Source organism: Magnolia sinica, chromosome 10 (genome assembly GCF_029962835.1).
Source record: "Magnolia sinica isolate HGM2019 chromosome 10, MsV1, whole genome shotgun sequence".
Lineage (NCBI taxonomy): Eukaryota > Viridiplantae > Streptophyta > Magnoliopsida > Magnoliales > Magnoliaceae > Magnolia > Magnolia sinica.
In genome coordinates this window covers 7,553,584-7,625,672 of record NC_080582.1, presented here as the reverse complement: position 1 = coordinate 7,625,672, position 72,089 = coordinate 7,553,584, and the positions used below count along the sequence as shown (strand labels likewise).

General features: G+C 39.0%; 3 protein-coding genes and 2 long non-coding RNA genes across 5 annotated transcripts; 4 read left to right on the top strand and 1 right to left on the bottom strand.

Annotated features, from left to right (window-relative positions):
• Positions 1-16,100: 16,100 nt before the first annotated feature.
• On the top strand, positions 16,101-19,989 carry LOC131257895 (LRR receptor-like serine/threonine-protein kinase RGI3). Its single transcript, XM_058258825.1, has 2 exons — positions 16,101-18,906; positions 19,321-19,989. Exons 1-2 carry the CDS (start codon positions 16,101-16,103, stop codon positions 19,776-19,778), a joined length of 3,264 nt encoding a protein of 1,087 aa, XP_058114808.1. The 3' UTR covers positions 19,779-19,989.
• Positions 19,990-23,253: 3,264 nt separating this feature from the next.
• LOC131257896 (uncharacterized) lies at positions 23,254-38,859 on the bottom strand. Its single transcript, XM_058258826.1, has 6 exons — positions 38,730-38,859; positions 36,565-36,839; positions 36,205-36,430; positions 35,507-35,599; positions 25,823-25,910; positions 23,254-23,842 (listed from the first exon to the last, which is right to left on the bottom strand). The coding sequence occupies exons 1-6, from the start codon at positions 38,801-38,803 to the stop codon at positions 23,561-23,563; spliced, it is 1,038 nt and encodes a 345-aa protein (XP_058114809.1). The 5' UTR covers positions 38,804-38,859; the 3' UTR covers positions 23,254-23,560.
• A 13,471-nt stretch (positions 38,860-52,330) lies between these two features.
• Positions 52,331-56,375, top strand: LOC131257339 (alpha-galactosidase 1-like). The gene is made up of 14 exons (XM_058258235.1): positions 52,331-52,949; positions 53,265-53,323; positions 53,537-53,593; positions 53,694-53,728; positions 53,842-53,945; positions 54,222-54,297; positions 54,438-54,496; positions 54,581-54,646; positions 54,734-54,817; positions 54,914-54,978; positions 55,068-55,241; positions 55,799-55,848; positions 55,940-56,080; positions 56,274-56,375. Exons 1-14 carry the CDS (start codon positions 52,804-52,806, stop codon positions 56,364-56,366), a joined length of 1,209 nt encoding a protein of 402 aa, XP_058114218.1. The 5' UTR covers positions 52,331-52,803; the 3' UTR covers positions 56,367-56,375.
• A 2,053-nt stretch (positions 56,376-58,428) lies between these two features.
• On the top strand, positions 58,429-58,867 carry LOC131257338 (uncharacterized). The gene is made up of 2 exons (XR_009177324.1): positions 58,429-58,580; positions 58,745-58,867. It is a non-coding gene; the product is annotated as an uncharacterized LOC131257338 (long non-coding RNA).
• A 5,333-nt stretch (positions 58,868-64,200) lies between these two features.
• Positions 64,201-71,804, top strand: LOC131257894 (uncharacterized). The gene is made up of 3 exons (XR_009177695.1): positions 64,201-65,146; positions 65,226-65,299; positions 71,541-71,804. It is a non-coding gene; the product is annotated as an uncharacterized LOC131257894 (long non-coding RNA).
• The last annotated feature ends 285 nt before the right edge of the window (positions 71,805-72,089 follow it).

The window sequence follows — 72,089 nt, the reverse complement described above, 5'->3', positions numbered from 1 at the left end:
TCATAAGCCACATTGAAAGTGTCACTCCGATTGAATGATCCTAACCATCCAATCTATATCTTACAAGATTAAAGGTTCAAAATCATTTATAAAAATGAACACAACCGCTAATCCGATTCGGTGGGACTCACCTTGGATTGCTTATGGTTCCGATCTTTGATTCCGACCGCACACGTGTGTAAATTCAAGTAAGCGTGTGAAAACGTTTCCATGCACTTAACCTCACTTAATCGCCACCCACCTTTAAAAAAATTGCTATTTGCCGTCTCTACTGAGTAGCATGCAACTCGTTCTAGTCGACTCGGACTCAGGTCGAGTCAACCCTGTTCAGAACCACAAGTCAGCATTAAAAATATGAGGTGACTCAGCCAAACCCAGCTGAGTCAACCCAACTCCGAGTTGCAACTCAACTATGGACTAAATGAATCGGTCTGGGTCGTAGCTAGTGTCAGATTATTGGTGCACTTGCACATACAGCTGAGATGTATGTATCTCAGTAGGCTATTCTGTGGGGCCCACTATAATGTATGTGTCTTATCCACACCGTCCATCTATTTTATCAGCTCATTTTAGGGCATTAGGCTAACATTTAAGCATATCCAAATCTCAAGTGGACCACACGACCGGAAACAGTGTGAATTGAATGCCTACCGTTGAAGAATTCTTCTAGGCCACAGAAGTTGTGGATCAATCTGATATTTGCATTTTCCCTTCATCTATGTCTGCGTGACCTTATGAACAGGTCAGATGACAAATAAACATCACCATGGACCCTAAGAAGGTTTCAACGGTGGATATCACTATCCCCACCATCTTCTCTGATGTGGTCCACTTGAGATTTGGATATACTTAAATTTTGGGCTCATGCCATAAAATGAGCCATAAAAACAGATGGACAGAGTGGATAAGACACATAATCTACAGTGGGCCCCACAGAGTTTACTCAGCGTACTGAGTTACACAGTAGGCAATCCGCTTCCCTTGCACATCCAGGCTGAAATCAAAGCTGGATCCGACAATCCTCGTCGTCCCGATCGTGGGGCCCAGCTGGATCCGACGATCCTAATCGTCCCAATCGTGGGGCCCACTTATTTGATACGATCTTACCTGTAAATCCAAGAACGGTCACTCTCAAAGATTGCACTATTGAGGTCAAAGAGATTAGATTTCTGTTCAACTAAGAACAAATGTAGTTTTATAAGCTAAAGTCCAAGGACCCCGTTTGGCCGTCCATCATCACTTCTTTCTTTTTTTAATAAAATCAAAAGAGAAATGTTATTAAAGAATACTAATCCTGAAATTAGGGGATGATTACCCCACCACATGTCTCTTAGGAGACATCGATTTGACCGTAATGGAGCTTTTCTCATGCACGAGTATAGAATGTTAGTACACCACCACTCACTATGGTGCACATCTGTGGAAATCCGGACCGTCCATATTTTGAGGCCCATTGTCAATATGGGCATAGCCCAAATCGTGACCGTCTAAACTTTCCGTCGGTACAAATTCGATGGTTAAGTTCATTTGATTATGGCGATCTGTGTAGGCCATGATCCATCCATTGTGGGTCCCATGATTTAGATGTTCCAGATCGACATACAGATATGCCACATGTACGGTGGTTGATCTAATGCTATATTTATACAGTGGTCAACTATCACCGTAGACTAACAAGGCAAATGGGTATTTTTTAAAATATTAAGAAAGAAAGAGAGTAAAAAGAAAAAGACAGACAAAAGGGAAAATAAAACAAAGGGCGTGGATTAAAGAGGTGGACGTCTTAATCCTATGTGGCATGGCCCAATATTCTATTGCGAAAAATGGTAAAAGTATTCTATAAATTTCCAAAGTGTTGATAAAGACTATACTGATTTTTAATAAGAAATCAAAATCTTCACTTTCGATGAAACATCCTAACCGTTCAAGACGCCGAAAGCACCTCAAAAACCACGTAGAAAGAGGATGGGTCCAATCCACCAGTTATATAGACCACAATGGTATATTAAATTAGACCATTGCTGTCCATTGATTTCGATGGTGTAGTTCGCCCGATGACTGATGAGTGGGCCATCACCCCAATGTGGCAATTGTGGGCTGTACAATCACCTGCATTCTAAATCAGGCCAACCCACTGATTAGGTGGGCCATACCTTGATTTTGACGGTGCGGCATGCATTATGAGTGAATGGATTGACCTGATTGCTTTTACAGGTGATCTTGATGGTGGGACCCACTGGTTAGATGGACCGGATTTCCTAAAGTAACACATTAGCAGGAGAGATGTGGCTGCGTGCTAGGTTAGCATACATACACCTTGATGTAGGCGATCCGTTAGGCTTCGTCACGTTCGTCTCACCTCACGTGCCACTACTATCGCTAGTATTAGACTTTTAGAAAGGAGAATTACTTTGTACTCTGGCACTCAGAATTGCTTACGTGGCAAATAAATAATTCTAAATAAACCGTCGATATTTATTATTATCGGTTTATATGAAAAATGAATAAATAATTACTCTTATTTGGTTATTTAAATATTGGATTGCTGCGCATTTATTGGACGGTTAGGAATGAAAAATATTCGACGGTCATATTTCAAATAACAAGTGTCCACGTATCAGAGGTTAGGATTGTTCAACCAACTTGGTTTTTGTGGTTTAACTTAAATAACAGAGGTCTCCACAATTTTTGTTAATATAAGCCACGTGTATCATTTCTAAGTGCCTGTGTATCAAGATTCATATGCTGCCGGAGTATCAAATTTACCCAGTAGAATGAAAGGTCAAGACTCTCCTCACGTGCATCTCACGTGTCCACTACGGTTGGAGTACAGTACAGGGATTCATCTCGTACCTACTATAGTATAACAGATAAAACAACCATAAAAGCTCTCTCACACGTGCATCTCACATGCTTAGCTTGCATTAGTGCATGCATGCTCTTCTCACGTGCCTACTACAGGGATTAAAAATGGAGGTTTCCTGTGCCAACATACGTGTAGAAAGATACCACATAGGCCATCATATAAACTAGCATGGCAGAAAGGTGCAACATCTCAGCCGTCCACCAGGTGGGTCCGAACTTTAAGATGTTCTCGACCAAATTTCAGGCTGGTCCTCTCATTAGGTGGGCCAAAAATTTTAGAAATAGATGGACGGCTTAGAAAACCCCATCCATGTTTCTTCAATCGTACATTTGTTTCTTGCACTATGGCCTACTTGATGAGTGCACTGACCTGATTCTTTCGCCAGGACATCTATATAGTGGGATCTACGTGATGGATGGATGGCTTGGATCGACATGATGGATGGATGGCTTCCTTGTACACGTGTGTTGCGTAGCAAAACTCCTAAATCTGCCTCACAGTCACATGTATCTCACGTGCTTACTACCAGTATTGAAGAAATAACATGGGGCCTTCATGACTACATCTGAAACCATAAAAAAAATCAAGCTCCCCACATGACCTTGGTGGTGGCCCACTATCTCCAGCGTATCTTATCATGTTTCTAAAATACCATTGGACCATTAAACAATCTAATAGCCCATGTGCCAGACTTTCTCTATATTTTTATAGTCCTGGTGCACCATTATGTAGAAATAGGGCCCATGGTTCGGTCACCACATCATTGATCTTTACCCTTCCAGATTACAGCTTCCTAGTATTTTGACGAGTGGACCAAAAGACATGGTTAAAACAAATTACAAGGATGGTCAAGAAAAGGGCCAAAATTTTTAGATGATATCTTTCAAATGTGAAAGAGTTTTGGGCCATCCCCCATCTGGATTAATCTTGGGCATGCACCATAATACCAACGGTTTGGATCAATGAATTATGGTCCCATTTGTACAAAATGGCACATTAGGGTCTTTTCATTTTCCTTCTTCAGGTCAAAGGTGAATATCCAACTACTGGGATGTCATCAAGTGCCAATATCTTCATACAGTCTCATACATGCTAGAAAAGATACGTGTAGTGTAGAGCGTAGAGTAGATGTATATACGACCGAAACCCTATAGGCTATCATTCTTCCAACAATACGGGGTTGAAATAGACAAGTCATGCGTATGCATAACTTTTAAAAGCAAGTGCAACCCAATTTAATGCTAACATAGTGATGCATAATGACATGTAGTTAGATATGATTGGCCACGAGAATTTAGATACTTATCAATGGTGCGGAAAGAGCAGAAAGACATCAGGAATTGACACATGGAAGAGCATGAAATAATAAGAGAAATATCCACTCTTTTCAAGTAACTAAAACCTTAAATTCAAAAGGAGAGTTATTGAGTCCACAGGAAAATAATGGAGAAAATGTATGTATTTTATTGGATAATGTGTATATGATATCTTGATTATACCGCTGATAAAGAAAACCCAAACTCTAATTTGAAATTATCCAAATTAGTCAAACTCTTCTAAAGCTTAATTTCCTATTTTATTTAGAAGTTACCTAAAATAGAAAATCTTTTAAAGCTTAATTTGTCAAAAATATAAACGTTTAGATGGTCCTTACCGGAGGACTCCTAGCATGATTACAAGCAAGTTCTAAAAAGATGAATAAATCGAAAGGGTATATTTTCTTGCGAAATGGGTGGACGCAACTTGATTTTCAAGTTAATTGACCTTAAAACCATTGTTACATAAAGATCAGTAAGTTGTGCATTTCATAATGATGCCTGGATAAAAAAATTTATGGTTAATTTACAATCCACTTGAAAAGAACTCATCCTCAAGTTTTCAATACACTTGGCTCATGATACTCATGTAGGTTTTTTATATTGAAAGTTTGTAAGATTTTCATGCCCTCGAAGAGATCAACAACATATGTGTTATCATTGATTTTTTGGAATATCAGAATAGGGTTGATCTTCTTATTTCTTAACTTATTATCTATGTCAGTTGGAAACCTCTCCTTGCATAGGTCAATTAGCATGTTATCATCTACTTTAAACACTTTTTGACACCAATATTTATTAACATCTTCTTTATACTTAGCATTATAATCTTGTAATTTCTTGGGCGTCAACAGAATTGGCACAATACCTTAAGTTATGATTTCCCTTACTAGAATTTTACGAATTATTTCCTCTACTTATCCATGCAAGATCTCACATTCTTTCAAACTCATCCAATAATATTAGAAAATAGATAGGATTACCCATGTAACAAGATCAATATATTGCTAGATAATAAACATGAGGGGCGATTCATCGAGAAGTTCATTGGACGTAATTCCCTTGAACTCATACAATATTGGTTTCAACTTCTCTGTAATGTTTGTGGGTTCTACTTTTTTCGCTTTTACAAGTAATACGTTAATCTCTCCTATCTCCTCATATCCTTTAATAAAATTTCGTATAGTTAGAAGAAACTGTCCCTCTACTTTAGAAGTCTTACGTTGGTTCTCCATTCCTATAAGAGTGAGGATAATCTTTCTACAATTTTTGAATATATATATATATATATATATATATTATCCTAGCCTATATGCATGGCATCAACATCGTACTATCATGATCGACCAAGTAACATATTGCAATTTTCCATATATACCATACCCCGCACATTATGTTGTCCTTATAATATTTACTAATGAAGAAGGAAATATGACATTGTTCAGTTGCTTTTATTTCGCAGACTTTCTTGATTAATCCAATCATGTACGGTGGTGAGGTATGTTTCTCTATCTTTAATTGCAGTTTTTCTATCATAGTCTTTGACATGATATTCTCACTGCTCCTATTACATAGATCATATCATAGATATTATTTCACAGTTCACTTCATTCAAAAGATGTTGTGTCGTTGCAGATCTACCTTATCCTTTGGTGTGTACTAGGGGTGCACATGGGTCGGTTCGGTCCGGTTCTAAGGTGAAACCGGAACCGAACAGTTCCTAACAGTTCTAGGATATTCGGAATCGGAACCGGACCCACCCTAGAACCGAACCGGAACCGAACCGTTAAAACCGGTTCGGTTTCGGATCAGTTCCATGGTTTTGGGCTTTTTATAATCCAGCCCAATTACATGTTTTATTTTATTATTTAGCTCATGTCCATTCATGTTGTGATCCATTTGATGAATGATTTAGATATTGTATAAGGTGTGCAAAAATACATTTATATAAACAATCAAATGATGCATTATAAACCATAAATCATGAGTCAAATATAGAAACAATCAAAGGGTTCCTGGTTCGATTCTAAGTTCGGTTCCAAGTTTAGTTTCACAGTTCGGTTCTACGGATTGGATCCACGATTCAGTTCTACAGATCAATTCACGGTTCGGTTCGGTTCTACATACCCCTAAACCGAGAATCGAATCGATGTAATCGGTTCTTTGATTTTTGGAACCGGAACCGGAACCGGTGCGTTCTAGAACCGGACCGTTTGGTCGGTTTCGGTCTGGTTCCACGGTTCTACCGGTTCAATGTGCACCCCTAGTGTGTACAACAACTTTCTTATGATCAAAGTGGTGGTATGTGATTTACTATTACCGAGTGGTGGCGTATGATTCATCAATGATGTCACACCACGAATATGATGACCATGAGCTTTATTGTCGATCTCATGTTGCTCATCATTACAAACATGGGCATGTCCTAAAGCTCCCGTCAAACGGTTAATTGTCGCTTGCAGTCATTGCATATTATAGATTTTCTCACTGGAAAACTAAAAACGTTGCCGTTGTCATCGGATTGCTCCTCGCAACGCCATTTGTGAGGCTAAATGTTATCGAACTAAGGAAAAGTCTTGCTTTGATACCAACATATGTTGGGAAGAGTGTGAAACAATAAAAGAAAGATCACCATCTTCCTCAACTGATTAAAACCTTGAATCCACAATGAGAGTTCTTGAGTCCACAAGAAAATATGAGAAAAAATCTAGGTATTTTACTGAATAACGTGTCTATGATTTTTCTATTATTACTCTAATAAAGAAAATCCAAACCCCGATTTGAAATTACCTAGAATAGTGAAACTCTTTTAAAGTTTAATTTTCAAATTCATTTAAAAGTTGTTTGAAATATAAATTCTTCTAAAGCCTAATTTGCCCAAAATAGAAATGTCCAGATAAACCGTACTAGGAAATTTTTAATATGATTGCAAGCAATTTTTAAAAGGATATATAAACCTAAAATTCTAAAAATGATGAGATATGATAAAAATAAAAATAATATTTTTTTTCTAAAATTGCAATTTTGAATTGAAAGGATGCATTTTCTCGTAAAATGGACGGATGCAGCTTGATTTATAGTCCACACTTCAAACAGCAATTTCTCTTCATTTGAAATAAATTTCTTCTAACCGGATGCGCTTGGAGTCCAATTACATCATGCCATACATAGGGCTTGGCCCGAATTTGACAGACTACTTCCGATTTCATTTGGGCTTATTTTGGTTCAACTATGCAAAAAATGCATGTGGTATATCCTACATCAAGAATTATGAATATAAACAAATATGAGAACATATTAGCTAGCTAGTATTGTCCTGAATTAGAATTGTAATAAGCCAAGACTGCTAATTATTCAGCTTATCAATCCCACGGATCAACGGAACCATATGCAAAACTATTGCCTACCCAAGTTTATTAAAACAACAAAGAATGAAGAGCTTTGGGCTCTCACCAATTCAAACTAGCAAATTTTTCTCACCAATTCAAACTAGTAAATTTCTTATTCTTCTCTACGTTGTCTATCTTATCTTTTTTGTCCCATAGGAACATTTATCTTAATTTAGGTTGGTTTAATTTCTCAATTTAAATACGTTGTTGTAAGTCCGTATTGTTTTATCCACTTCTATCTAGCACATTGTTGCATAAAGTTGAAATTAGACTAACTCTTCATCTATGATCTCATTTTTAGATCTCAAAACCTCGTCCTTACAATTTTATCAACCCACAACCAATTGTTCAAGCAATGACTGTCTCTCAATTGTCTATCTCCAGACGACTGTCAACCATCCATAACCATTTTACCCGCACAAACCACCGCTGATAATTCCTTCTCTTGTCTATTTTTATTTTTTTTTATCAATTATACTATATTCTTTATTAATTCAATAAAATCAACACTTGATCTTAACTCTTGCTCATCGGTATTTGCTTTGTTGATGAATAGCACAAGCTATCCCACTGTGGCTATATATATATATATATATATATATATATATATATATATATATATATATATATATTACTTTTAAAGTAAAAAATAAAAAATAAAAAAAATAACTTATCTAAATGACAAACCCCCTTTCACAAATTGCCTAATTTGTTATAATAGGTGATTACTTAAGTCAATTTTCACAAATTTAGTCTTAATTAGACTATTTTAGTGCCTGAAATCATGAGGCATTTAGTTTGACTTGAGTGGCATACTTATAGAATGAGAAAATCAATTCTATTTTTCATATACATTTTGCAGCAGTTAAATATACATATGAGGTAACAAACACTTGTTTTAGATCCTAAAATATAGAGCAGTTTGAAACTGTTTCCTAACACTAAGAAATAACTATTTTAAATGAATCCAAAATAAAGAAGTCAATGGGTTGTTACAACCTATACAACTATTTTGAATGAATTAAAAAAATAGAAAAACTAACAGACTGCTACAACCTGTTACAATCCTATGACTTATAATACATATAAGGCTAAGCACGTCTGTCACATACATATAATGCCCAAAGCAATGCTAGTTAAATGCAAGGAGATTTTAGTAATTCCGCCGCACCCTTAGGTTTCACGTGCAAGTGGCAAAAATGTCAAGAATGGTTGTCGATTGTGTTTGGAGGATTTTATATATTTATCTTCCATTCTTTTGTTTTTTTTCTTTTCTTTTTATATATATATGTCATTTCTGTCTCTTTCTCTGAAGTTGGTGGTGTCCCCCTTTTACCAGTAAATGGATGGCTCTAATTGCTGATTGTATTTTGATTTAAATAATCTTCGCCATCCATTTTATATTCTATTGATCAGATGGCTAGGGCAATCAAACAGGTGTAATTTTTTGCACCGCTGATCATGAAATGTTTACTGGATTAATGGACAGTCCAGATTAATAGATTGGACTGTCCACGTACCTGTTCAATTTCTCGGATTTATGATAATGTAAAAATGATTTTAGAGTGAGAAATGATCTAATGCTCTTGGAGTACTAAAGTTATAGTGCACCAAGTTGCATCGGCACACTTGGACGGTCCAACTTATCAATCCGGACCGTCCATTAGGAAGAGAACACATTTCATAGGCTACAAATAAAAAAATCACACCAATCAGATAACTCCAATTGCGCATAAAATGGACGTTCAGGATCACTTTTTATTAAAATTAAACCTAATCAACTATTTGATCATGTTCTAAAGCCTCACGTTTATCAGAAAATCCCAACCATCCATCCGTGGCTTGGAAAACAGACGGCTATAAGAAAGGAGTCCAACTTGTGGATGGATAGGATCGTCTATCAGTGTGATTTTGTCACTGTAGATCATGAAAATGGATGGATGGATTGGAGTTCGGACTACCCAAAATTTTCCGTGATTTGAATGTATTAATCATATGATAAATGGACTTTTTTTTTTCAGTGAATGGGAGCCGTTGCTTTTTGTCTTTTTATTATTTTATCTTTTAGTGTTCAATTGTATGCCAACAATTAAAAGGCCAGGACCGTCCAAACATTGTTTACTGTAATAAATACAAGATGAACGGTTCAGATCTCTTTCATGTATGCCACGTATGCAGAAGTCACCTGAAGGACTATAAAAATCGGTGTCTCTATAGGCACTAACTCCACTCCAGTTAATACGGAGAGATGGCCACATGGATTCCACCATCACTATTAGTGGTGGTGTCAACCTCACAGGGACACCCGGACAGTCCAGTTGAGCGATCTGGACCGTCCAACGTAATTTTGATGGGTACCGTACAAAATTTACTTTGATCGGGACCATTACAAGCATCCGATCAATCATCTATAAAATGGACGGTTGAGATCATTTATAAGTCCGATTACTAATTCGATCGACTTTTCGTTGGGGCAATTATAGATACGAATAATCTCAACCGTGGCTTGGAAAATAGAAGGCTGTAAAAAGGAAGGCAAAATTATGGACGGCTCAGAGCATCAGATCCGTGTAACTTTTCCATGGTAGCCCAAGAAGCGAACGCTGGACCTGTTGGACGGTCCAGATCGATTTTCATACGACCACAACACAGAAATCACCCGGTGCGAAAATCACCTTGGTTTCGATCGCTGAAAAATGGGCCACGCCTCGTATGAAGATACGTGTCAGAGATCCAGGCCGTTCATCAAGTGTCCTATCTGTCAATATAAACGGTTCAAGAAAACAGATTATTCAGTCATCAGTCCCACTATTCATGGATGAGAAAAATGAACTGTTAGAATTAAAGGATGACCCACAAGCTAGATGTTTGGATCATCTTCCTATGGGCCACACATGATGAACGGCTAGGAGCACAGCATGTACACCTTACGGCACGTGTGCCCAGAATAACCTCTTCAATCCCTCAATGTACACCTTTTTGCTCACCTGTTGAGTGAACCAGCTAGATTTTTCGGACGGTTAACTTTCACGGTGGGCCCCACCTGATGAGCGGCTCTGATCTAGTGCACGCGTGTCAAGTTGGCACGTGTTCCAGAATCATCAATTCAATCCCTTTCACTCGCTTTAGAATTTTCGGCAGCCTTTCCTTTTCTACGTTAGGATCGAGCCCGTGAGCTCACGTGGTCCACCTTAATCCTAACCACACGATGTAGACGTACCGTCCGATTTTACTAAAATAATATTTTAAATAAATCAATCTAATTTTAATAATAGAAAATATTAGGAAAACGATCAAGTGCTCCAAGAACCGTACAAATTTTAGCTCTCCTAGCACATGGGTGGTCCAATCAGTCACGTGGACCGTCCATTAGATCCAGCTTACACTTCATGGCCCACCAATAAAAATCACTCTTCCAACTATCCTAACCATCCATCAATAGATTACTTAATAAAAAACAAGTCCAATCAACAATCTTAACCATCCATTTGCAGTCACCAATCATGGATTCCTTATGTTTCCAATAAGCACTTTAATCAGATTATCCTGGCCATCCCATCGACGCTTGAAAAACGGATGGCTATTAAAATAAGAACAAATTTCAGTTGGACAAGATCATCCGATTGGAATAATTTTTATGTAGTGGTCCAAGAAGCATGGGATGGACATAATGGACGGTCGAGATCGATCATTTGGGTTCCCCATATGTCCCTATGCAACTGGAAGCACTACAACTTATGGTACTCTTGGGATCATTTGGTCATTTACCTAAAAAAATAAAAAATAAAATTAAAATTAAAAAAAAATAAAAAAATAAAGAAGCTTTCGTTGTGGTTGTCCCTTCCACTCAAGGTCATATACATGTTTTTTGTATTATTTTTCCTTTCCAGCAAATGCCGTCCGACAGCATGTCCTCATTTGTCATTTTTATTAACTTCTTTCACTTATACCTCCCTGCATGTGCATTTCACTTATACATTATAATACAAAGGTTCCCTATTTATTGTTATATGGTACCTCACAATTATAACCGTTGGATCCGGGGTCATCTTTCATTATCCAAACCATTGATACGATGAGATACACAGCTGATGGTGGTGGCCTAAAAAATTCAATATATATTGGAAGATTATAAAGTTCAGATTAATGGGCCCATGAAACAATGGTTAAAAAGGCAGTTCATATTCAAAGAAAAAAGAAGTGTTGTAACATTCCAATCTTCTTCTAAGTATTCTAATTAATCGTAAGGACCATCTTATGAACGGTTTGGATCATTAGAACATGACCCAGATCCAATGGGTATTATCCAGGCTTTTCCTATAATAATAAGTTGGGTGGTGTACCAAACCTCTATAGTAAATTCCCCCTCTCTCCACTCACAACTCAATTGCATGTGCACTTCCTGCTTGTATATGTAAATTATAATAGATTCCTGCTTGTATATGTAAATTATAATAGATTCCTCTCTCTCTCTCTCTCTCTCTCTCTCTCTCTCTCTCTCTCTCTCTCTCTCTCTCTCTCTCTCCAAGTACCATCTACATCAATTGCTTTCATATTAGTTTGATAGTAAAGAAAAAAAAAAAAAACAACTCTTCTATGCAATAACCAAAGCATATACCCATTTTTTACATCCATCCATACATTTAAAAAGAGAATGGACCATACTATAATTTAAGTAAAACCAACAACATTTTTCCTCCTAATTCACAATAAAATCAAGGAGATGGTATGTACAGTCCATTTTTCAACTTATGGGAGTAGGGTGGAACTACAAGTGTATTGTCCTAATGCCAAAAAAGAAGAAATTTGGGGTATACTTGTACAAGAGGAATTATATAGTCGTTCACGAGATCTTTAATAGAATTTAACTAAAAACCACGCCACTTATCTCTCATTCATGCTAGAAACAACATGGAGAGGGTATATACACACCAAGTTTTGATAAATACACCCCATTTTATTTTCTAGTTAGAGGTTGTTTGGAAACTTGAAAATGAAATTAGTTTTTGTAGATATGGTGCTTTTTCATTATTTAAAGTAACCGTGGAAATTGACTATTATCGTGTACTTTGTCTCAGAAAATGAGTAATTTAATTTCTTCCTTGGAAGAAATAATTCATAGCCATTTATCTTGTAACGACTAACAATTACATTTTGAATCATTGACCTTTCAAATTATTTTATTTTATTTTTTTATGAAAATTAACTGTCTAAAACAAACAAAAGTTATTTACTGTGATCTTTCAATAGTTTCACCATTTTCCACGTTGTTGGATTTCTAGGATATTTTTCCTATCTATATTTTCAATAATTTTCATATTTCCATGGTAAATAGATAGAAAATAGGTTATTATTACTCATTGTGCCGTTTGAAAACATAAGAGTATTTCTGCCTCAAACACCTTTACGAAAGGAGCTAAATTAAATTGATGAGGCCAACCGTGATATATGTGGCTATCCATCGATTTTTTATCACAACATTTTAAGAATGAGCCAAAAAATGAAGTAGATTAAAAGCTCAGGTAGCCCACGTCACAAGAAACGGTGGCCATATAACTCTTATCATTTATAGGTTTTTCTATAGGCCTTAAGAATGTTTATTTGCCATCTAACTCCTTCATAAAGTCACACAGATATAGAGAACGGAAAAACACAAATACCAATTTAAATCAGAACTTCTTGGTCCTTTTTGTTTTTTTTCAAAAAAATTTTTTTTAATTCTATACCCTTTTTTTTTACACACACTCATACACTCATATAAAAGTGGGATTTCACCACAATGAGTACTTGAAACCATGATCTCATGTTGAAACTCTTGTGAGCCTACCACCATTGCATGAGTAAAGACCCATCCAAACATTTTCCTTTCCCACCCCTGAGAAGTTTTTAATGATTGGGGTTCAATTCCCATACTTTTTGCTTCCAAGGGCCCGAAAATGTTTTTAACCATTGGTGATCAATTCCTATTGTTTCCTATGGGTGCAGCCCACTCGAGCTTTAGATTTGCTTCATTTTTCAACTCATGCCTTAAAATTAGCTAGTCAGATGAACTGCCTCAATAATCCATATACATCAAAAGTCACGCTGCTTTTTAAGCGTTCAAAAAGCAAAAAAAGCAAAATTGTCACTATCTGCATTGGAATGGTGTTGGAATTAAACCATTGGAGTAGTGTTGGAATTACACCAATAAATAATTATTATATATTTTCTAGGTATTTGTCATGTGAATTAAAAAAACAAACACCCCATAATGTTAAGATGCTGATGGATGGGTTTTGTTGACACGTCTTTGAACTATGTGAAGTTACCATGCACTCGAGTTGGGTGGGGTTCAATCATGATGTGCATGTGAAATGCAAACCATGCATATGGTGTATCACCTCATCTTCACCATACATCCTAAGAATCATCCTGATCTAAAATTCAAGTGCCATGCACCATTGTAGAATCATGCCTAAAGCCAATATATTCACATGGTGTGGCCCACTTGAGTTTTTGAATGGCTGATATTTGGTGTGACCCCATCATCCCGGACCTTATGAATGGTTTGGATGCTACATACATAGATGGTGGATTACCATAAATAATATATTTCATCTTGAAGTTTCTATGGTAGGCATCACCCTCACCAATGTCCTCGACTGTTCTGTTTCTTGTTGCTCACCTAAGTTTGGTTCCCGCGTCATTTTGGAATCTAGGCCTGAAATTGGATTTTACCTATACATCACGGTGGGGCCCACACACCTCTACCTGCACGGACGCGTTTTGGCTAGTGACGCTGCGAGTAGTATTGGCGAGGTGGCTACTGGTCTGTGCTCTCTGGGCCCTACAATTATGTATGTATTTTATCCACGCCGTTCCATCCATTTTTCCAGATCATTTTAGGGCTTGACCCCAAAAATGAGTACATATAAATCTCAAGTGGACCACACCACAGGAAAACAGTAGTGATTGAATGTACACCATTAAAAACCTCACAGGGTCCACTGTAACGTTTATTTGACATCCAACCTGTTGATTAGTTCATAAAGACCTGGATGAAGAGAAATAACAAATATCAGCTTGATCCAAAAAAAAAAAAAAAATGCCCCCAAGAAGTTTTTAATGGTAGGCGTTCAATCAACATTGTTTCCTGTGATGTGATCCACTTGAGACTTGGATCTACGTCAATTTTGGGATCATATCATAAAATGAACTGGAAAAATGGATGGACGGCATGGATGAAACACATACATCATGGTGGACCCACAGGGCACCGACCAGCTGCCACTGGACAATCCACGTCCACCCCATACATCACGAGAAGAATACTCACCTGCGCACCTTCTTACGTGAGCAGCCGTGCGCACCTTTGCACACGTGTTATGGGCACAGAATCTGAACGGTCCACATGATGCAGCACCCCTTCAAACTCTATGGGCCCAATTTTCAGCCTGATCCAAGATCTAGTGGGCCATAGCAAAGAGAAATGCAAATCAATGGAGGAAACTGTTTCCTTTTTCCATGGCCCACCAGAGTTTTGGATCGGGCTGAAAGTTGGGCCTGTAAGGTTTCAAGAGGTGCCGCATCACGTGGACGGTTCAGATTCTGTGCCCATGACACATGTGCAAAGGCGCGCGCAGCTGCTCACGTAAGAAGGGGCGCAGGTGAGCATTCCTCTACATCACGATTGGGCCCACACAGCTCCAACAGTAGCATGATGGGCATTCTGGACCTAGCAAACCTCACTTCAGCAAATTCCACTGTGGGGCCAACCAATCCCTGTTGTGGGCAGCGATGATCGTTGGATAGGACACGCCCACCATGGAAGATAATCAAAGCCATCCGCTTAAGGGAATGGTGAGAGATAAATCGGTCTCACCGTCCATCTTGCAGGCCCTTAGATGAATTTGATCATCCAATGGGATTGATCTTAGGATCATGTGCAATTCATCTTGGACCTATCCAAACCATTGCCCAGATTGATTGCAGGTATAACACCTGACCCATATACCAACCAGTAACAAGAGGTTTCCCACATTCATAGAATACATTGATCCAAGCCATTGGTCTGACAAGCTACATGTAGCTTACGCTGGCAGCCTTGAAATCTTCCAAATTGGAAGATCCTAAACTTTTGATCAACGGCCATGAAACAGCGGAAATATTCTAAACTCTAAATCAATGGCCGCCCACAAAACAATATGAGATTTCTTTTCTATTTCTGGGTATTGAATCTGCTGTGGCCCACCATATAAACAGTTTGGATCACTGAATTATGACCACCCCAGCCAAAATTAAATCTCCAGCCTTTAATCAATCACCAGACAGATAAAAAACCAAAAACCCCATCTGCATCCAATGGCTGAAAATAAAATAAAATAAAAACAATGCAATGACATTAAAAAAATCAAGCACACAAAAGGAAGCTGCTCATGGATCCAGATCTCCTGCATTTCTACTATAAACAAAACATGGGGTTCTTCCCTCTACAATCCCAAAACAGATCATCTGCTCTTCCCTTCTCTTCTCTCCATCCATCCACCAGCAATGCCCCCAAATCCCAACACCTTCTCTTCCTCTCTCCTTCTCTCCGTGTTCTCTCTCCTTTCCATCTCTTGCTTCTCCATAGATGAACAGGGCCTTGCTCTCCTCTCATGGAAAAACAGCCTCAGCCCCTCCACAGATGCATTCAAAACATGGAATCCATTGGACCCAAATCCATGCAATTGGTTCGGAATCGTCTGCAATTCGAATTTGGAAGTGGCCCGAATCAGCTTGCAGTCAATCGACTTGCGAGGCTCATTGCCTTCGAATTTCCAGTCCCTCAAGTCATTGGAATATCTTGTTCTTACAGCCACGAATCTCACCGGCCCAATTCCGAAAGAGTTCGGGGAGTATGCCGAATTAGTTTTCATTGATCTCAGTAACAACGCAATTTCGGGGGAGATTCCAGTCGAGATTTGCACGCTTTCGAAGCTGGAGAGTCTCTACCTCAATTCGAATATGCTTGAAGGTGGGATTCCTTTGGATATTGGAAATCTTTCGAGTCTCTTGCATCTAACGCTCTTCGACAATCACCTCAGTGGTGAAATCCCAAAAAGCATTGGGAGCTTACGTAAGCTCGAAGTCTTCCGGGCTGGTGGGAATCAGAATCTCAAAGGTGAATTGCCTTTAGAGATTGGAAACTGCAGCAATTTGGTGATGTTGGGTCTTGCAGAAACAGGAATATCTGGTAGTCTGCCTCCATCAATCGGACAGCTGAAGCGGATTCAAACGATAAAGATTTACACCGCTTTTTTATCAGGTCCCATCCCGGAAGAGCTCGGAAACTGCACCAATCTGCAGAACTTGTATTTGTATCAGAATTCGATCTCGGGTCCCATACCAACTCAACTCGGGAAGCTCCGAAAGCTTCAGAATCTCCTCTTGTGGCAGAACAGCTTGGTGGGTACGATTCCCTTTGAGCTTGGAAGCTGCAGGGAGCTGACGGTCGTCGATCTATCCATAAATCTCTTGTCTGGAAGAATTCCCAAAAGCTTAGGAAACATTTCAAATCTTCAAGGACTTCAGCTCAGCGTCAATCAGATTTCTGGTCCAATACCGCCTGAAATTTTGAACTGCACCGCTCTAACTCATCTTGAAGTCGACAACAATGACATCTCAGGCGAGATTCCGAATGAATTCGGGAAACTGAAGAACCTGACTCTGTTCTTCGCATGGCAGAACAAGCTCACCGGGAGTCTTCCAGATAGTCTCGCCGAGTGCGGAAATCTTCAGGCGCTCGATCTGTCTTGCAACAATCTATCGGGCCCAATCCCAAAACAGATTTTCGAGTTGCAGAATCTCACCAAGCTGTTGCTTATTTCCAACGACTTGTCGGGTTTTTTACTGCCCGAGATCGGGAACTGCACAAACCTTTTCCGCTTCCGAGTGAGCAACAACCGGCTCGTGGGGCCCATCCCTGCCGAGATTGGGAGCCTGAAGAATTTGAATTTTCTTGATCTGGGCAGCAACCGGTTAGTAGGGCAGATCCCACCATTGATCTCTGGGTGTGATAATCTTCAATTTCTAGACTTACATTCAAATGCAATTGTGGGATCCTTGCCTGAAACGCTGCCAAAAAGCCTACAAGTCATCGATGCTTCCGATAACAGACTTTCAGGGCCCTTGACTCCCAGTCTTGGGGCATTAGCTCAGTTGACTAAGCTTGTTCTTGGTAGAAACCGACTGTCCGGCAGAATTCCAGCGGAGCTCAGGTCTTGCAGTAAGCTACAGCTGTTAGATCTCGGTGACAACAGTTTTTCAGGTGAAATACCACCAGAACTGGGTCAGATCCCAGCGCTCGAGATCTCTCTCAACCTCAGCTGTAACCAGCTCTCTGGTGAGATTCCACTCCACTTCTCTGGCCTCGACAAGCTTGGGATCCTCGACCTCTCACACAACGAGCTCACAGGCAGCGTCGATGTCCTCACCACACTTCAAAATCTTGTTGCCCTCAACATATCCTACAATGGCTTCTCCGGCGAACTGCCTGACACCCCATTCTTCCGGAAGCTCCCACTGAGCGACCTTGCAGGCAACCATGGGCTCTACATCCCAGGTCGTGTGGGGCCTGACATCCATGTAGGTCCCACCAGGGAGGCAACAACAGCATTGAAGCTGGCAATGTCCGTCCTTGTCAGCGCTAGCGCCGTGGTACTCCTGCTGGCGCTATACATGTTAGTTCGTGCACGTGTGGGCCACAACGGTGGACTGCCAGCAGATGACGCATGGGAGATGACACTCTATCAGAAGCTCAACTTCTCAGTTGACGACGTCGTGAGAAATCTAACATCTGCCAATGTGATCGGCACAGGGAGCTCTGGGGTGGTCTACAGGGTTGCAGTCCCGAACGGACCGATGCTAGCAGTTAAGAGGATGTGGTCATCAGAAGCTTCAGGTGCATTTCAGTCGGAGATCCAAGCACTTGGATCGATCCGGCACCGGAATATTGTGCGGCTCCTGGGGTGGTGCGCAAATAATAGCACGAAGCTATTGTTCTACGACTACCACCCGAACGGGAGCCTCAGTGCCCTCCTCCACGGGGCCGGTGGGAAGTGCGTGGCCGAGTGGGAAATGAGGTACGAGATCTTGTTGGGGGTGGGCCATGCGCTCGCATACATGCACCACGACTGCGTGCCCGCAATCATGCATGGAGATGTGAAGGCCATGAACGTGTTGCTGGGACCCATGTTTGAGCCATACTTGGCAGATTTTGGGCTGGCCAGGACTGTGAATGGTGGTGATGATTCTTCCAAATTGGATTCTAGAGCTTCTACTCACATTGCTGGGTCTTACGGATACATGGCTCCTGGTAATTCTTCTCTCTTTTCCCCCCTAATCTTCATGGCACTGTTTAAGAGAACATAGAAAATCTTGGATAGGAAACAGAACACTACTTTCTTCTGTTTGCAGAAAAAAGATGGGTGAATATATTTTTTAAGTTTTCTTCTTTTTTTCTTCCCCCCCCCCCAAAAAAAGATCTTAAATCAATTTCTAAGGCAGGGAAAGCAAACAAGTGGACCCCACTTTGCATTTTGACTTTCTTTCCCAACGGTTTCAACAGGAAAAAAATGCAAATTTTGCAAATTTGCCATTGAAATCCATAGTTTTCCATTTCTACGGGAATCCATAGTTTTCCATTGTTGTTGTTGTTGTTGTTGTTTTCACATTGAAGGCTAACAATAAGCTTAGTTGATTAATCCAATTTTGGTATATATATTTTCAGAATACGCGTCGATGCAACGGATCACGGAGATGAGCGATGTATACAGCTATGGCGTAGTTCTGCTAGAGGTCTTAACAGGACGGCACCCATTAGATCCATCATTACCCGGTGGGGCGCACTTGGTTCAGTGGATAAGGGACCACTTGCAAAGCAAGCGGGACCCATTCGACGTGCTAGACTCAAGGCTCCGGGGCCGACCAGACTCGATAATACAAGAAATGCTTCAGGCGCTCGCGCTCGCAGTTCTGTGCATTAGCAATCGGCCCAACGACCGTCCAACAATGAAGGACGTGGTTGCGTTGCTAAAGGAGATTCGGCGCATGGAGATTGAACAGCGATTGGAGGCGGATGCATCGAAGGGCGAATCAACAGCTGTGGGCTCTCCTACAGCTAAGAGGATGGTTTTGCAAGGTTCTTCTAATTGCTCTTTTGCTTTCTCTAATTCTTCCAGTTATTAGTTGAAAATGAGAGTGACTAGGGGAAGGAGATGTATGTGCACTGCACACCATGCGTATTGTAACAGGACCCAGCAAAATGGCAGGAGGTTGAGAAAGCAGTGAAAATATGAGAGATTGCCGAGATCCAACAATATGAGGTGTAAGAGAAAAAAAACACGTGTAATTTCTCTTATTGGGTTCTTGTAAATTTCAATAAAATTATTTTTGTGTATTTCTTATTTGTTGAGAGGAATGATTATGACACTCTGGCAGAATGTGGGGGACCATTCTCATGCGGGCATCCGCCACATGCACTGCATACATGTACTCAATCAAGACCATCCATATCACAGGCCCATTGTGTATGGGTCATAGGATGAAAAACCAGTCTTGATCAAACAATCCTAACTGTTCAATTGGCGGTCATCGAGTGGACATGTACAGAAACGTTAATCACCTCAATGCAGTGGGCAAACGTCCATTGATAGGGTGGTAATGATCATCTGATAGGTGTAACATTTTGGCTACTACCCAACTAGTGGGGCCCTCATTTTGGATGGTCTAAATTAAGTACACATGCTCAAGCAACAGTATATCAAATACTTCCTCTATAGTCCTCCATCCAATCAGTATACAGTATACACAGGTGGGGCCCATGGTTCAGTTACCTACACTGTTAATCTGGTAGGACCCATACGATCCAAACATCACTTCTATAGAACAATCCTCACCTTTCAAAAGGTGATGTTAAAATAATGGTTATGGTCCACTAAGCTGAAAAAGGATGGATATGGCTACAGGTTGGTTGATTTTCAAGGCACAGCCCATCCATGGTGTGACCCATCAGAACAACGGTTCAGATAACTGAACTATGAGGCCCATCTGTACAAATGCAAAATATACACATTCAGGTGGAGGATAATGCAGCATCCCTCCAATATAAAAATCATGGTAAAAACTTCAAATACAATAGAAAACCAGGGAAATGAGGTGGGATTGGAATCTTTTTTTTCTTTTTTCTTTTTTTGGGATGAGGTTGCATCGGAGTGTGTAATTACTGCTAGGTGGGATGTTTTGGGAAGTGAGAGAGAGAGAGAGATGGGCTAGGGTGTGGAAGTTGGTGCAATGATTGGGGGGGGCGTTTGGACCATATCAATATTTAATTATAAATGTTCCAGTGCTCTGAGAGCACCATAACTTATAGTGCTCGTAGTTGCATCAGTTTACTTGGACGGTCCGATCCATCGATCTGAATGGTCCAGTACGTCCAAAACACAATTATTATGTTTCCATTCAAAACTTACACTGATCGGATGATCCAATCCATCATTGATTTGGCCTTATTTTCTACAGTCATCTCCTTTTTTTCTAGCAATGGATTAGATGGTTACAAATGCCTAACAAAAGTGGTTCTTTAGAATCATAAGCAATCCATGACGGGCCTTAACAAATAGACAGATCAGATTGTTGATTGCACATAGGATTTCATAAATAGTCTTGACCGTCCATAATTTAAATAAATAAATAAACACCATTTGATCAAATGGTTAATATTTGTCAGATCCCATGAAATATGCTCTGGACTTGATGAACAGTCCAGATCAACAGAATGGACTAAGTGTCCCCATGGAACTAGGGGCTCTGTAACATGGAGAGCCCTGGAGAAGTTCTCATATTTAATAACTGATGTTTGAGAGAGAGAGAGAGAGAGAGAGAGAGAGAGAGAGAGAGAGAGAGAGAATCAAATGAAGTCTTCTGTCTGTCTTTCCAGCAAAGCGCTCTCATGTGGCCTCGTGCTGCCAACCTTACCGGCCTCTTCAATGCAGAAAGATGCATGTGAGGAGAGAGAAATAGAAAGAGACTTCTTGCTAAAGAAATACTACTCTGAGGTTACTATAATACTCATCTGAGAGAGAGAGAGAGAGAGAGCCTAAGGCACTAGCCCTTTGTTTAAAAGGTAAACGGTCCCGAGACTCAGAAAATGTACAGTTCTCTGTGGCCCATGATTCAGAGATCCGCACCACTGATCTGATTGGCCCCTATGCATGTATGAAAGATACATTGGACTGGAAAGATCCTAGCCCTTAGACCAACGATTTGAAATCTTACAATCTTCCAGTTTGGGAGATTTTTTATGTATCACCTATCTACAGAGGTGAATATCAGATCACTTGTCTAGGACAACCACTACCAGACAATAGGCTCCACATGCATTGAGTTAAAAGCCAGAGCAAATTCCACATGCGCCAAGGCTTGGGACCACCTTAGCAAAACGGTGGTTTAACTTTTAAGTCATAGAATTTTGGTAACTCTACTCCAACTCAGATGAGTTGACTCGACTCAGCATGACTCACTCAACTTTACTCAACATGACTTGAAGCAAGTGACTCACTTGCAAAGCATTCCAACACAAAAGTAAAAACATGCAGGAGCAATGCTCTAACCAACAAGCCAATCATCATCTGCTTGCTAATAGAGAAATGCTCCAATGCTCTCAGAGCACAATAAGTTATAGTGCTCCTAGTCACATTGCGACACTTAGTCCAATTCACTGATCTAGACTATTCATAATGTCCAACACACATTTCTTGGGCTACCATGCTAACGTCACACCAACCCAACAAATACTAACCATTGATCAATGGCCTTTCAGCAAAAGTAAACCAACGGTGAGTCTGGATGCAGTATCAAATCGAATTGCAATTATTAGTCTAATAAAGTGGAACCAGCGAAATTGTGATTTCCTTCCTTAGCATCCATACGAAGGTTTTGGCTCCAATCATGCAAGCAAGTTGCTTTCAAGTCGCACGTGAATGAGATGTAACTGAAATTTGAGGGCTATTTCAATCAGTAAAAATGCTGGGAAGTGATTTCAAATTTTGTCATTTCCTCTTTGCAATCCACTTTGTCTGTGCATCCAATTGCAGCCTTTGAATTTCAATACTCTAGAAGAAACAGAGAAGATAGAGAGAACTCTGAATTTCAGTCTTCAGTTACTGTAGAACACATGGAGACACTAGGAAAGGAGAAATAAGAAACCTCGGACGAGAACTATGAATTCAAAGACCCTAGATAGAAATAGAATAGAAGGTGAATCCCAACAAAAAAAAAAATCAGGATTTTAAGAGGAAGGCTTCCTGGCACTAACATGCTGCAGAAATTGAAGACTTGGAAGTCTTCCATGCTCTTCAAGAAGCCAACCAAGAAGCTAACCGTCTGTGACACAAATAGCAGTAATGAATGAAAAGAGAAACCACTCGATGCCAATATTAGCTGTAGTTCCTCTGATTCGTAAAACTATTCTAAGAGTATCATCCCTTGTGCATAGAGTTTAGAGATATCCTTATGCATGCCTAGGTGTGGAAGATTGAAATGCATGTTCACGCACTGAATAAGATTCTTCACGCAAGCCGTGGGTCCCAGTGAATTTCCATTAAGATTGTAAATGATCAGAAACACACATTTTCAGTTGTACACGTGATAAAATACATGACGATGCCAGAACAAGCCGAATCACGTATATAGATCACATGAGAGTACATACACATGGGCATATATATACATTTGCATATCAGATGGATACCATCCATGAAATGGTAAGCTTGAATTGAGTAAGATGAAACTACAGGAATGGGCTGAAAGATTCTCAAGTCATCAATAGCTATGCCCATATTTCTCTAATCAATCCAATGTTTTGAAGGAACTAAAAAAATGATACGATCAACAACCATGACCATTAATCACAAGTGAGTGGGCATTGAATCATTGGCAGTCCGGTTGGGTTGTGTGAATGCTAACATGCTCTAGGGTGGATATTGGGACTCCAACTTCCTCAAGATGAAGTTGGTAACTTGCCAATTGAACCCGCGGTACTGCAGCCACCTCAAAATCCTTGATTTACGTGTCTCAAGCGGCACATCTTGACCCCGCAGCCATTGTTTGGAGGCCTGAGTTAAGAGGCGATCCATCGAAACCTTTGACATGCCTAGAATTATATCCCGGTTCCCATCAGAGTCATTGTTTTCAAACACCTGCTTCATTGCCTTCTCTGCATCTGCTTCACTCACGCCCTTACGAAGAAGTGCCTGATCCAAAAATGCCCCACTTCTTGGTTTGAAACATTTTCATGATAGTAGGAATTATCACTAAAAAGTTTTATTAGATTCCCTAATAACATCAGTTTCATGTTTGTAACTTAAAACAAGGATGTACGTGTCAGTGTTTGACATGCATAGGGTGTTGGACAAAATAACTTCAAGGGGCCCAATAGGCAGACACATTCATAGAAATACTTTCAAGTGGTTAACTATTACATTTTAATATCCCACACCCATCTTGCTCTAAACATCGGGACAAGTGCAATTTGCTTTTGTAGATTGTGGTTCTTGCAAACTCAATGGCTGAGCTACAAAAAAGGGTCTTGCTTGCCTCTTTTGAGCTTGAATTTGCAATTGGAATGGGAGGATCTCGAGACCAAGGAGGTTTCTAACTACAGTTACCGGAGATGCGTCTCAAAGCTCATAGGCTGAGGCATACTGCTTAGCATTCTCAGCTGGGAAATCCTCCAAGTACTCTAGATCTGAATCGAAAACCATTTGCTTTCTTCTCTGATCTTGCTGAATTGTCGTCTGTTGTTGCAGAGTTTTTAGGTAAGGGCTGTTGAGTGGCTGTGATAGTTGTTCTCCTTAGGTTTAGGCTTAAGAATTCAAGGATGCAAGACCCCTTCTGAGAGAGAAGGGTCTATTCCTATAGAGCTAGTTGGCTAAAGAGGTACTTGAAGGAACCTAGATGGCTTTCTAAAAGGTAGGTACCTTGGGGATGATAGATAAACATCACAAGAGGAGCTGTTGATGTGGAAGTTGGATTGAGAGGGAAATTTAGTGATAGAAAAGATTACAAGAGAATTCAAATTTGGAGGGATGAGATGAAGCAACATGTATAAATCTTGTGGATTGCAGGGTAGGTCAGGAATTTCCAAAGCCAGATGGAGGGGTAGATTGCATAATTCAAGGATGGGTTGGGGGACTAACTATGTGCTATAAGGTTGATTTGGACAGAAATTGCTCAAATTTTTGGAGGGAAATGGAGTTAGCGATTTGAATTTTCGCAGTTCTGGTAAATTCTACTAAAACACTACAAAGAATTGGCACAAACCCTCCAGTCATCTCAACCACAACTTCATGCTTGGACTAGGACCTCAGATCAGCATGATCTAGGTCTCATTGGAAAGCTTATCTAATGAGCTTCAAAATGGTCCCGAAGTTCATGAAAATCAGAAATAGGAGTCTGGAATAATTAGAGCCCGAAAATAGTAATCTTCAGCAAGGGTTGCCAGGGTGGTGGAAATGGTTTTTCCACCAACCAGGGAGCACAATTGTTTTTGAGTGGCTCTCCATCCAGCGGAAAAAAGTATCTCTGCCACATAGAAAGCTCCCTTAAAAATGTTTCTTTTTATTTAGGATTCCTGCCAGATAGAGAGACCCACTAAAAATGTGTCTGTCCCAGACCAACTGGTCCTCACATTTACCATCTCTGGGATCAATTATTATGGGGGTTTTAGCAGGCTTTAGGTGAGGGTTTAGGCATGGGTATTGAATAGGTTTAATAGTATTTTATGTAGTTTTGAGTATATTTTGGGTTGGTATTCTGTTAGGTACTTAGCAACATTTCTGCAACAACAAGGATTCAAACAAGACCCTCCTAAATTTTACAACAATTAATCAAGGCAAACAGTTGGGATTTCACGAGTTGGGGTGTGTACTGCCATGCATCTATTGGATAGTATAAATTACAAAACAAGGATAATATGTTTCCCTCCGGTATGTGTGTTGTAGTTTACAATATACTTCCAAGATTACCAGGAATTTCAATATTTGTGTATTGGGTTTCATGCTTGATTTTCAATTTATCCTCAAGCTCGAAAAGAAATTGCACAAGGGCAGTTTTGAGTAAAAGATCAGACCAGGCAAGCAATTGTTCATGTGTGATGTATAGGTAAGAAAATGAAAGAAAACCTTGTGTTCTAAAACAGGGGAAAATGATTATTAAAGGGAGCAGGCACTCACTTGTTTGATCCGCCTTGGTCCCCAACTCAAGCAATGCCATTTGGACTGAGAAAATGATTCCGCATATAAGTAATCATTAAGCATCCCCCTACAAGGAAACAAGAAGTTTGAAGTTCAAACTACTTCCATAAATGTGCATGGCTGTATGCATGCTTGTTCTTGCCCATGCCAGCAAGAGCATTTTCAGATAAGACATGTATAATATATACCATAAGAATAAGATACATTGGGGGGGGACAAGAACTTCCAGAGTGCCCACACAATTGTGAAACAGTATAAGCGGGTTGAATAGACTAATATACACTTGCAATGAAGGATGCTGAGGTTCGGAACTTCAGCTCCAAAGTTTTGTTCATGACAATTGCGCAGATGCTCGATGCTCCGTCCAGTCCTTTGCAAGCCACCCCTCTTATGGATAATCAAGAGTCAAACTTTTTAGTAGTGCCACTGCCCGTGAATTTTCTTTTTCCTAAGGATCTTGGGATCAAAGAGCAATCAGTTTCGGAAAAAAAATCTCACAACCCAATCCCAACAATCTTTGTTGCATGATTTCACAACAATTGTCTTTCAATTGCTACAATTTCAGTTTATTTTGATTATGATGTCAATGAGACAATATTTGTACCCAAAAATGCCTTGTTGAGAAGCTTTCATTAATTCTAGGAAATAATGCATTCCGAGCCGTGATCTGGCATAAGCTCTTAATTACAATCCTGGGGAAAAAACCTTGATTAAAAGGTAAGAACCAAGAGACTGGCTTGTTACATGGTATAAAATAACATTATGCAAATGATGCATGAATCCTAATCCCTGTCCTTCATCTTTAGAGTGTCCGGATCATCGATCAGACTAAAGCATTCTGGTGCTTCATAAGTCTGATAGGCTTTGGTGTTTAGGCGTCTCATATGGCCATCTAGATGTCGAGATACCAGTAAAGGATGTGCATCATGTACCCTGAGAAGCATCTGCTTCAAATAGCCATGTAGCCTTATGCATATACTACCCTGTAGGGCAATTTCTTACAACACTGTCATGATTGGGACTTGGGGTTCCAGCATAGTCATGTCTAACATACTAGATACGATAAAAAAGAGTGCACTTGGCAGCACACAGGGCAGGGAATGCGACCTAGCTTAAGGGGTGCGTGAGACCACTAGGGAGAGTGAAGCATGGCTTTGAGCCTAGGGGTGCAACTCGGGTCGGGTCAACCCGAACCTGATTAGAGCAACCCAAACTTTGGGTCATCCTTGGTTGAGGTTGGGTTTGGTCTTGGGTTGAAAATCCTGAACCCAGCACAGGTTGGGTTGGGTTGGGTTTGGGTTTAGTCCTTGGGCAATCCAACCCAACTTGAATCCAACCTCATATGCAGTCCTTATAGATGAGAGTTATAACTAATATACATGGTGCAAACATAAAATCATGCTCTAGATACAAAATATGGTTCGTGGAAGTCTGACTAGCATGATTAGCAAACCACCATTGATTGCTAGCATGTTCACATAGCGCACTACTTGACAAGTGCACGGATCTCTAACATGTGTGTTGTCTATCGAGATCTCTTGCACCTGTTCCACCCTCTCATATGAGAGGCTATTCAATTAACCGTTCACCAGTCACGACTCACGACTTTGTTAGAAAAGCTTGTTTTGCATCTGTAATGACTAGAGCTGTACACGAGCAGACTAAGGCTCGAGTACTCGCTCGACTCGACTCGGAATACTCGACTCGTACTCGACTCGTCTCAGTTAGAGCCGAGTACGAGCGGGTTTCCACGACTCGTTTAGATTACGAGTAGAGTACGAGTCTAGAAGTACTCGACTCGGTACCTGTGTATATAACTCCGCCCGAAAAAGAAAAAAAAGCCCTACCCCGCCCGTCATTTTCCATAGCGCCTAAACCCTACCCCCATCACCCCACGGCCCCACCCGTCCTTTTCAAGCAGCGCCCTAAACCCTTCCCTCCAAGCCAGCGTTCAAAAAAAACTCTCTCTCTCCTCTCCCTCTCCCAGCGGCCAGCGCCCGTCCAGCCGTCCCTCTTCTTCCCTCTCTCTCTCTCTCACTCACCAGTCGCCCCTATCCCCTGTCCGGCGGTGCTTGGTTCGAAAAAAACTCTCTCTCTCTCCTCTCCCTCTCCCAGCGCCCGGCCGGCGGTCCCTCTTCTTCCCTCTCTCTCTCTCACTCGCCCCTATCCCCTGTCCGGCGATGCCGCTCGTCCCGGTGCCCCTGTCCGGTGACGGAGCTCGTCCCTACCACTCGTCCGGTGTGCTGCAGCTCATCCCTGCCAGGCTGTCACTCATCCCGTCGTCCGTCATCGCCCTGCCCTGCACGCAGCTGCCGGTCGTCCCTCTTCTGCTCGCCCGGTAAGGTGTGGCCGTATGGGGTTTATTTTTTTAATTTTTTATTGCTAATATATGTTAGAAATTGTTAATATAGTTTGAAATTAACCTGATATTTGTGTTTTCTCTTGATATCATGGTGAATTGCTTAGTTCAGTTTCCATTTGCATACATGTTGTATCATTGAGTGAATGTAAATATTTTGTAAATATTTATATTAAGCGAATGTGATCCGAGTTGAACTGATTTGAACCGAGTCAAGTTTGAGTTAAGTTCTAAGCCTACTCAAGTTCGAGTTAAGTTCTAAGCCGAGTCGAGTTGACCGAATTAACCAAGCTAACTCAGTTCATGTACAGCTCTAGCATACAAATATAAAAGTAGGGCATTTTAAATTGACTGAAAATGGATCACAAATCTAAGGGTTAGGATTTTCCACGATAGAAGATGCTTGTGCATCCACCATTCATGTTTTAGCCATTAGATCAATTGTCTGAATCATGAACGTGGGACTCACATGTTTGATGAGAGAGTGAAAGGGCTGCTTCACTCCAAAAGCTCAGACAATGATGCACGTAGAGTTCGTGCATACATGTTGTATCATTGACTGTATTGGTCTCATTGTTGATTTTCCTTTTCTCCAACTATAATTTACATGTACTTGGTTTTCTATGGTACGAAATATATTGCAACAACCCCAGTTCATCGCGGTAGCCCACTCTTGATTATCGTCGTTCATCATTGTACACAGGGCAGGGCTGTGGATTTGAAAAGGTAAATTACACAGTCCTATCACTTGATGTACGTGAGAGTGCAAACCCAGGACAGTCCGGATCCATACTGATAGGAATGCAGATTAAATGGTATTGAATTTCATTGGGTAGAATTAAAATTGTATATGAGTCAAACCAAGTTGGCCATCAAAATTCCTAGCCTGCCCTCGGTCTCAAATTGGCCATGTGGGCCCAGGTCAAAATATTCAATTTGATCCTGTATGGTCAAAATATAGTTATGGGATTAACCTGATATGTTAATATAGAAATTGTTTAACATATGTTAGAAATTGTTAATATAGAAATTTTTTAATCAAAGGTGAACATCTCACTCCCAATTATTTACTTTAGTGTGTGGCCCACCTCAATTACAACTTACAAGTCATCATTTTGTTTGTTTGTTTATTTCTAAGCCTATCTTGGGTCTTCAATTAATATCATAGTGGGCCTATCAAAGTCAGAGTAGCTTTTGTTTATAAAGATCTTTAAATGTGATCCACTTAATAAGTGGATAGGGCTAACAATTAATGAAACTGTTAGTGTTGAATGCTACCACTTTAAGATGCCTTTGGTTTTTTATTTGACATTTTGTTATTAGTTAGCTAGATGATAAATATCAATTTCAGCATGTTCCATTGTTTGCATAGATATGAATTATTTGTATTGTTTTAGTTGTAGACTTGTAGTATAAGATAATCGGTTGCCCATTTGAGGATTTCTATGTTGCCATACATAGATTCAGTGTGTTCTTGGATGCATAGAAATTCTCAAATTGTCCCTTTTTGGACAATTCAGGGTTAGATAGATTGTAATGTCTTCATTTATTCCAATTTAAATGCATATGCCTGTTCTGGTTTTGTCTTTTCTTTTTCTCTCTGGATATATTTTATGTATTTATTTCCGTCGTCAAATGTCCACATTTTGTGTTGATGATTGACATGCGAATCAAATACAAGATTAATATATTCTGAAGAGATAAGGGGAGATGCTGCCGGAATTTCGGCGTAGCATTTAAATTGGAAAATGAAGCATTACAATCTATCTAACTTTGAATGGGTGACTGATTTAGACAGTTAAGTAATTATGCCCGTCTAGCGGTCAGTCTAGCCATCTAGGACCCTAGCCCCTAGGTATAGCCGTATAACATATCGAGAACTTTATTTTATAGATGGCTAGTCAAGACGAAAGCCCAAAATACCCCTGGAATGGGTGCATCGGCCACATCTCCTCTAATAGTAGAGGGAGACACAGACACGTCAACCGCATGCAAAGGGAAGAAGAAGAGATCAGCAGTGTAGGATAATTTCGAAGATGTGACAGTTAACGGTGTACAGAAGATAAAGTGTAATCACTGCAAAGGGTTATTCAGCAAGATTCCAGGAGGATCTACGACACATCTGATTAGACATTTGAAGACGTGTCCTAAGAAAGCAAGACTTTCTCCTCCCGGCCAACAGATACTATCATTTACGAAGTCAGAAGGGGACGACTCCCAAGGCATAGTGTCCACTCATAAGTTTGACAATGAGAAGTTGAATGAGTGGTTTATTAGATTAGTGATTTTGGAAGAAAAACCTTTCAGAATGATTGAAAGTAAAGGATTTAGGGCTTTCTGTCAATTCCTTAATCCTCGGGCCGAGAATGTCTCCCGCGTCACAGTGCAGAGAGAAAGCATGAAGATGTACGCAAAGGAGAAGATGAAACTGAAAGAAGTTTTAGCTTCAGTGACTAGAATAGCTTTGACTTCTGATTTATGGACGGCGTCCAATCAAAGAAAAGGATACATTTCATTAACCGCTCACTATGTTGATAAAGATTGGAAACTATGCAAGAGAATTTTGAACTTCAAACACCTTCCTCCTCCACATACTGGTTTACTTATTTCAGATTGCATCTACAGTTGTCTAGAAGGCTGGGGCATTGAGAAGCAAATTTCAGCAATAACTTTAGACAATGCTTCAGCAAATGACAGTGTCATTTCATGCTTACGTAACCAGTTCAGGGCTACAGGAAATTTATTTTTTGAAGGAAAAATATTCCAGGTCAGATGTTGTGCCCATATTGTAAATTTGATTGTACAAGAAGGGCTGAAAGCAATTGACAACACTATAGAGAACATAAGAGAAAGTGTGAAATATATAAGGGGGTCACCATCGAGACTGAGTGTATGGAATGACATCATCCAACGTTTGAATGTGCCATCTAAAAAAACGTTGAAGTTGGATATCTGTACACGTTGGAACTCGACCTATGAAATGTTAGATGCGGCAATGGAATTACAGCTTGCATTTCCTGAATACGCGGCACGTGACAGAACGTATTCTTGGTTGCCGAGCACAGATGATTGGGCCAAAGCACAACAAGTTCACACATTTCTCAAAGTTTTCTACGATTGCACGAAGATTTTTTCTGGGAATCAGTATCCAACCGCGAATCTGTTTCTTCCGTCTCTTTGGAAGATTAAGGATGCTCTACAGAAAAATGTCAGTGCGGGTCCAGATTTCATACGCCAAATGACAGTTGGTATGAAGACGAAGTTTGATAAATACTGGGACGAATGTCATCTGTTGATGTCCTTGGCAGTTGTTCTTGATCCTCGTTGTAATATGGGGTTGGTTAGCTTTATTTTCATGAAGCTTTATCCTACTGAAAGAGCGGCAGCAGAGACGTCTAAGGTTCGTCAAGCCCTTGAAGATTTGTACAAATCGTATGTTAATACTTTACCTGCAGCGGGTGTTGAAGAAATTAGAGATGCGGATATTTTTGTACCTGATAATCCGGATGTGCTAAATGAATACATATCATACTTGGCACAAGCACGAATGGGAGTTGATACTAAAGAATCAGAGTTAGAAATGTACCTCAAGGAGCCAATCGTAGTGCTCCGAATTTGATGTGTTGGAATGGTGGAAGATGAGGGTTAGTGAATCAAAATACCCTACATTATCTGTGATGGCACGAGACATATTATCTATACCAATTTCAACAGTGGCATCAAAATCCGCATTCAGCACAGGGAGCAAGGTTGTGAGCAAGTATCGAAGCTCACTTTCGCCAAATACAGTTGAGGCGTTGATTTGTACGCAAGATTGGTTGCGCCCAATATGGGGAGGAGATATGAATGATGATGATGATAAAGAAGAGGAGATTGAGATTCGTGACGAGTCTCTACCTACAGATCAATAATTATTTTCGGTTTTGCAATTTTTTTTGGTTGAATGTTGAATGATCTGTAATATTATTTCACTGCAATTGCAAACACGAAAGTGTTGGTCCTTTTGGAATGTGGTTTGGAAAACTTTTAATCTTTGATATTTATTTACATATGCTTGTTCATTTGCTTTTATTTTTTACTTTTGATACATTTATATTGCTTTCTTTTGTTCCTATATCAAGTTCAATTTATTTATCAATATTCTGATTTTTAAATTAAAAATTGAATGTAGATATGTCGTCATCTGAGCCATCGACAAACATTTGGGACTATGCTTCTCTAGTTGAATCACCACCAAGGTCTGGAAAAATAAAGATTAAGTGTGGTTTGTGTGGCGCAAAGTTTGTAAACAAGACTAATCGTTTTTGCTTACACTTGTCATGTCGAGGTGGTGATGCAAAACCATGCCCCAATGCCCCTAAGGATGTCCAAATTCTTTTTCAAGATCTGTTAGATTCGAATAGAAAACCTTTTACTCCATCCAAACTTTCTGCTTCTGGATCTAGTACACGAATGACATCCACAGAAGATGCAGAGGAGGAAGCCAGATTAAAAGGCTTGGAGGAAGAACAATTCCAACTCGCCTTAAAACGCAGTATGGAAGATGTTTCTAGACTTCAGCGATATTCGAGTCAAAGACAACATGATGTTGAAGCAGGGTCGAGTTACTCGAGTACGACAAACAAGAAGAAAAAAAAGAGTAACAAATTCAAATTCCTGACTCGTCTCGGTGAATTTTATAGGGCATTGGGTACTACATACAATTCTTCACATAAAGCAAGTTTGAAAAATCTAGTTCAAAGTGTAAAAGAGCACGAAGGAAAAATCTCTTCGCCTTCTGACTCAGAGGAAGTGAACCAATTTGTATATGAAAAAATAGATAGCAGTTCCAATGGATCAGATGACAATACAGGAAAACACTCCTCTTATGGAGGTTATTAGTTATAAATTATCATTTTGAAGTGAACAATGTAATGTAAATATGTTAATGTAATTATCGAAGTTTTTTAATCATAAATTATGTGCATTTTATATCTTTTATTGTTTAGTTTAACTTCGAATTCCAATTGACTCGAACTCGCCTCAAAAACTCGCACTCTACTCGACTCGATTTCTACTCGTACTCGAACTCGCCTCGAAAACTCGGACTCGACTCGACTCGTTTAATACTCGTACTCGGCTCGTACTCGGGCGAGTAGAGTACGAGCAGGGAGTCCATGCTCGTCGGCCGAGTAGAGCCGAGTACGAGCAGCACTCGGGCGTTAAGAGCCGAGTACAAGTAGGGCGATACTCGACTCGACTCGTGTACAGCTCTAGTAATGACTCATGATCTAGGGTTTATTACCACCCAGCAGGGCCTACATGCTGAGTAGTCTGATAAATCGGCCATGTTATGGACTTTAGACCATATGGGCTACCATAATCAACTTACATTGACTGGATAATGATCATCATCACAATCAGTAGATGAATTTAGTACAATGACGAGAAATATTTCGATGGCTCTCCTTCAATCTAAAAATCAAAGGATAAGATCATAAGTGAAGACTGATTATGGGGCAATAGCTTACTTGTATTAGGAACAATAATACGGACAGTTCAATCATCAGACATTCTCAAAATGTGTGACTTTAATGCAGTTATTTGATTATTAGATGTCTTACTTCATGTGTTAGTTTACTATTTATAGGTGTTAACCCAACCCAACCCAAATTTTGATAGGGTTAAGAATTGAGCATTTTTCATGGTCAACAAATGGATATGAGCACAAATATCAAAATTCAACACAATACAAAGTGTCGGACTTGCAAACTATAGGATTCATATATTTGACAGCATATACTGAGCTCCTGTTTGTTAGAAGCTTGAAAATGAATTAATCTCATTTTAGTTAATCATAATCATGTATGAGAGATCGTGATCTTTAATACATAATTGCATTTAGTTAATCATAATTGTGTATTAGGATCGTGATCTCTGATACATAATTGCATTTAGTTAATCATAATTGTGTATTAGGATCGTTATCTCTAATACATGAGATTAGCTAAAATGAGATGAACCCATTTTCAGGTGTCTGCCAAACAGGCCCTAATAAGTTTTAGAAAGACAGCATTTTTTTTAAAACTGGTATAATGCTTCTTCAGTGGGAGCTTTATACTTTAATATCAAAATTTCCTCATGAATCATTTCTGTTGAAATCGGATGATCGCAAAAACTATGTAAATGAAAATATATGTTCTATGAAGTCTTGATGAGACTAAATCAAAAATAGCCGTAAGTGTTGAGTCAGAATCCATGGGCTGTCTAATCCAAAATGGATACTACGTGGACTGTTATCAGTACTAGCACCAACATAAGAAATGGGTCCAAAGCGATAAACTGGAGAGTGTCTCCCAATTCATAGCTAACCTTTCTCATGCTGTAGAATGATAGGAGCCATTACTGAAGAAGCATATGCAGTTCTACACCCAATAGAATGAAGATATAAAAAGAGTAGACCTGGTTTATCAAGTGTTGTTCTAGATGGCTTTTCAATCTACAGCATCACTGCCATGAGAGAAGTTTAGCAATCCATCACTTGAATAACCCCTTTTCCTGGCATCTATGGGTATGTTCTTAACTATCTTTTTTTTTTTTTTTTGAAAGGTAACAACACTACCAGGGATTGAACTCGGATCACTCAGAGACACTACAATGTCTCTACCAGCTCATCTTAACTAGCAAGTTTGTTTCCATCAATTAAATAGTCTAAACTTGTTATCTGATATCAACCATTTTTTAGAATGGTTATTTAACTGATATCTAACCTTGAGATTAATGAAGCCAATGACCGATCAAAATCTCAGAGAGGTTGTTCTTTGCAGTTGGGATTGAGCATGGTTGAAAATATCTGCTGAATGTACTGTATAAGTATTTTGACAAACCATCATGATGCATTTTTCACATGTATCACTGATATGGAACTAAAGCAATCAAAATTCACAGCTTGGGATGCATGCATCAATATCAATATTTCGATCCTTGGGATTGAGCATGCCTTGATCTACAGTTTTGTGAGAATGGAGAACAAATTCCAGATAATATATCCCAAGAACAAGAAGGTGCCTTTATAAAGCCCCAAAAAGTTGCCGAAAATAATTGTTTTTTTCTGAACGGCAACTAAAATTTAATAAAGAGATAAAAAGGAGAAGCAAGCCCAAGAGAGCAATTACAAATAATCAGATGATGAGGAATCATCTTTCAAGCGATAAACTAATAAATTTAAGAAGCATAAATGATCCACATTTGTCTTGGAAAACATTTTAACAAGCATCTTTCACCCGATAAAATTAATAAAGCTGTGAAGAATAAATAATATACACCTGTCTTGGAAATCAGCTATCACTGCCTTGATTATATCCGGGGGAAATTTCTTTCCATTAAGTTTCTTTTGCAGCTCGACTGTTGTAAATGCTCTGTAGGGAGAAAGAGCATGCTTCAAGATACTGATCTAGTTAATAGAGAGAAAAACATGAACTATGGCAAAGAGATGAAAAGAACTATGCAAGGAAATATAACAATAGGTTTGCATTAGAAAAGAAAAGCGTCTCTGATATCATGAACAAATTTCCTTAGAGCCTAGAAAAACTTTATATCCTCTTAAATGAAATGGAATGAACTGGAACTTAGGCCATGGAAACTTGAAATTTTAGCTGAAATGTGCTTTCAACCGTATGATATCTATGTATGCATTTCTTGGTGTAGGGTGTCTGCACGTACACACGCGCGCGCGCACCCACACCCGCACGCATGTGCACACGCACACACACACACACACATATAAATAAATGTGCTTAAGGAAGCCCACCGCTTTGCGTATGCGTGTGTTGACAATGGATTGGCTTTGAGGCATAACAATATAATAGATATGTCTATTTTTGCTCAATGATCACGAGTCATTGTTTTCAGGAAGAGATGTTCAGGCTTATCCAAAATCTTTCAATTGAACAAAATACGGAACACATGAACATAGAGATAAGCTTAAAATAGAATGGAAGCTGCCCCATGAAGAATGTCAAACCTTGTTGCAAGAACTTCGACTGCCATTTTTTCAGCATCTTGCTTAGTTTTACCGGCATGCGTTGCATCCTTCTCAAAGACACCATTATCATCGGATATGTTAAATTCTCCATTATGTTGTTCAGCCTCATCTATGAGATGATGATCCATGACTTCCTGATCATGACCAGTGTCATCTTCAAGATTTGAAAATTCCACCATGCCTCCAATCATATTGCTTGAGTTCACTGCATGAACAAGAAAAAGCTGATGAGAGATGAAAGAAGCTAAGCAACCGCATTTGTGAAACCCTTGCATGTAAATTAGCATCTTAATTAACATTACACACTACAATAGGTACATGGTTTCTATGAAGTCTTACTAGTTTCAGCATCAGAGATTCTCTCAGCACTGGAAAACTGATATTGAGACCCATCATTCGCATTTGATAATCTGTGTGTTACTGTTCTGTCATGCGAAAATGTAGCTTTTGAAAAACTTGAATCTGAAGAACGATCAATTGCTTTTTCCTTCGAACTCTTTGTATGTTGAGAATTTTGATTTTCTCTGCCAAGGGAATATTTCTTTGGAGTGTATCTTACAGGACCTGAGGATTGATAAGCTCTACAGCAGCTGATGGTACTGGATTTCTTTATCCTAATATTACAAAAAATAATAATAATAATAATAATAATAATTTTAAAAAATGGCATAGAATAGCGTAAATTACTAGAGTGATGCTGTGATAGACTCCGATATATAGTAGCCATAAGATCAATCCATGTATTAAATAATGCAAAAGAACATCAAAGAAAGATTCTGAAGCAACACAGGTATCAAACACAGAATTACTTCTTTTTTTTTGGAGAGGGAGATTGACGAGGAATTTTATTAACACAAAAGGGGGGGAAACAACAACAAGGCACTGAGGCAGAGCCCTAATTACATCCCAAGAAATGCAAAATAACAATAATTAAGCTTAGAGACACAAGAAGGCCATTCAATAACAAGCAGCCTAGCCCTTTGGGACAACCCCCTCCACCACCTTGCTTGTATCCTTAAAGCACCTCGCATACCTTTCTTCCCAAACAGCCCGCCAAACAGCAAGTAAGGCCATTCTCCACTGCACCTTTTTGCCTTCCTTAATTCCAACCCATACTTGAGCCCATGATGGGCCAAAACAAACAGTCCCGAGCCCAACCAATGAAGATTATGCATGGTGCAAGCCAGGCAACCCACCTTTGTGCAAGATCTGAGTTACTCATTAAGCATGCCCCATCATGCACGATATATGACCAAAATGTCCTTGAAATTCTAAATGGGCTTGACTGACAGGCTCCTCAACGAATCCCAAGACTGGCCCTGTTATCAAACAGGCTTAAATTTTAGGCCCAAGCCTGGCCCTCTAGCCAAGTATTCCATCCCAAGCACAGCCAGAAGCAAGCCAGGCCCAAAAGCCCGACAGATCATCCCGATCTGTTGACAGCCCTAATTATACTACAACTACATTGCCAAGCATCTCCCCATTCTATACATCGCATGTACCTGAAATCTGAATCACGGAAACCAAAATGGAGCCAAGTAGGCTACCCTGACCTTTTGTTACTAGTCAGTTTCTTGACGAATTTGGATCGTTTACTACACCCTGCTTGTGACTGTCTGTCAGACACCTACCAATTTGGGAGACGCAGTTTGGCTGGTGACATCAACACCAGCCAGCTAGCTGGTGTCAAAGTTGTGGGCCCCACCATGATATGTGTGTTTTATCCACACTATCCATCCAAGCTCAAGTAGACCACAACACAGAAAACAGTGTGGATAATGACATCCACCATTGAAACCTTCCTAGGGCCCACAGTGATGTTCTTTTTGTCATCCAACCTGTTCATCAGGTCTCACAGAACTTGATGAAGGGAAAACACAAATATCAGCTTAATCCAAAACTTATGTCACCCCAAAGAAGTTTTCAACAGTAAGCATTCAATCCCCACTGTTTCCTGTGGTGTGCTCCATTTGGGATCTGCCTCATTTTTGGGCTCATGCCCTAAAATGAGCTGGCAAAATGGATGGAGGACATGGATAAAACACATACATCATGGTGGGGCCCACAGAGCTTTGACACCAGCTAGCTGGCTGGTGTTAGGGTTACCAGCCAAACAGCATCCCCAATGGGGCAGCTCCAACCATAATTGCTATATAATTTCTCGCCTACAATCCATTTACTGCGGGCCCCGCCATTTTGGCAGTTAGAATTTGAGATACTCTCTACATATACGGTAGGGCAGGTGCTGCCCATCCCAATCAAGAAAAAGTAAAATTTTTCAAATGGTCGATGTAATGAACCGTAATTTCCAAAGAATTTCGCAGACGGAACTAATCGAGTGCTTGGAATCAGCAGTAAATAAGAATCTTTACAATTTCAAGGATTTCTACAAACCAAAAACGACCAAACAAGATTTCAATCATATGGATGAGATTTTTTCAGAAATTTTCCTTTCCTCCATTACTAAGAAAGCATGAAGATGTTAGAGAAGGAGAGATTGTTACCATGAGAAAATGAGACTACGAGATCGAAGCTCTATCGAGATTTGAATGCTCAGATTCCCTGCCAATGCCAACATTTTTCTCCACGAGGAAAGAGCGAGAGAAACCCTAACAGAGCGGGAAATTTGAGACTGTTGGGATATATATGGAGAGAGAGGGTCTAAGTACAACCTGTTGGACTACAATTTGTAGTCTCTCAGATAGTAATTTTCATTCTGTTATATTTCTACAGAATCCAACACTTACATTAGTTTTATCTGACATTTATTATTATATTATATAAAAATAAACTATATCCACTCATTATATGGACCACAATTACATTTTCCTTTTATAAATGGTTAGAAATTGTTATCTATGGTATGGCCCGCATGATTAATGGATGGGGATTTAATTACATATAAAATCATAATCTTGATGAAATAACCTAATGTAAGGTTTAGATATCTTTAAAAATTATATAATCGAATTTATTCTCTGAGTGGACCATGAATTGTGATCCAACCGGTTGTACTTTGCCTTCACATGTAGCCGCTGCATGCTAACTTAGTATACCGTCCAGCACTCCCACCGATGTATCTATTTTTTAGGACATCCAAGCCATGTAAAATTTGTACCTCAATGTAAATATTACCTAAAGCAAAAATAACTTCATTCCAGTAATCATACAGGTCCCACCATCAATGTAGGGCCAGTGGTCCGATTTTAACGAACTGGTGCGGCCCACGAAATATATCTGCTTAGTTTTTTATAAATATGATATTCATGATATAACACAATATTTTCACGGATCAGATTTTCTAAAAATATGATATGTTTGTAGAAAAAGAGAAATATACTATAAGTTAGCATACAGCAGGCTGTCGGTTATCAATTTTATCGAGGGCCTATTTGGGCGGTGGGATTAGAAGGGATTAGGTGGGATGGGATTAAGAAAAACATAATTATTACCCATGGTAGAGATTGTACCAGGATACGATTATTGCCATGCTTTATTGGTAATACGGTGGTATATTAAATGAATATACCCACCATCATTTGAAATTGCTGAGAATAACACACATGCGTCTATAATGTTTTTTAACCTCATTTTATGACATAGGCCTAAAAAAGAGTTAGATCCAAAACTTATGTGGCCTTAAAGAAGTTTTCAATAGTAAGTATTTAATCCCTATTGCTTTCTATGGTGGGGTTCACTTGAGCTTTAGATTTACCTGATTTTTTGGTCCATGCTCTAAAATAATCTCGAAAAATGGGTGGACGGTGTGGATATAGTCCACACATCATGGTGGGACCTACACAACTTGCTAACATTGAGTGAAATTGGCACGGGACCCAATGCAATTCCATCATATCTAATTCGAAGCTTTTCCATTCTTCCCAAACTTGGGGGTGGAATTGGCACAAGAACAGATGAATCCCATCCCACCTAATCCCTGCTAAACCCACCGCCCAAACACGCCCTGAGGATGAAGAGGAATCGTGTGTTCTCGACCCCCCAAACACGCCTTGAGGATGAAGAGGAATCGTGTGTTCTCGACCCAAGGCTTTTGCACAGTGTACTCGGGTTTTGATTTCTGGAAATTGGGCCCACAACAGTGATCCAGGCCATTAGTTTGATCTGACGCACTGTAGATGGACTGTGAATGAAATTGGGCCTTTCGATTTCATTTTTAATAGACCTGTAGATGGTTAAAAGGAAAACAGTCGGTAGTCAGCTGAAAGGGGACGCGGATTGCCTGCGAGAGGCTTTTGCAGGCACTGTGAAGGTAGGTGGGACCCTCCGTGATGTTTGTGACAAATCCACCCCGTCCATCCATTTTTTCAGCTCGTTTTATGGCATGAGACCAAAAATTAGACGAATCCAAAACTCAAGTGGGCCACATGAGAGGAAAAAGTGGGGATTGAACGACCACCGCTGAAACGTTCGTATGGCTACAGAAGTTTTGTATCAAGATAAGTGTCTTATGTTTTCAGTTCATCCCAGTGTGAATAAACTTATAAACGGTTTGGCACATAAAGATCAATGTAGACCCCAGAAGGTTTCAGCAGTAGACATTTCTTTCCTTACCGTTTCCTCTCGTGTGGCCCACTTGAGTTTTAGATCCGCCTCATTTTTGGTATTGTAACTAAAATGAGATGGAAAAATGGATGGACTGGGTGGATTTCTAACAAAAATCACGAAGTGCCCCTCCTAGTTGCCCAGTGCAAGAACTTCCAGCTGAAGCCTTTGGCAGGCAATTGGCTTCCGCTGAAAGGAAGAACCAGATGAATCGATAGGAAGTTTCAATCTGGATGGATATATCTATAAACGATGGATGCAACAGATCAACGGTTTGGATTGCTTAAGTGTAGGCCCAGTTGTTAGAAAAATAAAACAGAAGATCTCGTGGAAAAGCTCGGTTTGCTTATTTGTATTTTACAAGAGGCCGATTATAGTGGGATCTGTAGTAACGTTTGTTTTCCCATGTGGCCACTGAACGATGAGTGGTTAGATTACCGAAACGCTGCCTCCCTTATGGCCTTAGGGCGTGTTTGGGCAGTGGCATTAGAAGGGATTAGGTGGGATGGGATTCATCTGGTCCTATGCCAATTTCACTCCTTGTTGGAGAATGGAAAAGCTCGGAATTAGATTAGATGGAATTGCATGTACCACCATATATCTCTTAAGTATGTTGTTCTCAGTAATTTCAAAATGATGGTGTGTATATCCATTCCATGTACCACCATATTACTAACAAAGCATGCCATTAATCTTATTCCATGGACAATCCCTGCCATGGGTAATAATTATGTTTTTTGAATCCCATCCCACGTAATCCCTTCTAATCCCACAGCCCAAACACGCCCACAGTGTGATGGACCCCTAGGGGCCAGTAATACTTCGATTATTCAGGTGGGGCCACCCATCAACCATGCCTGGGCATTCATCCATACGTATTCAAGATATATACCACGTGTGGGGCCCATTTGTGGATGTAATGCTTGGTAAAATATTAGGTAAGGCCCGGCCTCGCCCATGACAGTGAGACCCTCCACCTTGATTTATGTAGTTTATATCCATGCCGTCCATCCGCTTTGCCACATCCTTTTGGGGCATTAGCTCAAAAATGAATATCTAAATCTCAAGTGGACCATATTACAGGAAGCAATGGTCATCAAACACCCTACCTTTAAAAACTTCCCAGGGCCCACCGTAGTGTTTTCTAAATGCTGATAAGGTGACGTCAACATGGATGAAAGTAAAAAACAAATATCAAATTGATCGAAATCTGCGTGGCCTATCAATGGTAAATGCCACCGTTTCCTCTGACATGGTGTACCTGAGAATTGTATCAGATGCATGTTTGAGCTCATGCATTGAAACGATGGGGGGAAAACGAACGGCCAGTGGGGATGGAATACATACATCAAGGTGAGCCACGGTAAGAGTCGCACCAATTTAGCTCCCACATTGCTTGGGTAATCATAACCCATTTGGTGGATATTTGTGCTAGTTGTTAGTATAGTACGTGGCTACTAGCTAGTGGGTGTAGAAACCGACAAATAGGGCTAGAAAAGTTTATCCAAGCATATGGGACCCTTGTAACACTCTGGCCCTCGGGTGTTTAGAGTTGGGCATCGAGTCCAGTCGGACCGGATTAAGTCCAACTCGACTCAGTACGAAATTTTCATGGCCTGACTCGAACTCAATCCGAACCAGGACCAAGTCCGGGTCGCCTGACTCGATCTAATCCAGTCAACTGTTGGCTTGATCCGATCCGAGTCCGACTCGATCAAAGAAGTTGAGTCGGATCGGATTGGGTACAGTTCGAATTGGTCCTGATTTTTATTTTTTTTTCAAAAATTTAAAAAAAATAAATAAATAATTGTAAAAAAATAAAATAAAATTAAGAGTAACTTTCCTGATTAAATAACTAAAGTGGGACTCTTTTTTTTTGTTATTTCAATGTAGTATCAGATATTCGAATATACTTTTATACATGTAAATAAATAAATGTACCTTCCAGACTCTTATGTTTGTTTTGCATTGCTTAAAAAATGGTGGTGAATCTTAAATCATATATAAGGTATAGTTTCATGGAAATATAAGCTGTCAAAGTTGCTGACCTAACTATTGATGGTGCATGGCCTAAAAGTTTTACTAAGAGTCTAAGACGATGATGCTAATTACCTGATTTTTCCATTTGAATCTTAATCACTCCATCCATCTTATAGCCATTGATAATATGGCTAAGATATTTATTATTTAAGAGATATGTTTCATCCACGGTGTGGTTCATAATAAGAAATTAAGGGTAACATGCACATATTGACATACAGATTAAGTAAAACTAACATGCACATATTGATATAAAATGAACAAAGTAAATAAACTCTATCCAAAATCAAAAGTAAATAAACCTAACATACACATACTAACATACAGATTAGGTAAATCTTTCATATATTCAATACCTTCTTGTAACGCCCTAAAAATCGGGGGTCGAGTATAAACTCAACCCACGAGTTCCAACGTATCACTTATGCAACATAAATAATAATGATTAAATGTTGTCTGTGTTAGTGCATTAATCATGAGTGAGATTATACCAAAACAGTAATTCATACTCCAGATCAATTCATATAATGCAAGCGGAAGACTGAAAAATGTATATAAACTTGTATGAGTCAAAAGGATCACGATCGGTCTCTAGAGTATGAATACATCACTGAGTTACCATATACATGTAATAGTTCAAAATAATGCAACTACAATAATAAATCCTATAGCTCCATCGATCCGGATGGCCTAAGCGAAACCACCAGAGAATTGCATATATGAGAACTCATCCTAATCGTCATAGTAATCGGGCTCCGCCTCCTGAGTCGCATCATCATCTGCAACTAAGACAAAGTCTGGTGGGTGTTCAGAACACCGTCCCAGAACATGGGAGTGAGTGATCAACTCAGTGGAACCATAAAGTAAAGGTTAACATGTTATCAATTCAGTCAAGCAGTAATGATAAAGTAGACATATTAGACATTCCTAGATACTCTTATTAATACAAGGATAAAATGTAAGCATGATGCATGCCCTCGCCTACACTCCCTCGTGCGACACCATCTTACGGTCGCGGCATGCTTTCTTCCATTTATGCTCTTCAACCCGGGGCACATGCAATGCGATGAAATGAGCATGATTACCAAGTTATTATTAGTCCCTTTAATACAGCAGGATTGGGAAGCTAAGGTACCTCCATTATATCAATTCCGAAATAATGATCCATTTTAGGGTTGTCAATCCTAGTAAATCTCATACGATGTTACGGTTCTAGGTCGCTACAAATGGCTCGTCACATTATCAGTGCAGGCCTAGTGTACTCTTGTTGCTACGTAAGGGTTCGTCGCCTCTACGCAGTCTTAGTGTACTCTCGAGGTCACTACAAAGGGCTTGTCACCTTATCAGTGTAGGCCGATAGCTCGAATACAGTGTCTCATACCACCGTATTCAGCTCACGAGACTGGGTTGCTCATTGGTCACTACGGGGAGGCTCGTCACCCCAGCGTAGGCCGACAACTCGACCACGATGTCCCATACCACCATGCCCCGCTCATAAGTCTTAGCGGATCGAGGTACCAAGGTTTAAAAGGATTTTCACTGGTGAGTTTGGTACCTTAGATTCAAGCAGTAGCGTCCATACATGGTGAACATACATCGGGTCAATCGGGTTACTTGACAAACTCGATTAGTACGAGCGCACGTTGAGTTGAATGACATGAAGTGCGTAAGCACTCCGTGTGGCCTAACCACTGCCGATATCTCAAGTACGGCTCGATTTCATCAATCACGTCCTATGTGGCGAAACAACCTCAACCACCAAATCAAAACCTATTACCGATTGTCTGAACTATTCCATAGTCCCAAACACATTCAATGATAACAGATAATCATACAAGTTAATCAGAACAGTAATGGATCAATAATTCTAATCATACAAGCATGTGAGCATTTGATGGATTTCAACTTAAACATGAATTCACACATAAGCAGTGTCTAAGTAAAATAGACAAATGATGTAAGTTACAGGAAGGAAATCATACACATCGTTAAGATAGTTGAGAATCTCTTCTCAACGCCCATATAAAGTACAACTTATTACACACTTGATCATTCAGACATTTCTACAAACATTTAGACTACACATTCCAATATACATGACGTATGTTTGTGATAGCACGTCTTAGGGCAAATCCTTTCGCCAAGGAGTTGTTACACATATAACTAGCACAAACACACGACAATTAATCATGGCAAGCACACGTTTAAATTTCATACGTATTAGATACTTTCTACATATACATGGAATACACTAAACTCAATATAGTTCATATAAATCAGAAACGCGATACAAACATCGCATTTGGCATATGAAATTGCACCCACATCAATAATAAACCATTAACCGACATTGAAAGCCTTAAAAATCATAACCTATACGTTTATAGTCTGCACCTTTTGCCGGTAGACTTGTAACGAACTCAGTTTTAAAGCTAAGTCTTTGTCTACGGCAGATTGACAACCTATAACATAAATTAGGTTAGCTATTTCATAACTTACACTATCTGAAACTCTAAAATAGATTAAGGTTAGGTTTTCTTACCTAAGAACGGGATTGGTATCGCCCGTATAGCGACACAGGAGTGGTGGCTAAGCACGAGGAGCGTCAGGAAAAGATCCTAACCTCTAACTCTCACTCTCTCTCTCTCTTCCTCACTTTCTTCTTCTCTTTTCTCTCTTCTTTCCCTTAGGGTTTGCAAATTCATATGGCATATGAGAGAGGGTGTTTAAGGTCCTTATATAGGCTCAAGTTTGATGGGAATAGCCCCAGGGCCAAGGTATACTTAGGTTATATCCAAATACGGACTGTTCCGATCTAACGGAGCACTTCTGGTGGCCTCTTTTCTACATGCGGTGGACTTAAGCTCCCTGACCATGGATCTAGGTCAGGCTGAGTTTTTGTTCCGATCGGGTTTACAGATCAGCCGTGGCGGACCAGTTTCAGTTTAACGGTCACGGTCACTCGATCAAGGCCACAAGTACATCGACATGTGTGGGACATTTCTCCTGATCCGAGGGTGCATTTGGGTCAGATTCTGACGGTCTGAATCCTTATATTTGGCCCACAAGCGACACGACTCAGATTACTTAAATTCAGATTTTTATTTCTAAATATTTTCACGTTTCTCACACTCTTCGCTCCGGGCTCAAGTTGTGTAGTTCTAGACACAATTAAGACTTGATTTCTGAGGGAGTTATCAAGTCCAGTAATGCGGTCTTAACTGTATAGTTTCGGGGTAATCGGACTTTCGACGTGCGGTCCAGGTCCGATACGGAGTTTCGATGTGCTCCCGAGAGCAACCGGGTTTAAGGATGGATTCTAGATTTCATGATAATGTAGTGTCAATGATTTTGCACGTTTTGGGTCTTGCAGATCATATTTAAAGTGATTAGTGCTAATTTTATAAGCACTCTAGTTTAGCACTTGCTAATATTAACCTAATTTCTAAAGGATTTGGTCCTGGGTGATTTCTGCCTAAGGTGGTACTCGGGTCCTTGCACGGATTTTTTCGAGACGTTACACTTCTATATGATGAATGCCCTTGTGGCATGTAACTAGATTAACCTTATCCTTAATCGTAATAGTAACCCGCTCCTCCACCTCCATCTTGGTTGTCAGAATCATCCTTCGGTTCTCTTTTTACGGATTCAACTGCAAGAAAACTCTGGGCCGACTCCGAGCTAGATGTGTTCAAAAAATAGTCATTTACCTCCGCTGAATTGGATGGTGGGGATACTTTCTTATCGTCCTCATTAATAGATGCAACAAGTTTTTTCAAGCGCTTTTTATGATCCGATTTGTACGGGATTCTCAACCGCCTATAAAATACTGCAAGACTTTTAAGAAATTTTGATGGTTTACTCGTTCCTACTTCAGCATCATGTTGTCTCGGAGGTTGATGTTGTTGTCTGGTACTCTTTGATCTAGATGTTATTTTCAAGCTTTCTTTAACGGCCTCTTGATAATCGTGTTATTCTTGTTCCCTTAAAATTCTCTTTTGTTCTTCTTCTCTACTAATTGTGGAAGGTCGGCTGGAACTAGATGCAGTTCCTCTTCTTAACCATTCTTCATTTATAATAGGCATACTTCTATATATTCTTTTGTTGGTTGTATTAGTTGTAGTTATAGAGTAATGAGTGTAGGAAGTCTTCGTATTTGAGTTAAGAATAACTCGAAATAAATTGGACTTCCTGAGGAGCTTTGCTACATAGTGCGACGTCTGCTCCCCGACAAGCTAAATGTAATTTGAGTCGATTTGTTTTGTTGATAAATTGCTTTCCACATAACTTATATTGTAACTTTATCTTTCCATCTTGGGAGTAGACTTGGACTCCATAATATCAAATATCTACTGATGTATTATCTTCCAATGACATATCTACAAGTGTATATCTGGTTAGGTAAGGACAACATAAAAAAAAAGAAGAAGTTAAAGTGATGAAAGAATACAATTACCCAACAATATAATAAGAGATTTAAATAACATCAACTAATTCAATGGTACAAATGAAAAAAGAAAAATATCCATCCACCCATAACCATAATATTACAATTTAATCGTTAAAAAATAATTACAAATATCATGATATAACTTTTAAGCAAATGCAATATAAATAAAAGGCAACGTCTCATCTTGCAGCTGCAGTTACTATCTTATCTTATAGCTGCAGGTACTGTCTCATTGTGCTTGTCACTCTCATCTTCATTGAACTCCTCATCAACAGAGTTCTATTTCCCTCATATTGAACGCAGCCAATCCTATGTACAAATGAACGTTTCAATTGATTCAGATGTAAGTGAGCTTAATAGGTCTTTATTTAGTTAAGGTTGTCTTGGTTAGTTAGTAATAACTCAACTAGATTTAGACCTTAGATGAGCAAATCATGAGCTAAACTCGAGGTTTAATTTACGTGATTGGGTGGATTTGTTGGCTTCATATGGTTGATTAATCGGATTTATGTAATTCTTTACTGATATCACTCATGTATAAGTTTACATCGAGCATTAAGGGTCAATAAGTGACAATGTAAGCTAATTTTAATGAAAATTTTCAAAAATTTTTAAAATTTCAAAATAGCGAAAATATGAAACGCTACAATTTTCAAGAGATTTTAGAAATCCAAAATAACAAAAATCTGAAACATTACAAATATTTTACATATTTACCAAAACATTCCTTAAATAATATGGAATGGAGGTGAAGAGTCTAATTTACCCTCATAATAGAGAATTCTTGAATAACCCAAAATCACATGGGCATAAGTGAATTGCATATTGGCTATGAAGTTATATGGGCCTAATGTGTTTCTGAAATCTACACCAACCGCTGGCTGCATGACCCAATTTTAGGTGTAGGGCTCCAAGACCATCCATATCCTTGATTCAAATACACCAAATGATTGCGAAAGGCGCACAGAAAACACTCACCCTCCAAATTGTTTCCCTCAGTGTGGTCTATCTTAATCACAAAATTTCCTGATTTTTGGTCTTCAACACTAAATTTTTACATTGGTATCTAATGGTGTAAATGGCTTCCACATAATCATTATGGTAGGCCTGCTAAAAATTAGTAGTCAATATCTCTGTCAATTTTTTCCTTTGGTGTAGCCTATATGAATCACATGTTAGCATAACTTTTTGGTTTTATACCTAACACTGGACTACACATCTACCTATTGAAGTGAATTTTGATTACATAGGTCCTTACTCTTACTATGGTGGTAGATTCTCAAGAGTTTCAACACCTGTTTGAGGGTTTGAGTACCCATAGGTGGTGAAATCCCACCATGGCATGAGTGTGTGCTGGTGTGTGCGCGTGTGTATATAAAAATAAAAAAAAAGAGAGAATTTTTTTATTTTTTTTTTATTACACATAAGGGTGGACCCGCCAAACATCCACAGGGTGTAGCTCTTAAAGCCTGGTGTAGCACACAGCACCGACCTAGTTACTGGGTGGTGCTGGAAAAGCTTTGTGGGCCCAACCATGATGTGTTTTATCCACTCTGTTTGTCTATTTTGAAAGATCATTTTAAGGCATGAGATCAAAAGTGAGGTAGACCCAAATCTCAGGTGGACCACACCACAGGAAAGTAGTGGTTGAACGCCACCAATTGAAAACTTCCTAGGCCTTACTGTAATATTTGTTTGCCATCTAACCTATTGATTAGGTCACAGGTCCTTGAAGAAGAGAAAGCACACGTATCAGCTTGATCCAAAACTTTTGTAACTCCGGTGAAGTTTTTAATAGTGGGTGTTCAATCACCACCGTCTCTTATGGTGTAGTTCATAGATTTAGATCTGCCTCATACCCTAAAATGATCTAGAAAATTGAATGGACAATGTAGATAAAACACAAATTATGGTGGGTCCATTTAGATTTTACACCACACGCTACCTACGGTGTCGTGTGCTACTCTATTCCTAGTAGCATTTTATGTTATTAGATGTTTAATTTTATGTTAGGTCCTGGGCCAAAAAATTAGGCTGACATGTGATTTAGATATACCATATTAAAGGAAATGCTTGGAAGAAAAACATTCACAATTTATTTTTTATAGGGCCCACTACGATACAATGTGAAATCCACTCAAACTATTACATGCCACACCGAAATTTAGGATTTAGTCCAAAAATCAGGGTAATCCATGATTCAGGTGATCCGTAATGAGGGAAATAATTTGGAGGGTGGGCATTGCCTTGTACACCTTTTTCAATTATTTGTTCCACCTGCAAATGAAAATTGCTTATATATATATATATATATATATATATATATATATATATATATATATATATATATATATATATATAAGCTCTATTTCTGGATCCTTACTTTTGCTCCAGTGGTAGACTCCCGGTAGTTTCAACACCCGGTCAAGGGTTTTGAGTATCCATAGGTGGTGAAATCCCACTCCCACGTGCGTGTGTGGGGGTGTGTGTGCGTGTAAAAAATAGAAGAAAAAAAGCTCTTAATTAGTATTTTGTATTAAGAGGAATTTTTTATCCACTGCAGCGTGAGTGTGTGGGGGTGTAATATTTTGTATTAAGAGGAATTTTGAAATTTCCTTTTATATTAGTATTTAAAATGTTAGTGAAAAAGTTCTTAATTGAGAAAATTATGAAAATGCTGTCGATTAATTATATCAAATGCTTAGGATATAGTAATATCTGAGTCTGATTATCATTCATGATTTAGGTGCATGGCACGATTGGAATAATGTACAAAGAAAATGCTCACCATCTAAATTATTTCTCTTAGTGTGATCCAACTTAATCATAAATCAGCATGATTTTTAGGTTACAAGTTAAATTTTGGTGTGACATCTAGTAGTTGGATTGGATTTCTTAAAATCATTATGGTAGGCCCCGTCAAAATCCAGCATTAATGTGTCTCTCCCACTCGTTTCCTTTGTTTTGGCCCATTGATGGACAAGTCAACATGATATTTTGACCTGACCTAAGATAGAATTGCACATCTAATGTTCGGAGTGAATCTATCATGCATATCTCAGTGGGCCCAATAAAAGTTCAAGTGGCACGTCTCATGTCTCCTTTTGTTTTAACCTGGGCCTAACATAAGATTGCGCAACTAATGTTCGGAGTGAATCTCTTATATCTTTTTTTTTCTTTTTCTTTCTAAAATATGATAAGGGAATCTTGGTTTTTGAAACATGGGAAGAGTACGTTCCAATTATTAGAGATATACTCCCACTTTAGGTCCAGTTTTGACTCTTCATTGGCCGTAGTGGTTCTTTTGTATTTAGTGTTCTCTCACTATAGACGGGTTCTTCCCCTTCTTGTAGTCAGGCCCGCCCGAAGTCATGTAAAAGCCTTTTTAATCGCAACAGACTCTTTTCTGCAAAAAAAGAAAAAAGAAAAAGTGAGCCCCACCAAAAAAAGTGACACAAGTGGTCAGGGTGAATTTAACATAAACATCAAAGTGGGCCACTGAGCTGCCATCCCTTTGCTTGTTTTGCCCTTTACGAAATACACCGACTAACAATAACATGGTGTCAGTGTTTTTGGGAGGTCCCACTGGGATAATACTGACCATCCAATTGATGGCCTATGGGAAATTACTTAATGCAGTTAAACGTCATCAAGTTGATGTGATACTGGATAATGGCAACTGAAGTTTGAAAAACATATCTGAATTAATGTAGATTTCCCCTGGATAAACATATATAAAACATTCATATCTGTTTTTTTTTTTGTTTTTTTTTTTTAATATTAATAAATGCATATCGATTACCAATCCTAGCCATGCTCCTCCATGGTATCAAATTATCTCTTTAATGGTTGCATCAAGTGGCCCACTTACGGTCACATATGACCGTTGAACAGGACAACAACACCATGAAATGTAGATTTTTCATAACCCAAAATTACCATGATCGGATTATCAAAGCCACTAGATTAAGGTCATGAAAAATGGATTGCATGATTAAAATTAGAGAATATTACCGACCATTTTGCAGGCTTGTAATCGGATGTATGTGATCATACAATTAGAATCATTCCGATAATTACCTGCAATCCACGGTAGACCTTTCCTATACAGTGGTCCACCATGATAGTAGATATATAACCCCGTACCATAAAGTGGAATTTACACTATCCGGCGGATTACCCACTTGGCTACGGTCGGTTGTAAGTGGACCCCACCTAGATGCATATGTTTTATCCACGCCGTCCATCCATTTTTCCATATCATTTTAGGGCATGAACCCAAAAAAATAAGTAGATTCAAATATCAGGTGGACCACACCATAGGAAAACAATAGTGATCAAATGCCCATCATTAAAAACTTCCCAAGGCCCACTGTAATGTTTATTTTCCATCCAACCTGTTCATTAGATCACACAGATCTACATGAGAGGAAAACATAAGAATCAGCTTGTCCAAAACTTTTGTGGCCCCCAAGAAGGTTTTATTGGTGGGGTTCAATCACCATTGTTTTCCAGTGGTGTGGTCCACCTGAGATTTGGATTTAGCTCAGTTTTTATCTCACGTCCTAAAATAATCTGTCCAAATGAATGGAAGGCGTGGATAAAACAGATACATCATAATGGAGCCCACCGAACATCAATCGGTTGGATAATGAACTACAATTATCTGGAAAAACGGATGGACAGAGTGGATACAGAATACACTCGTCTAAGGTGGGCACCACCGGAAGGATCTGATCAAGTCGATAATTGAGTTTTCCTCACGATGGGCATGAGAAATCGGGCATATCTTGTTAACCGGAAGCACAGGAAATGCCGTAGACGTGAGAAGCAAGGAAACGGATTGGCTACTCCCCATGCCACCAGCTCCGTGGCTGGTGGTCGGTGCTCTGTGGGCCCCACAATGATGTATGTGTTTCATCCATTCCGTTCATCCACTTTTAAAGATCATGATATGGATTTATACCAAAAATGAGAGGAAATATAATCCCAGGTGGATCACACCACATGAAAACAATAGTTCTTGGATATCCACCATTAAAATTCTCTTAAGGCCCACTATACTGTTTATTTGACATCCAATCTGTTTATTAGGTCATACAGTCTCAGATGAAGAGAAAAAACAAAGATCAGCTTGATCCAAAACTTTTATGGTCCCCAAAATGTTTTTAATGGTCAACCCTCATTCAACACTGTTTCCTGTAATGTGGTCCACTTGAGATTTGGATATATCTCATTTTTGGATTCATACCGTAAAATTATCTGTAAAAATAGATGGACGGCATGGATGAAACAAATACATCATGGTGGGTCCCACATAGCACCGACCATCAGCCATTGGCTGGTGTAAGGGGGTGTAGCCAATTCGTTCCCGAGAAGCAACGGCACTCAACAATCTCGGCAGATCTGCTCACCGAAATCATCCCTTCTCCTTTCCTCCCTCTATAAATGCAGTGATTCTCAGTCTTAGAGGAGCAGTGGATACGATACGAGTAAAAGGGTGGTGAGGACAAGCAGAAAAAAAGATGAAGAGATACTTAGCTTCTCAACTCCTTATCTCTCTGCTTCTTCTCATTTCCTTCTCCGTATCCGCTTCTAGATTTTTACGTTCAGAAAATGATACTAGACGAAATCTTCTCACCAATGGTGTTGGCAGGACGCCTCCAATGGGGTAAAACTCTCTTTCTCCCTCTCCTTCTCTATTTATCTTAATGGTTAACACGTCAGACCCAAGTATGCAGCCAGAGTATCAAATTACTCTCCATTCATACATATATTGCTGGTTTTTTTTTTTAACTCGAGTCTGGTTGACTTGAAGATCCAAAAAATGTTTTAACATATACAAATCAAAACTATGGGAAATGCTAGGATACTGTGGAGTGATCTTGAAGTTAGTAAATATATAGCAGTTATAAATGAAATATGTTCTTACCATTTTAAAGGAATCTCTTCCATCATTGTAACTATAATCATTTTTCTTTTCCAGGTGGAATAGTTGGAATCACTTCTGGTGCGGTATTAATGAGACAATAGTCAGAGAAACTGGTGAACTGAATCTATTTAACCTTGTCTCTTGTTTTATAAAGTGGTTTTGTATTTGCCGAAATGTAGTACTATATTTTATTTTTTCTTCTCCTTTCTTGTAAGGAATTATTACCTGAATCTTGTGGTTCTTTCGAATGCTCAATTGGAGCTTTGAAAATCTTTCCCTGCTTTTATTAATTTACTAAATTGCTGCTATTTTCCATTGTAACACAGCCGATGCTTTGGTATCAACTGGCCTTTCCAAGCTTGGATATGAATATGTTAATTTAGGTATCTTGTTCTTGCAACATAATTTTTATTTTTTATTAGCAAAAACTACTTGCATTGTTGAACAATGGTTAATCAAGTCTGCAATTTCTTCCTTTATCAGATGATTGTTGGGCTGAGTTGAATCGTGACTCAGAGGTTTGCCTTTTTCATTTTAAAACTTTGTATTCAAATCTATTAGTTCTTTGGTTACATGTTCTAAAGATACTTACTGTCCAATTGAAAATTTGGAATTGAATTTCAATTTTCAGGGTAATTTTGTTGCTAGAAAATCGACGTTTCCATCAGGTATTAAGGCTCTTGCAGATTATGTACATAGCAAGGGGCTTAAGCTCGGAATTTATTCGTCTGCAGGGTAAGCGCATTACATTTTTTTTTCCTACTTAAGGTTGATGTTAATAGAGGATGTGGTGACTCTAATAGATATTTATACCTTTTAGAACCATGTATCTGCGTCCCGATCCTTAATGGTTTATTTCCTTAAGCGCTGTTTGGGATGAGGGATTTGGAGTAAGGGTTTTTGATATCCATGAATATCAAATCTCCTCATTTAATAAATCTAATGATTCTTCAAAAGAGGTAGAAAGGACTAAGATGGTTATTGCTCTTCGTAATGGGTCAAAAATTTCAGGTATAAGACATGTACCCAGACTCAACCAGGGTCACTTGGTTATGAAGAGAGAGATGCCATGACCTTTGCTTCATGGGTATGTATATTAAGTTGAAGTTTATTTGTAGCATTATTCTCCAATTGTATTAAAATTTGAAAACATGAATTTCTTTAAACTTCTGATAAAGGTCGTCCATTAATTAAACTAATTGAACAATTTTATGAACTACTTTGCAGGGAATAGATTATTTAAAATATGATAATTGCTTCTTCGATGGTACTAAGCCGATAGTTCGGTAAGCACACTATACTCACTTTCAATTTCAATTTTGAGGAGCTCTTTTTTATTCTATGAAATTTACTTCTTACTCTTGGAATAGATATCCTAAAATGACACGAGCACTAATGAAGACGGGCCGTCCAATCTTTTATTCTCTCTGCGAATGGTAATTCTTTATTAGTACAAGCATGTCATACCTCTTTTAAATTTCTTCTCCCATTGTGTTTTTCATCTATTTTCCTCCGTTGATTAGGGGGGATATGCACCCGGCTCTGTGGGGCGATAGAGTTGGAAACAGTTGGAGGAATACTATGGACATTGTTGATAACTGGGACAGGTTAAAACCTCTTGAAATTCCTCATTGAGTTGCTTTTCTCTTGTTTTCTTAATCATAAGGATCATATGATTGATTAAAATGTCTTTGGTTTCACAGCATGGTTTCTAGAGCTGATGCAAATGAAGTGTATGCTGAGTATGCAAGGCCTGGTGGCTGGAATGGTTAGAATCTTACGCGATTAAGGAATTCATGATTTCTACTTATTTTATTCTTAGATATCAACTTATATTTTTGGGTTTTGTTTGATCAGATCCAGATATGCTTGAAATAGGAAATGGAGGGATGACGAATGATGAGTACATAGTCCACTTCAGCATTTGGGCTATTTCTAAGGCTCCCCTTATAATTGGATGCGATCTCCGGAGTGCTAGTAACGAAACATTGGCAATCTTGGGCAACAAGGAGGTCATCGATGTTAACCAAGGTATATATGTTAGCTACATGGATTGGTGTAGGTTTTCCTGCCTTTTGAGAGACAAGCTCTCACTTTTTTATTATAAACCACCTACCGTGTCTGTGCCTTGACGGGGGAGCGAATGCTTTTCAGCCGGCAGCGTGCGCGGGGAGCACGGGCAGCTAGTCTCCGCTCCGCGACGCCGCCGGATGGGGCGAATACCAGAGGGTAGCACAGTGCGTGATGCCCAAGAAAGAGTCGATAAGATGAGAGAAGAGCCCGTTTGGGACCCGCACGCACAACGCCCTTGCCCGTGAACACCGCCGCCGCGCTGTGCCTGTGCACGGCCAGAGTACGGAATAGTATAATTGCAAAGACACTTTGGGCACAACTTTTCCACATATCCATTAAAAAACAATCAATTATTTAGAATTCTATTTCACATATTTTGTCCAATGTGATGTTTTTCTTTTCGTTGTCCCTAAAGCATGAAGCAAACATGCTACACTTTTATATTTAATTGTAATTTTTTACTCTTTGTGAAATTGTATCTAACATAAGAATTTGGTGCTATTAATGTTGAGTAGATCCTCTTGGCGTTCAAGCGAAGAAGGTTAGGATGATAGGAGATTGTGAGGTACGTTGTCTCCTGCCTCAAAAGCATGTAGCTTTTGTTGAACATGAACTATTTAAAGTGGACATTGAATAATGTGACTTTCTTTTTACAGGTTTGGGCTGCACCCTTGACGGGCTATAGGATGGCTGTGCTTTTTGTAAATCGGGCACTCTTTGCATATGGCATCCCAGCTCATTGGGATGACCTTGGTCTCCCACAAGACACGGTGGTCCAAGTGAGAGATCTCTGGAAGGTAATTTCAATTTTAATTGAGGCCTGTTTGGTAGACCCCAAAATGACTTCATCTCATTTTAGTTAATCATAGTTGTGTTAGATATCCCTACTCATCACTACTTCTTTTCATGATTTTTTTTTTAAAAAAAAATTCTTACAAAAAAAATTAAAAAAAATCTCTAATACATAATTATGTTGATTTATGGATGCAGCATGAGACGTTGAAGAAGACATACAAGAACAAATTCGAGCCCACGATTGCTTCGCATGCATGCAAGATGTTCGTGTTGACACCGATATCTTAGGAAATCCCATCCATGCCATTGTTCATAGGAAGCTGATTAGATGCTGATGAAAAAATAAAAATACTGTAATTGGGTTTTCACTTTCTACATGTGGACCTGGTCTAGTGTGGACCTGGTCTAGTGATATGTCACGTTAATCCATAGGGTCAATTGTTGATGGGCCACTCTATTAGATTATTTGTGTCCAATCAAACTGAAAAGATGCTTTTATATTCATTAGATTTTGTTGTTGATTATATGATGTGGATGGATGTGTAGTTGTGATTGTATCATGCATTTGATGATGGTTTTGTTGATTATATGATATGGATGGATGTGTAGTTGTGATTGTATCATGCATTTGATGATGGTGATGCATACATCTCATTCTTCATTTGGAAGATCGTAGCCACCAACATTAGTGCCTCGTTTTAGTTGAATGCGGACCATTTACTGCAACACCCACTATTTTACATGGTTTGGATTTAGTTAACTTTTCATGTACCCACTACAACAAAGTTGGGCATTTCCCACGGTTGGGGAAGACTGTTTGCTGGCGCTAACTAAAACGGGGCGCTGCCAATGAGTCTCTATGAAAGCAAGAATAAAAAAACTATTCTACCTCATTCGGCCCTTTCCCTCTCCCCACCGCCGACTCTCTCTCTCTCTCGTGCCTCTCCCTCTCCGCTTGATCTATCTCTCTCCCTCTCCCTCTCTGCACCTCTCCCTCTCCCTCTCTGCTCCATCTACCTCTTAGCCTCTCCCTCTCCACTTGATCTCTCTCTCTCTCTCTCTCTCTCTCTCTCTCTCTCACTCCCTCTCCACTCTTGAACCCTCCCTTCCCTCTCCGCTCGATCTACCTCTCCCTCCCTCTATCTCTCTCTCCCTCTTTTATTTCTTCTTTTCTTTGGTCCAGCACATTAAGGAACATTATGCAATATCAGGTCTCTCTCTCTCTCTCTCTCTCTCTCTCTCTCTCTATCCTTATCTATTCATATCAATTTGGGCAGTTTTTTGGCATTTTTAATCCTTAAAGTAACATTGTGCAATGATTTATGTTTTGGGAATTTTTGAGTTTCGAATCCCTAATTAGGGATTTAGTGTCGATTCCCTAATTGTGATTATAGATATAAAAAAAAACTGAAAATCCCTAATTAGGGATTCGAAATTCAAAACCCTTAATTAGGAATGCAGCATTGAGAGTTTCTACGCCGCAGGACTTGTTTTTCCTGTCAGAGTTTCATTAACTTGTTGAATTTTTCATGGATCATCACGGGGCTTTGGTTTCCACGAGGAGACGGTTACTCTTTATCTTTCTTTTCTTTTCCTTTTTTTTTTTTCATGAAATAAATCTGTCAATGGAAATGGAGTGACTTTTTTTTTGCCCTCTGCCTTGATTCCTTTGGCAGTTGGAAATGATGTAGTAGAGTTGATAGAGCCAACGTTTGAAATGGGTGTGTTAAGACATGGAAATGGTGACTGGATTCCAAATCAATCCGATTACCCCAAATCAAGATATGTATCTTCCCTCTTAATAAATAAGCTTCATGCTAATAACTTGAAGTTGCATAGCATTTTTAGGAAATATTTTGAATATATTAGGATGGATTAGGAAAATGAAAGATTACTTTGGCTAGTTCATGCCTATTAGTCCTAATACATTTTATTATTGGTTTTTCTTTTTTCTTTCATTCTTTTTTTTTTTTTTTTTCAAAATCTGTTTCTTAGACTTCTTTTGTCGCTAACAGAAGGTTATTCTTACATCCGGTTTTCATCCAATATGAACATAAAGTAGGCCCGTGTCTGCAGTTAAGCAGTCAGATTTGGAATGAGTTTCTTCTGGGATTTCCCCTCTAATCCACCGGAAGCATTTACTTTTTGTTTGGGATTCCAAAGAATCCTCACTTCTTTGGATGGCAATGGGGAATGCTGGTGTTGTTGAGCAGTAATGGTCAGGAGAGAGACTGACAGTAAATGCTCAACATCCATAGTTCAAAAACTTGAAAACTCAAAGACTCAAGTCAATGTCTAGCTGGATCAGGTGGGTCAACTCGAAGACCCCACGGAGTCAACTCTGATTTTTTCGCGCTGTCCTTTTTTTTTTATAGTAAATTACTTCAAGAAGCAGGTACAAACTGAAGAAGGCAAGGTAGTAACTCCCGATCATATTCTTATTTATGAAGAAAATAAAGGAGATCGAATGCTATTGTCTATTATCGTTGATGTGCCATGGGAGTATGTCTATTACATTTGATTTTTCCTTTCTGTTGTGACGTCATGTGTTTTCCTCTGCATCTCGATCATATTTAAAATAAAAATGCAACTCATTCATACATGCGTGATAGTGTGAGTCAGGATGATCATCAGATGACTAAAATTCTAACTCTCCATTCTTGTAGGATGTTTGTCAACACCGTGAAAAGGTTGTATATCATCAGTGGCTCTAGGGCATGACTACCTGATTTTCCTTTTATTAAAGCTTGCTGCAAGTGAAGTTAAATTAGCAAATCTTAAGAAAATTATATTTTAGTTGTTTGTTTGGTTTTAGCTGAAAATCTACGTGTGTGGACTGATCAAATTTTAAGCTTAAAGTTGGTTCTCAATGATGTGGCTTTTGATATGGGGAAGGGATCCAATATCAGATTTTGGGAGGATACTTGGCTGGGGGAGGCCCCTCTAAAAGATAAATTCCGTGACATCTATCTGTTAGCCTCTCGAAAAAATATTTTGGTGGCTGATTGCTATTCCTGTATTGGAGACAACATTGTCTGGAACATCCTTTGTCGAAGAAATTTGAATGAGTGGGAGCTTCCAGTCTTCTCGGCCCTGCTGGAATCCCTTTGCTCAGCTAGACCTTCTCTTGCAGGAGTGGACAGCCTCCTTTGGAAACTGGATAAGTCCTGTAGCTTCTCTGTCAACTCTCTCTATCATCTTATCCATAGCAACCAGGCTAGACTCTCTCCCTGTCATCCCTATCACATTTGGAAATACCCCCCCCCCCCCCCCCAAAGTTTGTTGTTTTCGGGTGGATTGTTAGTAAGAAGAAGATTTTAACCATTGACAACCTAAAAAGAAGAGGAATGCAGTTAGCTAATATTTGTCTTTGCTGTATGAGTAACGAGGAAACAATTGACCATCTACTCCTTCACTGTCTTTTCATTTACAAGCTCTGGGTTGATATCTGCTCTCGGTTTAAGGTTCTTTGGTGCGCCTTGGATTCCGTTGACCACCTTCTCTTTGCATGGCAAGGAGTGATGTAACGTCTTGGAAAAAAATCCGTACAAAGACCCGAGTTCCACTTCAGGCAGAAATCGCTCAGGACCAAATCCTTTAGAAATTAGACGAAAATTAATCAAGTGCTAAACTAAACTATCTGTGAAATTAGCTTGAACCACTTTAAATACGAATTGCAAGACCCAAAACGTGTAGAATCGTTGACGCTACATTACCCTGAAACTTAGAATCAATCTTAAAACTCGGTTGCTCTTAGGAGCACACCGAAACTCCGTATCGGACCTGTACCGCATGTCGAAAGTCCAATTACCGTGAGACTCTACAAATATGACCGCTTTACTGGGCTTGACGACCATCTCGGAAATCAAGTCCATATAGTATCCAGAAGTGCACAACTTTAGCTCGGAGCGAAGTGTGTGAGAAACGCAAATATCTTTAGAAAATGTACTCAGATTTAAGTAAACTGGGCCGTTCGCTTGCGGGCCAATTCTAAGGTTTTAGACCGTCAGAATCTGACCCAAATACACCCTCGGATCAGGGAAAATTTCATACGCAAGTCAGTGTACTTGTGGCCCTGATCGAGTGGCGATGACCGTTGAACTAAAACTGGTCCTCTGTGGTCGTTCCGTAAATCCGATCGGACCGAAAACTTAACCTGACCTAGATCCAATGTCAGGGAACTTTTCTCATATCGTATGCAGAAAAGGGGCCTCCAGATGTGCTCCGTTGGACCGAAACAGCCACTCTTTGGCTATAAACTAAGTATACCATGGCCCTGGGGCCATTCCCTTTAGTTCTGGGCCTATATAAGGGCCTTTACACACCCCTCTCTCATTCCATACGAATTCTAAACCCTAAGAGAGAAAAGAGAGAAAGTGAAGGAGAAAGTGGAGAAGTGAGAGAGCGAGTGTGAGATAGTTCCTGGGATTCGATCCCACTACTCCACGTACGTAACTACCGCTTCCGTGTCACTATACCGGAGATTCTGATTTCGTTCTTGGGTAAGAAACCCTAACCCTAACTTGTTTTAGGAATCCAAATACGTAGATCGGTGAAATAGCTAACCCGCTTTATTGATTAGGTATTCAAAGTCTAGTTTACAAGGTGCGGATTATAAACGTTTTGGGTTATGGTTTTCAAGGCTGTCAATGTCGGTTGATGATTTATAACTGACTTGGTTGCCATTTCTCATGCTAGATACGATGTTTCCCTCGCTTTATAGATACATATGAACTATGTTGAATATAGTGTAATTCATGTGTTTGTAAAAATGTTTGAATGAGTATGGAATTTGGATTCGTGCTTGCCATGATTATCCGTCGTGGATATATGACTGTTGTATATGTGACAACTCCTTGGTGAAAGGATTTGCTCTAATACATGTTATGACCAACATACGTCATGTATGTTGAAGTGTGTAGTCTAAGTGTTGTAAAAATGTTTGAATGGGTATGAAATTTGGATTCATGCTTGCCATGATTATCCGTCGTGGATATATGATTGTTGTATATGTGACAAGTCCTTGGTGAGAGGATTTGCTCTAATACATGTTATGACCAATATACGTCATGTATGTTGAAGTGTGTAGTCTAAGTGTCTGTAAAAATGTTTGAATGGGTATGGAATTTGGATTCGTGTTTGTCATGATTATCCGTCGTGGATATATGATTGTTGTATATGTGACAACTCCTTGGTGAAAGGATTTGCTCTAATACATGTTATGACCAACATACGTTATGTATGTTGAAGTGTGTGGTCCCAAGTGTTTGTAAAAATGTTTGAATGGGTATGAAATTTGGATTTATGCTTGCCATGATTATCCGTCGTGGATATATGATTGTTGTATATGTGACAACTCCTTGGTGAAAGGATTTGCTCTAATAGATGTTATGACCAACATATGTCATGTATGTTGAAGTGTGTAGTCTAAGTATTTGTAAAAATGTTTGAATGGGTATGGAATTTAGATTCGTGCTTGCCATGATTATCCATCGTAGATATATGATTGTTGTATATGTGACAACTCCTTGGTGAAAGGATTTGTCCTAATACATGTTATGACCAACATACGCCATGTATGTTGAAGTGTGCAGTCTAAGTGTTTGTAAAAATGTTTGAATGAGTATGGAATTATAATTTGTGCTTGCTATGATTATTGATCGCTAATACATGATCGTTGTATACGTGGCTACTCCTTGTGAAAGGACTAGCTATAGTATGTGTTTTTAATGAATTTATTACCTGTATGCAATATGTGTGGTCTACGTGTTTGAAAAAAATGCCTGAATGAGAAAATGTTTGATGTAATGTACTTACTGAGGGTGTTGAGATAGGATTCTCAATTCCCTTATACATAGTTACAGTTTCCTTTATGCAACCTATCTTACTACTATGTGATTTACAGATGAATGCCTATGTATGATGACATGTGTGGTATGTGTTTGTGGAAATGCTCGAATGAGATTTATGTTTAGATTTGGTTGTCACATGCTGTCTTGGAACATCACATGTGGATGTTATTGGTTGGAGTGTGATTGGGGCTACGATGTAGTCCAGGCAATCGGTAATGGTTTACAATCGGTGGCCGTACTGCTTGGCCACAATGGATACGCCTGATGAATCTGAGTCGTACGCTGTTTGTCGACAGTGGTTAGGCCACGCGGAATGCTTACGCACTCCATGTAGATCAAGTCAACGTACGCTTGTACCAATCGAGCTTGTCAAGTAACCCGATTGGCCCAATGTATGTTTACCATGTATGGACGCTACTGCTTGAATCTAAGTTACTAAACTTACCAGCGAAAAGCCCGTTTAACCTTGGTACCTCGATCCGCTAAGTCTCATGAGCCGGGCATGGTGGTATGGGACACCGTGGTCGAGCTGTCGGCCTACACTGGGGTGACGAGCCTCCCCGTAGTGTCCAATGAGCAACCCAGACTCGTGAGCCGAATACGGTGGTATGGGACACTGTATTCGAGCTGTCGGCCTACGATCAGGTGACGAGCCCGTAATGATTTCGAGTATACTCTAAGACTACGTTAAGGCGACGAGCTTTTCCGTAGTGACCTCGAGTATAAACCAGGCCTGTGCTGAGGTGATGAGCCGCTCCATAAATACCTGGAACTGTTCTTCGTATGTGATTAACTAGGATTGACGACCCTAGATGGATCAATGTTTGGGTAAATGATATGAATGGAGGTACCTTAGCTTCCCAATCCTGCTGTATGAATATGCCTAATTAAGAACTTGACTAATCACGATCATGCACGGCACGACATGTGCTTTGGTGAGAAAGCGCACGTTTCGGGAGGATGCCATGTGTGAATGTGAGATAAAGTCGCTGAGGGAGTGTAGGCGAGGGCATGCATCATTATCGCATACCATTCTTGCATTAACAAGAGTAATTTAGGACATGATTGCTGTACCGCTTTATCATTATTGCTTGACTGAATTGATAACATGTTAACCTTTGCTTTATAGTTCCACTGAGTTAATCACTCACTCCCACTCTGGGACAGTGTTTTAAAATACCAATCAGACTTTATCTTAGTTGCGAATGATGGCACAGCTTATGAAGCGGAGCTTGATTTTGATGACAAGGAGGAGTTCTCGTATATGCAGTATTCTAGCGGGTTCATGTAGACCGCATTCTGATCGTCGGGGCTATAGGGATTTCATGATGTAGACGGACCTACACATTTTGATATTTTGTATTTTGAAATGATACATATAATTGTTTAACCTGGAACATGATTATACTCTGGAGACGCACTGCTACTTATATGTTTTATACATACCTATCATGGTCTTCCGCTTGTGTAATTTAACTGTCTTTGGGGTATGATATGCTGATTTGGTATAATCTCACTCATGTTTAGTGCACTAACACGGACAATATTTAATCATCATTATCTATGTTGCATAAGTGATGTGTTGGAACTCGGGAGTTGGGCTCCTGCTCAACCCCCGATTTTCAGGGCGTTACAGGTGAATATCGGTAAAAAGATTACTAGGCTTTGGAGGATGGCGATTCTCTCCATCTAGTGGTCTATCTGGATAGAAAGAAACAATAGATGTTTCGATAATGTTTCAAGTTCGATTGATGTTGTCATCTCCAAGTCGAAGAGATTGCTTATTGAATGGGCTTCAAATGTAGATTACTGGTTAGCTAAGGACCTCTGTTTCTTAGGCGCTTAGTGGCTGCAATCTGTGCAGCCTTTTTTCCTTTTCTGTTTCCTCTTTCTTTCCTTTCTTGTCTTTCTTTTTTCTGTATCTTTTTCTTTTTAATGAAATTGTCATCTTTCAAAAAAAAAAAGATTTTAAGCTTAAAAAGAGAATATAATCTGCCCATTCTAAAGGTTGGAAATTTCTATTAAGATCCTGCAATGCTTTGGACTGAAAATTGATTCTGGATCAAGCATCCATATTTAATCTCCATCGCTTGTGTATTCATGTAAATGTAAAAAGGACACTTCTCCTATTTGTTATTAAAAATTCTGAGCATGTCACAGTGAGACATGTCTATGCATCATAACAGCTAAAACTTGAATTTGGGGACTGCCAAATGGACTCCATTTTTGTTTGCTTTGTTGGCCTAATAAATCTTTGTGGTAGGCTGAGTTTCAGGGGTGCACTCCTGCTGAATTTTGGGGCAACTTATATGGAATGCCAATCCTAATAAAAACACGACTAATCTAGAACACTTGCTGTATATTCCATGTCACTTCTTATCTAAATAAAGTATTATTTCTGATCCTGTGAAATTCCTGCTTGAATTCATCTTTTGTTGCAAACTTCTTTAGAAAGTAGAAATCAACTATCGTTTCTAACTTTTGATGCATTGATGATCTAAAAAAATATGTTTTTTTTTTTTTTCTAATTTTTTATTTTTATGGGATATGATTGTAGGATGTGCATTTCCAATATATAAACTGTAAGTTGCAGCTATCTTTGTGTTATCTACTAAAAAATTTCAGCAAAATTTTATTTTGTCATCCATAGATTTTTCTCCTCCTCCAAGTCAATCCATTGGTCATAGGGAAATCAACTTGGACAAGTAAAATTTCTAATTTCTCCAATTTTAAGTGATTCTTTTTATATTATTTTGATTTGGGTCATTGTCTATTTTGAATTTCTCATTTGGGTTTTTTTCATTTTACTTGATTTTTTTTTTTCAGTTCATGCATTAATTGCTGGTTGTTGGATTTTATCATTTTACTTGGATGGTTTATTATTATTTTGATGTGAATGTTTGGATGTGTTGTCAAAACAAATTGCAATTATTTGTACTTATAAACTGAAATGACCAAATTGTAATTTCATTGCTTCTAAATATACACTTCAAGTCATGATGTATTGTTTGGGTGTTGATTATGTCAGAAAAATGAATTTAAAACATTGACTTTTGTTTTCTTAAATTGCAGATTTAGTTGCATAAGCAGGCAATATAAGTACCTTTTCTGGAAAGAAAATCTGCATGTATCGGTATGCAATGGATAAATCTGGATATATCTTCCAAACAAACTCACATGAATACGAGGAAACTATGAACAAACCCACCATATCCTGTAAGCTTTCATGACACGTCTTGTTTATTTTCTATTCAGTGTAAACATTGGCCTAATTCTTTGAAAATTTTTGTATCAGGAAACGTCACAAAGGAAGATGGACCTGTAAGCATGATTTTCACCATACTAATGTATAATGCTTCAAAGCTTCAGGTGAGTTGGTCTTTTGACTATAAAGGAAAATTGTACATGCTTCTTTCTTCATTTGTTTCTTTCTTTTTCTTTAGAGGTAAGCTGAGCGAATCCTGATTAATGTTGAAAACACCACCTACGAAACATTGAGTTACGGTCCCAAATTGTTCTTCCATGCTTCTTTTCATTGAGCAGATTATCTGAATTCAATTTTAACGAAAGCTTCTTCTTTTTTCCTTAAACCTCCATTGATTAAACCATGTGTTTGTGGAAATAGTTAGAGATTATCTGAATATTAATTGAACACTTTGGAACACGCTGCCCCCCCACCACCACCACTCAGCAGAGTTCTGCTGAGTTTCAACCTGACTTGGTGATCCTTCAAGTTCAGATGAAGTCATTTGAATGCCATTTTATTCTAATGCAAAAAATCCAACACAGTCGAGTGATGATTCTTGAGTCATATGATTCAGAAGTTTACCAATTCCAAAAGATTCTTGCAACTAAACCGTTCATTGGATAGGCATGGTCATGTCCGCACTTATGGCAGATCATTTCACCATTTGAGCATCAACTTTTGAACTCGTTCAATGATTTTCTCATTAGTAAACACCTTCTTAACAAGTTTTGGGATTCTTATTCTTGATTCAGGGGTCTCTTTTCTTGGTGTCTAGGCCAAAATGGGTATGATAGATGAGTTTGAAGCTTCTTTACAATTACTATGGGGATTTGATACTGACATTTCTTTTGAAGTGAATGAAATCAAGGTGTGGATTTGAACTGCCTACAGTTCTTTTATTTTTTTGTTCTTTTTCTTTTTTGCCTTCATTTTTTCAGGTCCATCAAGTCATTCTTCTATTTTTGCACTGTACTTTTGGAGCTGCTCATTTATTCATGACAAATATGTGCGCCAAATGAAAAGATTGTGGATGATGTGTAATTCATATGTTGGCAACCTTAAAGTTATGATCATTTTTTAAAATTTGTTTCATGCAGAGATCTGTAACTTCCACAAGCAGGAGAACAACCATCTGATTTTCTGATCTCTCCTAATGCAGTTGTTGCTTTAATGGCTATAAAGAACGAATGAATGACCCGCACAATGTATTGGAGAACTAGGATATCAATTCAGTTGATCCTTGTGGCTGGAGGATGGTTACCTGTTCTTCCGTTGGCTATGTCTCAGTTCTGTAAGATACTACTGCTTAAATTGGACAAAAACCCATGATCATCTATCCTTTTATCTCACTCGAACATGCTCATTTTATGATTTTCTCTTTTGGGTTTTAATGCTATCAGCGGGCTACCTAGTCAGAGCTTGTATGGGAAATTGTAATGTGACTCTCTTAATGAAATGCAATTCAAAATCTTTTATCTGATTAGTTGTTTGGACATCTACAAGTCAGTCGGTTTGATATTTGGAATAATTCCTTGTCCATCATTTATCTTCAATTATTCAGTTGCAAATTTTGGCAGATTGCTCTGATTGTATGATGCAGTTAGTGAACTGGATTAATTCTGCTGTTAACTCTCAGTGCTAGTTTCAATCCACTCGGTCGAAAGTTCCCTTTGATTTCCTGATTTTGCATTGTTGTTTATTGTCATCATGAGTACTTTTCAAGGACTTGGGCAATGGTTCTATTTATGATCTTTCTATGCCGAGGTGACTCTCCTGTCATCAGCAGACATTATGTCATCAATGCATGATGACTTCAATTTCCATGAGCATACCTGAGATTGTAGAAGTTTGCTAAACCTGCACTATCCTCCTTTGGTCCACATGCACCTCTACTTGGGGCTCCACATGCCAACTTGGCAAATGTTATCCGTGTATCAGGTGTGAATGACATTGTAGATCATCTAGCCAGAAACTAAAAGATAGCACTTTTGTCAATTGCATATCTTCTTTGCTTTAGAAAAATAAAAGTTAGCACTTTTTTTTTCCTTACATTCTATTTTATATTTCCTCTTTTTCTTCTAAAGTTTGTAGCTGAAAGATCCATTCTCAATTGCATTTTGTCTATTGTTTTGCAGTGCAGGTTTGATCATTGCATCATATCATATTGTCATGAGTTTCTAAACACTTGGATCTGTTCTTCTCTTTAGATGGTCTTCCATGAATACATGACAGATGAGTGTTCTTATGTATATCATATAGTTACCAGCATCAACCTGTACCCTCAGACCTTTTTTTGATATCTTATCTGAAACGATTTCAGGAAACAGGATGGGTGCCTCGGCATCTTATTGCCCAGGATGAATATATATGAAAATATTGTAGGTGTTGTTCCACTTTATCTTAAAAGGTTTAGATAGACAGACAAATATCCAGATTTATCTTTCTCATGCTCGTAGATTATTTTTTATTATATATATATATATATATATATATTTCTTCCTTCTAATTTCAGAAAACATTGATGAATTAGACAGAGTATCTATGTGACTTCTGCTAATGGAAATGAGAATTTTTCATATAACGGAAACAAGGGTTCAGCAAATGGGTATGCAAATCTATTTACAATTGGGGAATTTTTTAACTGGGTTTTGCATCATTTGATGTTTTGGAAAAGCCTGCAGTTGTTCCTTGCCTGATATGGTGTTTCTGCAGGAGGAGCAATCATACAGTCACAACCTCTTAATGTTTTGGAAAAGACTAAGCGCATTCTTTTGATTACACAACTGGCTCGAAGTATTTTTTAGAATGGTGCGATCGTACCTATACAAAAAGAAACTTGAGATTGTGTGTGCATGGTGCGGGTTTACACTCTTATATAGTTGAGGCTGCCCTTGTAAATAATATTAAGATGCATCTCTGTATAATTAATTTCAGTCCATTCATAGCCCTTGATTACATACAGATCTTTCCTTCAAAGAAGGAAATAAGGAATGGCCTAGAGAAGCCCTCTTATGGAATTACCGTGATCTTTCCTTCAAAATATTTTGCTGTAGGTGATGTGGTTCTGTTTAATTTGGGAAACAAGCTTCTTGAATGGAATTACCGTGAGCTTACATTTTTTGTTTTCATTTCAAATTTCAGGCACAAGCTCTTGCATAGGAAAATATGCGTGACATTCTTGTTCAAAGGGAGCAAGCAGAGAGAAATGTAAAATATCTGTTCACAGTCCAGAAACTCAAGGATTTTCAGACAGCTGCTCTCAAGGCCAGGAATGGCTGCGACTCATTCCATATTGCTGCTAAGTAGGGCCATCTTGGTAAGCATTTGATTTGATTTATTTATTTATTTATTTATTTTCGTCTTTTCTACTTCTACATGGACGGATAGTTTACATTGGCATGCCTGTAAGTGTTTTAAAATTTCATTTGCTTGGGATTTTTTGGCCAAGTCATTCCAGTTGGCATTTAACATAATGGAAATTGATTGTAAATGTTTAATCAGTTGTGCGAAAATTGTTAGTTCCAGGCTTCCAGCAATGCTTTCCTTTTGCTTTAGGCACTTTGCTTTTTCTCTCAAGGATAGTTTCTGATCAGCAGTCTGTTTGACATTGATTTTATTTGTTAAGCCCAATGTTTCTAATTAGAGGCAGCATGGTATTTGGGCAGCACTCTATGTGAACAATCTAATAACTTGTTTATTGAAGCATTCATGGCTAGGAACATATGGTGCTTCTTCAGTCCTGCATTTGGTGTATCACTGAGATTACTGCAGTGGTTTTCTGTTCCAAATGAAGCCACTACCCGAGCAGTAAAGATTTTTTTTTTTTCTACTACAAATGTTCTTATATTTTGTAACTTGGTTTTCCCGAACCAGAACGAATGCACTACTCCACCAGGATACAAGAGCATGGAAAACAGTGACAAGCCTCTCTTTTTTCAGGAGTTGAAGAAGTTATGCGACAACGAGAGCGGTAATCTTTTATGGGGAAAAGGGACGGTTCTCTTTATCCAATACCTTAATGATCGATGATTATCTTTATAAGGCCCTTAAAAATCTGGTAATTTTATTATGAGAAGTATCACATACAACCAACTGTAGGAATTGAGGTTTGCTAGCTCCGAACACTTGTGGGAGCCCTTCACATCCATGTGCAGGCATGTGTCATAATTTGAAGATGCGTTTGATATTATCTTTCCATCTAGTTAGCTACAACAATTAGATCTTCTGCCATGAAATGATGATTCGGCCAATTCACAACTTAGATGTGTACCATATCATATTAAAACTTTTACAGCCAGATATATATTTTAATTATCAGTTTACCTTGTAAATTTTTATCCATCTGAAATGCTCTCTGTGTAACGCTCTCTCCCTTTTGCTATTTGTAACTGCTGTGTCATAGAGTGCCCAAGCACGATATGTCAGGCATAGGTATAGATGATCCCAAAGAGCAAGAACATGCAGAGAATGCTCATGTAAAACAAATTTATGGAGACTCTCCTGAAGCGGATCCAGAACATGCAGACAGAAGCAATGAAAATTTCATGACCTCTGCCCAAGAGGAGGTATTTGACAGTGTTGCGATGGTTTTCACGCATTGCTATGAAATTCGTGGTATTATTTAAAGCAAAGAGACACATGCTATTTTCAGTTTGTTTTCATTGCATTTAACTTGTCTTGTATAGGAGGCAATAATCAAGAAAAAATACGAAGGACTGTTACCCAGAAAATGCCACTCAACTCTAAGGTAAATATTCATTCTATTTACAGGTGTAGAATGCGATCTTGCCATTGATTTGGATCTTATTTATCCTTCTCTTGAATTTTGAGGGTGCATTTGGATGCTTAGTTGCAGTTGGTTGTGAAAATTCAGTTAAACATAGAGGAAAGGACTAGAATGGAGGTGGACTTTCAATACATTGTGATGGCCAGCCCTTAAATGCAATTCCATGTGGTTTGAGTTCGGCTTGAAATAATCTGAATTGCTATTTGGGGCTGGATCTTCATTGTGGATGGAAAGGGGTTATTCCAATGACGGTCATTTCAATTTCATTGAATTGAATGATTTCAATTCAATTGAGCATCCAAATGCAGCCTGGTGTGTGCGATTTATGTTATTTCAGTCTTTCTTAAACATGGTCTTTGCATACTCAACTGGCTCACTGATCTTAACTAGCTTACCCCATTTGCAACAAACGAGCAAACTGAGCAGACTGAAATGAATTCCACGCTCTTGTATTCATCAGAATTTGCTTGTTGGTTTGGAGCTCCTAAGTCCTAACTAACAAGAAATTCTGACTGTTGGTTTGGATCCATCCAACTCTGCACAGCCATTAGACAATTGAAAATTCATGGGATGATGAAGGCTGCCCAAAGTCCTCCTTTGAGCTCTGTACCTTTGTTATTGTGGCCACACTTGCAATGTTGAGGAAGTCAGGGATTTGCTCCCAACTTACATTTGGAAAGAAGAAATACATACGCATGTGTGTATGTAGATGAAAAATCCTGTCATCCTCCTATGTTTAGTATGTGCATGCATGCATGTGTGTGTGTGTGTGTGTGTGTGTGTGTGTGTGTGTGTGTGTCTTTGCATTTTCTTCTGCATATGGGTGGGTGTGCGTGCCTGCTTCTAACTTTAATTGTCTTTAATGAATGGCAGAACTGGGCGAGCAGCAATAGGACCTCTGAACCTCTATTGGGAGGGCAATAACTGACTCTAATTCAGGTGAGCAGGGTCATGGGTCCAATCTTCCTGTCGAATGCCTAAGCTACCTGTCATTTTATTCAATTCCTTATACATTTTGAAAAATAGTATTTTATAGATCAGATTTTTCCAAAGCTTTAACTAGATATGCATATCCTACTCAAGGGGTGAGATCATGAATTTGCAAATATTTAATCGGCGTATAATAACTTGAATTTTATTTTAAAACATTGTAAAATGTCATAGTAATTTATTTATTTTAATCAAAAATTTATGTAAATTATACTTTTCACATTGTCTTGTCATTTACTAATATAATAATAAACAAATAACTTATATCCTAGCGAAGTAGTTATCATTTACCTTAATACTTTACCTACCTCAACTTTCCTCACCGACTCTTGTTTTTCACACTTACCTCCACTTTCCTTATCTACGTTTACTTTTGATATCTACTTCAACCACATCCATTTTCACATATCTTAACTTTCTATACCAAACTGTCTTGTTAATCTCCTTCAACCTGGAATACATTTAAAATGTACAAAAATACCTTTAAACTTCATTGTTGCTTGTAAAGGCTTTAAAAATCATAGATGCTAAGAATTCTTTCAAAAGAGATGAACTTGATAATTTACTTCTTTTTTTCCTTTGTGCAGGATTTTAATCAATTGTGCCTAAATTTAGGCTTACACTTCAGCCTTTTGACGCCACTTTTGCTAGGAGTATGCCATATAGAGGATTTATTTATAATTCAAGACCATTTTCAATTTATTGTAATAAATATTATATTTTTTTATTGTGTAGTAATATAAATTCTGTTTAATATTCAGTTTTAATTATATTGCAACATTTTTTGTTTCAAATATTAAAAAAATGCAGGTTTCAATAGAATTATATATAATTAAAAAAAATTACTGGACTGCGCTGGGCCCTCTCAAATCTGTGCAAAGACTTTTATCGGCGCTTGTATAAATCTTTGTTGGGGCTTTCCCGTAATTAAAAGTGCTCAGAACACTCCTTTTGCTGGCGCTTATATAGGCCTCTTCCGGCGCTTCTGTCAGAAATACCCGAGCCAGCGAAAGCGTCGATGAAAGTAGAAATGGCGTTGCAAAAGACTTGAAAATTACCGGCGCTCGTAAACGCGCCGGTAGAACTTTTACCGACAAAGAAGCGCCGGTAAATAATATTAGTAGCGGTTTTGACCG

Bases quoted from the DNA above. Each gene is read 5' to 3' on its own strand.
- LOC131257896 (XM_058258826.1), bottom strand. From the start codon at position 38,803: ATGTTGGCATTGGCAGGGAATCTGAGCATTCAAATCTCGATAGAGCTT. The intron at 36,431-36,564 runs GTAAGACTTCAT...TTGTTCATGCAG, and splicing joins AATCTCTGATGCTGAAACTA to TGAACTCAAGCAATATGATT. The intron at 35,600-36,204 runs GTTTGACATTCT...TTCTCCCTACAG, and splicing joins GTCGAAGTTCTTGCAACAAG to AGCATTTACAACAGTCGAGC.
- LOC131257895 (XM_058258825.1), top strand. From the start codon at position 16,101: ATGCCCCCAAATCCCAACACCTTCTCTTCCTCTCTCCTTCTCTCCGTG. The intron at 18,907-19,320 runs GTAATTCTTCTC...ATATATTTTCAG, and splicing joins TTACGGATACATGGCTCCTG to AATACGCGTCGATGCAACGG.
- LOC131257339 (XM_058258235.1), top strand. From the start codon at position 52,804: ATGAAGAGATACTTAGCTTCTCAACTCCTTATCTCTCTGCTTCTTCTC. The intron at 54,979-55,067 runs GTTAGAATCTTA...TTGTTTGATCAG, and splicing joins AAGGCCTGGTGGCTGGAATG to ATCCAGATATGCTTGAAATA. The intron at 55,849-55,939 runs GTACGTTGTCTC...TTCTTTTTACAG, and splicing joins GGATGATAGGAGATTGTGAG to GTTTGGGCTGCACCCTTGAC.